Source organism: Schistocerca nitens, chromosome 1 (assembly GCF_023898315.1).
Source record: "Schistocerca nitens isolate TAMUIC-IGC-003100 chromosome 1, iqSchNite1.1, whole genome shotgun sequence".
Lineage (NCBI taxonomy): Eukaryota > Metazoa > Arthropoda > Insecta > Orthoptera > Acrididae > Schistocerca > Schistocerca nitens.
Genome location: NC_064614.1, coordinates 1294634383 through 1294706471, shown reverse-complemented (window position 1 = coordinate 1294706471; position 72089 = coordinate 1294634383). Strand labels below are relative to the sequence as shown.

General features: G+C 41.4%; 1 long non-coding RNA gene across 1 annotated transcript; it reads right to left on the bottom strand.

The window, feature by feature from the left end:
• Positions 1–14266: 14266 nt before the first annotated feature.
• LOC126239974 (uncharacterized) lies at positions 14267–50422 on the bottom strand. Its single transcript, XR_007545361.1, has 3 exons — positions 50377–50422; positions 38137–38216; positions 14267–14290 (listed from the first exon to the last, which is right to left on the bottom strand). It is a non-coding gene; the product is annotated as an uncharacterized LOC126239974 (long non-coding RNA).
• Positions 50423–72089: the final 21667 nt, after the last annotated feature.

Genomic DNA, 72089 nt, shown 5'->3' with positions numbered 1-72089 from the left:
CAGCTGGACAGGGGATGGAGATACTACCTTGAAACAGGGCGATTTCATAACCTGATAGCTGAATTTAATGTCTCATGTCCGCATGCACATGTCCTTCAAGGATCGAGGGGTAAAAAGAACAAACTATAGGTGCCAGATGGGAGACTGCACAGTTTGCGATTAGCAGAGAACTTGTAAGCAACTGCGTAAGACACTTTTTCCTTTACCTGGATATCCCAGACAGCCCACTCATCAAGATACATGGGACAATCTAGAAAGGAGGTGGCATGGCCACCATTGCAGTTTATACAGTGGGGAGAAGGGGCGGCCAATCGCCCTCGTGCACATCCCTACCAAAGGTTACACATTTGGCTGGGTGATTTACAGCTATGATATCTTGATCAGAGAGGTACGACTGGATTTCAGCCTCCGTCAGATGACTGAGCAGCCTAGTGTAAATAGCACTAAGGGAATAATTCAGAGTTCTATGGGCCTGTACATTAGCAGGATAGATGTGGAGAAGTAAGGCGGAACCAATTGTTGTGCTTAAAATCAGAATTAGTCTCTAAAAGCAAAGTGCCATTCCATAGATGAGAGCAACATTCACAGGGTCAACAACTGCATAAACACCCTTGTGAATAATGAACAGATCTACCATCTTCACTATGTGAGACCACTAGGTACCGTGGTGCAGCTGGAAAGGTCTTTGAATCATTAGCCTCATTCTGTCTAGGATTTTGTATACACTGATTGTGAAGATGACTGGCTCATTGTGACAAAATCCTGAATGACTGTTAGCGTCTCCAATGGCATGCTCCTTCGAACTGGGGGCCTCCTTCACAAGGGAGCTCACCCGCCTTAGGTGATTGGTGGCAACTCAGATCACACCTCCCGAACACCTTACAGATGGACCAATCAGCAATTTGGGAAGGTTGTAGCTCAGGCAATCACCCCTCCTTGGGTCTGGCCTCTACCAGGGTTTATGTGCGAACCCTGCCTGTCGACCTGGGAATTATGGCAATACACAGTAACCTGTTACATGTCAGATGCATGTCATGGCCATCAGGAGCACACAAGGAGGAAGAAGAAATAGATTAACGTCAAAAGCCAAAGCCAAGTAACGAGAGGAGGAGGGAAACGAAGAAAGGGAAATGAAATGAAAAACAGTGGTGAGATGGTTCTCATGTCAGCGACATGCAGTGTGAAATATTCCGAGTAACACCAAATAATGTTTCCCAAGGGAGGGTGCAAAGAACAGCAAGATGATTGACATGCAGAGAAGAAGGGAAAAAGACACTGCTAAGGCTGGGGTCCTGTGGTAATCAAGTACAAACCCACCAAAGGGTGTCGAGCCCCCTGGTGCGGAAGACATGGTTATGGTAAGGGAAGTACTATTAGACGATCGTATGAAGTTGCTCTGACATTTTCTTCAGTGAAATCCTCTTGTGAAATTTTCTCCATGTGGTTTTCTTAACCTTATGTTGCTGAGTGTTGCCATTACCATATACTTCATTTGGAGAGATTTGACATTTAAAACCAGTTCAGTAGCTGTTCACAATATTAGGGAATTCTGAAACACTATATGCCACATCTGATACCCACTGGAATACTAAGTTTGACACTGCAATACCAATTGATGCTCCCTTGGGTACACTTGCCATTGCTGTTTAAACTCTCAGTAAGTTAAATTTGTCAGCTGAAACATGTTGTGGTATGGGGTGTTCCATGTGAGATCATGCCATCTGTTTAGGTAAAGTTGTCAGCGTCAACTGAGTGCAGAAGCTAATTACTAGAAGCTCGAAACATTACCATTGATGTTGAGGTAACAAACTCAGACCTTATTAAGTGAATTTCAGTATCTTTGTGGAAACCTGGGCACCATTCCCTCTGATCTAAAGTTGTTGCGAGTGCAATTCCTATCAATCCTGAATTACATTAGGTGTGCATTAAGGAAAGGAAATTATTTCTTGGTGAAACCAGAAACTGATTTATTCAAGTTCAATATATTTGATGTCATTATTGACAATCTTATCTGAACCCAATTTGAGACAGTGAAAACTTTAGACGAAACATTTCCTGGAAACACTACTTTTCACACCCATTTATTATTATTATTATTCTTTCCAACTCCTGCTACATGAAGGCATCATGGTGCTAGTATTCTCTGTCAACATATTTAAACTTCACACACACTACAATTTATCCTCTCTCTCTCTCTCTCTCTCTCTCTCTCTCTCCCTCTCTCTCTCTCCCTCTGTGTGTGTGTGTGTGTGTGTGTGTGTGTGTGTGTGTGTGTGTGTGTGTGTGTGTGTGTGTGTGTGTGTGTGTGTGTGTGTGTGCGCGCGCGCGCGCTCTTTGCAAACCACTGTGGGAAACTGGATATATGGTTTAAAACTTTTTTGTTTTACTACATTCCAAGTAATTCTGATTCTAGAAACAAATTACACAAGACATGTCATAATAGCTCTTACTAGTTTTCTCAAATGATGGAGGTCATGAAATTAGACATTTTGTTTAACAACACAATGTTAAATAGTGGCATCTATTTATTTACAACTGATACAAAAGAGCTGCGGGTTTGCACCTGACCTTCCAAGTAGTCAACAGCGTCGTGTAGCACCTGTTGCCAGCTATGTGGAAGGCATAGTACCCTGTTGGCAGAGCCTGTTCTGTTGATGGTGCAAATGCACCAGTCTACTGCCTGCGTAATCTCTGTAACAGCTCTGAAGTGAATGCCACAAAGTGGTTCCTTCATCTTCAGAATCAAATCACAGTTACAAGGACTTGAGACTGGGGAGTATGGTGGATGGTACAGTACGTCCGAGTTCCATCGACTGAGCAGAACAGCCACAACTTGCACTCTATGTGCATGTGCATTGTTGTGAAAAATGATGGCTGGGTTGTACAGAAAGTGTCGCTGCTTCTTTAGCAAAGATGGTCGCAGGTTTGGTTCCAAGAACGAGCAGTAATACAGTGCATTTATGGTCTGCGGTGGAGGGATGTAATGCATTAGTGTCTCCACAGCAGTTTTGCCACTGCAAGAACCAATCCTCACACTTACACTGGGATGTGATGAAAGGGCTTGGAGCACTTCACTGCAAATCAAGTGTGAAATTGAGAGTGTGACCTTAGCAAGAGCTCATCACAGATATGCTAGCTTTCTGTCAGTAAAATTATCATAATTAAATGCAATGAAAATTGCAAATATATTTATAAGTGTTATTTAAATTTGTACATAGCACAATGTACTCAAATTCTGACTGAAAATGTGTGTGGAGTACAGCAAATATGATTTCAGAAAATCTGCTTAAAGAATATAATATTATGAGGCAGCAAATTTAACTTGCTGTGTCAGTTCTGTAATTGGGAATCCTGTATTTCCTAACTTTCATAGAAGAACATAGTTCTGTATTTTAATGCCTGAAATGAAGTAAACAAATTTCATGGAAGAGAGAAATATCAGTAATCCTTTTTTCTGTGGGACGAAATGCAGTTGAAGCAAAAGCATCTAGAATCAGGGTGGTGAGCACTGGATTTTGCACAGGAAAAAAAAGCATTAGCAGAAACTGTACTATTCGTAAGTAATGTTTATTTTCCTGTCCACTGTCCAATTGGAAGAGGACAAACTTCAATGTTCACATGTTCTGCAATACAGGATAACATTGCACCTAACACACAACACAAGTCAGTACTGTTAATAGTGGGTTGATGATACATGTCCGTATACTACTACATTCTCTGAATCAACCTACTGCACCACAAGCTGTTAATTTGCTCTAATTTTGCCAGCACTATCTCATGTAACAAATAGTATCATAGGATAAACCAGCAGAAAAATGCTCCTGTTGGAGCAAATAAATTATGAATATGTTCCTTTTTGAAATACTGACAGGAGACTGGAGAACCAGTGGCCTCAGTCTACATTCTGCCTTCATCTCCAAACATTTTTGTCTATGAACATATTTCCACTATTTTAACACAGAATATTATAGATTTTTACCTGATCTCTCTCTGTAGTGAAGTCTTCATACTCAGTATCTCCCTCTCACTGTCACTGTTTTTGTCACTGTCTATGTGTCTGTCTATCTACCACTTTCTCATTTTCTCCCACTGATTTTCAGTATATCCCACTGCCACTGTCTCTGCCACCTCTCTCAATTACACTATCTCCTTTTGTCTTTCTTTGATACTCCCACTCTCTCCACAACACATTAACAGTTCAAAAATTCTGGGGCATCCAAGTTATTTTTCCTCTTAAGAACTGGTGTGTAAAATTTGGTCTAAAATTTGCTCTCTGATAACTGTGTGTTCAAGCCCACTGATCTTAGAGGTTCCAGACTCCACCCATCCATCATCCACAGAGCCTGTGTAATGTCCACACACATCTTTTGTTTTGACTACACTGCCTCCACTCTCTCTTTCTCCTACTGACTCTCTTCATTTATCTCTCCTCCTCCTTCACTGCCACTGTCCCACTGACCACTAATATCTATTTTTCCACTTCTCTAAAGAAATTTCCATCACTTGACAGTTAATTGTTCATTTGTTTTACACAGTCATGATCTCAGCTTCATAGCCTTTCTCAAGATCATGTTGAAATGTTAAAATACCTTTACCCTGTCTGTACTTATCGAAAAAATATTTTTCATCTTAAAAGATGAGTTTTATTGCAGGATATGAGTACTTGTCTAAGATACGAAATCTGGATCACATTGTGCACAGTTGAAAACCAGAACTGGCCTATGGAACTAGAAATATGTTTTTTCAGTGATGACATGGTACAGCAGGACAGACATTTTTTAACATTTCAACATACACACAAGAATCGCTATCAACCCAAAGTCATTATTGTGCTAAATGAAAGCACACTAAGAAGTCAAATGAAGGACATTTGTTACAAAACATTTTATCATTTGTTTTACTTTTTCTTATATTTTGCTCATCAATTGCCATTCATTGAAAATATCTGGCTTGTGATTTGTACCATAAAAGAGTAAAACTGTTAGAAATATTCTACGGAATTTCCAGTCTTTCCAGTATTACAAGATTTTTGCCATCATTTTCTTTCCAGATATATTTAGATCCTTGTTACCCTATTATTTGTTACTGCAATACCACTTTGGCCATATGTGTATAGGTATCAAGTGTCCATTGTTTAGAGCAAGTGATCATAAAGCTTCATGGTGAAGAAAGTCTGACTACAAACATAATATTGTGACATGAGAAATCATTAATTGGCCCTAGAACCCTTGCCACATGTCCATGGCATCAGAAAAACTACATTTATGCATCAGACCAGTAATTACATGCATATTTTGCAGCAAAAGTATGACAACTTGGAACCACTGGTTTTTAGTAACAGGTAATGTTATAAATAAATGTTTTGATGTTCCCTGAGAATGTCATCATTAGAACATACAGTAAAGTTTTCCATTATTTCCCATCAAAACGAGCTGAAAGTGACAAAAAATGACTCTGGGCACTCGGGGACTAATTTCTGAGGTCGTCAGTCCACTAGAACTTAAAACTACTTAAACCTAACGAACCTAAGGACATCACACACATACATGCCCGAGGCAGGATTTGAACCTGTGACCGTAGCGGTCATGCGGTTTGAGACTGAAGCGCCTAGAACTGCTTGGCCTACCAGGCCGGCTAACTTTTACATTTTACCCTGTACTGTAGGATAGTTGCAGTACCACAGTTCTTCCTACAGGTATACAAAATGTCACTAGAGTGATGTCTATCCAAACACAGGACCAGTAGTTCATTGATCTACATAACCTGAGACATGACCCACAAAAGTTGAATTTTTACACACAGCTTTTTCGAACATAGGGGTGCTTCACACCGTCATGCATAAACCAATTGCAATTGTAGAGATGTGGTTAGTGTTCAGTAAGAAATTATATTTACACTGTATTTAATCCCAATGAGCACATTTTGTTTATCTCCAATATTCCTCAGACTGTCATGTTTCATGTCAAACCTTCTTTAAAATAACCATAAAATTGGGTTAGTATAACAATACAATGAAAATCAATTTTTAGCTTATGAAAGCTTCCAGAGCCAGACCAAGTACGTTATATTATCAATAAAATTGGGTTGCTATATTTCTAGTTAGACTCCAGCCAAGTATCACACTCCATGACCAGTCCTCACTCTCAGCAGCCCTGATTACAATGGCTGAGCAGCTTCAGAATACTGCACATTCCTGTTCCTGATATTAAGCAATGCTGAAGTTCATTTAATGAACAATGTCTGCTGGATAGAGGACAACTGGAAGCTAGGGTTTTGGAGTGAAGTGACAAATTATTCTCTCCTCCATGGCAATCTGATGGCTGGATTCAGTTTGCGAAACCCTATGTTTGCTTTACCTCCATCATCTTCGTGCCAACAATGACATGCACTGGAGGCATGTCATACAATATGCTAGTTCTCTCCATATTGCACTTTAGAAAATGCTAAATGCAGAAGCAGAAGCGTATATTTGACAATACTCTGTACTGTCTACAGCAGAGGATGATTGCAGAGACAATGACTGCTTGAATCAGTTCAACAATGCCAGCTGTCATGAAGTGGAATTGTGAGGAAATGACATATGGACAGTGACATTCCTGAAGTGTGCCTGTATGCCCATGTTCCAGCCTGAAGCCAATGGTTTATCTTAAGGATTAGATATAAAGGTGGCTTTACTCCAAACCCGATGTCCACTATCTCCATCTTCTCCAGTATCGACTATCAAGGAAGGATGGACGAAAGTGTCCCCAGAGGAGTTCAAGCCATCAAAAATGAGAAGGGTGGGCACACCCCATCTTAAAGTACACTAATATGTGCCCTTATGCATTGGAGTCTGTAGTGTGTAGAGTAGGAACACCAACCTCTGACGGTGGGCACTTACTGTTACTCACCTAGTGAGGCTGCATCTGGAGACCTAGTACTGGGGCCGGCCTCTGGTTCCCAGTCACGCTGACTGGCCTTGCGCTTAGTACCTCCAGCTGTAAATACACAGAGAGGAAAACTTCTTTTAAAAATCTTTATCTACTGTTTTAATGATGTGTTCCTATTATACCTGCAATGACTGGCATATAAGGGTATTTTAACTTACAGAGCTGTACTGAGCCTACAACCGATTTCAGCAGCCGTTATTAAGAAACAGAAACCCATGTTCATTGCATGTCTGTAGAACAGAAAGCACAAAAGAATGAAAGAAAGAAGGAAAGAAAGCTATCAGCATTGTCCTCAGGGATAGAAATTTTATGAACTGTGCTTACACATGACACTCCAGAAGAGTGATGCACAGCCTTATGCCCTATTAACAATAAATTACTTTCTTTTAATATCATGATTACAGTATGAAAATAGTGATACTAAACAATTCGTCATACATAAATGTACAGATATTGGTCATTAGATTTATTTCTATTTTGTAAGTGGTGACGTATGCCTTTTTATAAAAATGTGATGTAGCAAAGACATTAATTATGAATTTTAAAGTAATTATAAAAGAGTTTCAGAAAAGTATAGAAGGTAAGGTATAGAAGATAATTTGTCATTTGACTAAATTGCTACACTGCAACACATCTGGCTGTAGTGGTAGGAGAAAAAAGACATGAGAAACAGAAGCTGTGGTTGACAGAGGAGTAAGACAGGTGTTGACGTCTTGCACAACTAAACAATGAAGCACAAAATGTGAGATTAAGTGACCACAGGCTAAATTTATAGTCTGCCCACACCACTTGTCATAGCCAAACACCAAAAATGTATCGAACCTAGGTAATTTATAGATATAGTTCCTGTTCTTTTGGTCACACTTCCATAACAACAGACACCATACCTTTATAAACACAGGTGCCTAACGGCATATTTGTCTTTCAGTCCAGATGCACTATGTTCATCTGCTATGTTATCTGCTATTCTACAGAAATGCAGTTCACCTGCAAGCAAAGAAGAATAACATACTGGGTACAACATGCTGTAGTGTCCATCATGTGGATATTTGGGTTAGACAGGAAACATGCTCTGACAGCAAGAGTGATTAAGGTGACCACTCATGTAAAGTGAAAAATCTCTGTCCAAATCCCAGTACAGAAGAAATTATCATCTGCCACTATTCTGTTGTTGCAATGCCATATTTAAGTAAAAGTCAAATTTCTTTCATTAGCCATGGATAAAGGTTCATTCCAAACATGTTGGATGTATCTACAGTGCTTAACTACAGTCATCCCCATCTTCTCATTTGTGCATTTGTGTGCAAATAATCCTGCAGCATGAGAAAAAAAATGCTGTGAAAAGACTGGTACAATACATACACACTGATAAATTAAATTGTGAGGATCTGAACAGTGAAGTTGGGAACACATTTTGATTGGTTGTGGATGAAAACAGCAAGTCAACTATGTACATATACTGCTTTGCATCATTGTGTTTCCAGTAGGAACTTCTCATTTAAAGCAATGCATTTGTATGAAAACCCACACTGACAGCTATTTCACTGATACTGAAGATATTAAACAACAGTATAACAACAACGTATGTAGCCATGTGCGCTGAAGGTACAAGTCCTTCTAATGCCATTTCCGGTGAAGGTTTCAAAGAACTAGGCCAATGATTAATGGATCTAGCTGCAGATTCAGCACTTCATATGTACTGAATACATCAGCACAGCACCACAAATATCAGTGTTGTCTGCCATGTCTTGTGCTTGGAAACAATTCTGTTCCATCCATTAACAGTAGTTACTGATAGCAACATAATGCCTATCTTACTCATCATCTTTGAGTTTGCATTCAGTACTGCCCAGTTCTGTCTCAGGATTGTTCTTCCACCCCTATTAGTTCTACATGAACAGTGACCCACAGAACTATGGATAACGTAGCTCACTTAGAATTGGCCGATATGCAACTTTCGTACGGGTTCACTGAATGCAGTGGAATGATTACACTGTGCTGACCTATTCCAACTGTAAAGGACACCACATCACAACTTCACCTATGTGCAGTGGCATTAACCTGCATTTTGTTTTTTGATGTTTGCATATTTAAACTCTTCCAGTTTTTAAAAGTTTTTCATGGAAACAATTGTGATATGGGTAACAAACTAAATCAATTATAATTACATTGGTACTGTGTGACAAGCTGCTGTAGACTGTGTGTCCCTTATAACAAAATATTTAGGTAATGCTAAACAACATCTAGACATGTTTCTGGTTCACTATTTATACATTCTTCAACCCTGAATATTTTGTGACATTGTTTTCCAGTTCTGTTAATTAGTTCATGTAAGTTACAATTTCAGTATATTGTACATTCAGTAATAAGCAGAAATACATGTGTCATGATTTAACTTTAAGGAACAACAACCTAGTCAGCTTTGTAGACCAGTTGTTCCTGACACTGAATAAGTCATTATTTATACATTATTTACGTAGTTCAAAAGCCATTAATTACCTAAGATACTATTTCATTACACCACTTATTCCTGTACACTGTCACACATTTCTAAAATTCTGATAACTGGTAGTCTGAAATTTTCTGTATGTGGTGGCTTTCTTAAGTTCCCAAAATAATTTAGCTCAAAGGAACTATTAAAAATTAAAATTTTTTAGTTACTTGAAAACAGCGACTGTTGGAAATCTGGGATATTTTGTTGAATATTGACAAAGAGGCGCCTTGTGGTGTAAATAAAAGATACAAATCACTTGGTACATGAAAGACTTAGTCCTAAAACTCATCCGTTTACCTTTATAATCATCAGTATCATCATCAACAACATTATCAACATCAACAACAAAGACAGCAGGAAGGATGAGTCAGAGCATCAATCGTAGTCTTCCAAACTCAAGTTCAAAAGGAAATTCTTCAGAGGCACCTTGAATGTGAACTCATTACTAAAATTTGGTAAACAGGAAGAACTTTAAATTCTCTTAGACAAGCGTGACATACAATTTTTAGCAGTACAAGAAACAATATCCAACAAAAATGATACAGAATCTAAAAAACCACAAACTTTTTTGAGGAGAAACCAGCAATAAAAATTATAAAAGGTATGCCAATACTTGGTACTGCCCTCTATATTCATAAAAAGTTTGAATATAATGTGAGAATCTCATTCAGAAAGACACACTTCTCACAGTGAAATGCAAAAATAAACAGTATACCTTTTAATTGCCACATTCCAATTTATGATGACGATAAGAAAAATACAAGTGAAGTAGCAGCATTTGATAACTTTTGGAAGACAACTTTTGTGATGCTACTAGGGTATTTTAAGAGAATATCCATCCCATAAAGATGGAACTAAAATGGATCAAGACTTATCAATCTTCATATAACATTTCAGTTCATGTTTATGTCAACTTCTTTCATAAAATTGCTAAGAAAAGTAAAAACGTGGATATCACCAAATATAATACGAGAGGCACTGCAATGACATCAAGTGGCTATTTCTCAAAACAATACTAAATATATTACGCATGTGAAAGTAACAAGAAACAAAGAATTTGTCTCTGATCATTACATGACAAATTAAACTGTAATTTCTCCCTATTAAAAACCACAAGAGACAGCAAAAATTGATAAAATATAACAGAGAGAGGCTCAACATCACAAGAGAGAAAATACAACATTTTCAAGAAGAAATTAAAATAGAAAAATCAGGAAAATGGGAAAAATTATCCAAAGCAATCAATACGGCAGTGAAGAATGTATTAGAACATCAAAAATGAAGATAGCCTGGTGGAATGAAACCAGTGAAAAAGCTGTTGCAGAAAGAACAATAGAAAGGAAAAAAAGGAAATGTTCTTGGAAGAATAAGCACTTTGATGAAGGTGCAAAGGAAAGAAACCGAAATAATAATAAAGGGTACTAAATGGTCTTTTGGGAAGTGTAAACTTCTTGACATATGAAACAGCTCTGTTAAAGAACACACCCAGAATTTCTATAGGATTTTTAACAATCACCTGAAGGGCTACCAAGCTTCAAGTATTTACACCACTGGCCATTAAAATTGCTACACCACGAAGATGACATGCTACAGACTTGAAATTTAACCGGCAGCAAGAAGATGCTGTGATATGCAAATGATTAGCTTTTCAGACCATTCACACAAGGGTGGCACCAGTGGTGATACCTACAACATGCTGACATGAGGAAAGTTTCCAACCAATTTCTCATACACAAACAGCAGTCGACCAGCGTTGCCTGGTGAAACGCTGTTCTGATGCTTCATGTAAGGAGGAGAAATGCATACCATCACGTTTCTGACTTTGATAAAGTTTGGTTTGTAGCCTATCACGATTGCAGTTTATCATATCGCAACATTGCTGCTTGTGTTGGTCGAGATCCAATGACTGTTAGCAGAATACGGAATCGGTTTGTTCAGGAGCGTAGTACGGAATGCCGTGCTGGATCCAAACAGCCTCGGATCACTAGCTGTCGAGATGACAGGCATCATATCCGCATGGATGTAACAGATGGTGCAGCCACGTCTCAATCCCTGAGTCATGTTACATTTCAGATGTGTTACAACCCGTGGATCTACCCTTTATTCGATCCCTGCAAAACCCTACATTACAGCAGGATAATACACGACCACATGTTTCTGGTCTTGTATGGACCTTTCCAGATACAGGAAATGTTCTAGTGCTGCCTTTGCAGCACAATCTCCAGATCTCTCACCAATTGTAGATGTCTGGTCAATGGTGGCCGAGCAACTGGCTCTTCACAATACACCAGTCACTACTCTTGATGAACTGTGACATCATGTTGAAGCTGCATGGGCAGCGGTACCTGTACACGCCATTCAAGCTCTGTTTGACCCAATGCCCAAGCATATCGAGGTCATTTTTACAGCCAGAGGTGGTCGTTCTGGGTACTGCTTTATAAGGATCTATGCACCCAAATTGCATGAAAATGTTATCACACGTCAGTTCTAGTATAATACATTTGTCCAATGAATACCCATTTATCATCTGCATTTTTTTTTGGTGAAGCAATTTTAATGGCCTGTAGTGTACTTTAGAGATGAAAATAGTAAAATAAGCAAATAACCAGACCTGTAAATTAATAAGAAAGTCTGGTACTGTCAACAGCTCTTGAACTGTGGACAAATGAACTATTAGCTTGAATTTCCCGATCTTCATGGAAACACAGAAGCAAATCCACCACCCACAGCTAAGGAAATAAAAATAAAAATAAATAATAATAAATACCGTGAAAAACAACAAAGCCAGTGGAGAAACTTATAAAATGTCCCAAAGAAAAATGGTCTCAACTAAACATTACAAACAACTTCAGACCATATATTAATAAATATGGGGAAACTGGAAAAATGACAAATGACTGGAAAGTGACTCTTACCCATTCTGTGCACAAAAATTGTGATGAGCATGATGTCAATAGTTGCAGAGATATATCTCTACTGTCAGTGAGCAGGTAGAAGTAACACTTAATAGCTACTTGTGAGAATATCACATTGGATTTAGGAAGGGCAGATCTTGCTCAGAACAGAATTTCAACAAGTCCATAATCTGCCACACCCTTACAAACACCGAAGACATGGTTTTAACATTTACAGATTTTAAAAAGGCAATTGATTTGATTGACAGGGAAACACTAGACAAAGTGACTCAAGAATTTGGCATTAAAGCTAAACTACCTTATTCATGAAACACTCACAGACAATGAAGCAAAAGTACAGTTTTGGTGTGAAGTATTGAAGGCACTCAAAATAAAAACAGGTGTAATGCAAGGTGACAGCTTGTCTACACTCCTCGAACTTCATCCTAGAGAAAATAGTAAGATAATGCAAACAAAAACTGACAGAACACAAGGTAGCACCAGTAAGACTAGATGCTAAGAAAATAAATACTGAAATTCACTGTTGACAATTTGGAATTGATTATGCCATTCTAGATGAAAATCCAACAAATGTAGAAACACAAATCAGTCTCTCAAGAGAAATAGCCAACAAAGCAGCATTAAGAGTTTGTATAGAAAAAAAGCAAAATTTCTGACAAACATTAGAATGCCCCTGAAACCCTAGAAACAGATAGAGAGATAAGGAGGGTTAATGAGTTTAAATATTTGGGAGAAATGATAAATGGAGAGAGCATGTGGTATAACCAGGAATGTTTACAACACAAGGTCTCTGTCTAACATTTTGAAAATATAGCACTACAACCCAGTAGCAAAGCCATGTGAATGGTTAGTGTTGAATTACAAATTACACAAATTTTAAGTCCTAGAAAGAAGAATCATTTGAAACAGTCACTGTGCTAAGAAATATAGAGGTATATATATTAGGAAGTAATGAATAACTAAATCACAACATAGAAAACATAGTTCAAATGCTACAGAAGAGTCTGAATAAAGGAGAAACTCCCCATACAAAGATGGGTGTGCATCCGCAAAAGATAATCTTATGCATCTGGTGGAACAGAGATCGTGTGGTGCTCTACAAATTGCTTTCCTGGGGTGTAATCTGCTCTGCTGACATTTATTGTCAACAATAGACCTCCTGCAGATGCAATGAAGAACAAGAACCAGGATGACTATGTGCTAGTCCACAATAACACCCACCAGCAATTGTGGCACCCAAATGGACCAGGCTATTTCATACGTCAGCCAGGTGGAAAAATACTGGTTTGAGGGAGAGGGGAAGGATTACAGGGACACTATTCTTCATTTCAAGACACAACAATGAGGTTTCAAATCACTGGCTGTGAATGTGGTTGACTTGTTCCAGTCCCCGATCATATTGGATATTTCGTCTTCAAGAATCTCAGCTATGTTGAGTGACAGTTGTACACTTAAATATATTTATCTCAAGATGATGAGCTAAATATGTGCTATGACTACAGAATAAAGTGTGTGGGGTCTAAACATTGCTGCTTATAGTGGTGTGCTTATTGGCAATGATTGCTTACTTTCATCAAGAGCTATTTTTAAATGTCAGTTTGGTACTTAAAAATTTGTCTTCTTTTATCTTGGATCACATTTCCCTCACAGTCTACCACAGTATACATTTTTAACACAACTGCAACATCTGTAACAAATCTGTTGCAGTTATGATGATACTACCAATTATACACTAAATATTATGCAATACACAATTAACATCCAGTGTCAACTTAAAGTATAAAATTTTGAACAACTGATTCACCGAAATAATTAAAGTCAAAGAAGAAGACTAAAAAGAAAGTACCACATAAGAAAACATTTACATGCTATTTTAATTGTATAATTAAGCTACTGAAGAAAGTGAAAATCTCACCTGCCAATAGATCTTCAAGGCGCAACTTTTGTGGGAGCTGCAAAAAGTAAATAAATAAATAAATAAATAAAATTAAACAGTGTGATAACTTTACATCAATAGGTTTGTTTAGAAATAAATAAATCTTCTGCTACCAGTCACGATATATGTGAAAGTTTATTGAAGTGACATTTATGGAAACTGCATAATGATTCAAGTAAATAATCACAAAATATTTGACTTTTAATGTAGCTCAATAACATGAATTCACTAGGGCTGCCAGCCACCACGTACAGCCATTGTCACAGAGCAGACAAAGGTGCCAAGGAAATTTAAGTCAGCAGGGTGGGAATGCAGATCATAGCTGCCAGATGTTTAAAGGTTGGTGTAAGAATACTGGCAGTTACAAATACAGTATAGTTTGCAGAAATGAACACCCCTCAGCTATGAACTGGTGAAATAGTCCAAGAGATCATGGAAGGGGAAAGGAGTAATAAACTGTTATAAAATTATAGGTTGTCAGTCAGGTGGTAGGAGATGATATGTCACATATAATTCTGACAGTGTCTCCACTGTATTTCCGGTTACTGATCACCAGCATATCCCTAACTTTTGAGGCTAGGTGGTTGTAGTCCCATTTAGCAGAGATCACAAGTCATACGCCACAGAGTGTAGCGTAGTTGTGGTAGCTTAGGACTGTAAATTCATATGTGAATAACTTTCTTTTGTATTGGCAGCGTGATGCTGAGAGGAAGCACTAAAGGTCACATGATCACTGTGAATCCTGATGAAAGCACTGTTAACTTTTTGCAACTAATGTAATGACTGCATACCTATGCAACTGGAGGACACTGGCCTCAACAGTACATTATTATTTCGTAAGATTTGTCTATTTATGGGCGGACTGACCTGTCCCAGAGTATTGCATCTTAGAATAATTCATCATCAGAGTTCATATGTTTGATTCCAGCATGCTATTACCTGTCCTGGAGCGTGTTGATGATGTTCACTCGGATACTTAAGATAGAGGGCCATGCAACCCTGTAAGGTTGCTTCTTACTGATGCATGTAGACTTTTCAAGGTACAGTGTTGGTTCGAATCAAGAAAGTTATCTTCCCTGTATGTGAAAATATTTATTTAGTGTCTGTTAGCACACAGTCTGTTAGCCAACATACTAAAGTCATGAACTACTACAGTCCAAGTGGCTGTAGCAGACAGCAAATGTGTCAAATCTAGCGCTGTGCTATGCAGAAATGTATGTCTAATTTACAAAGAAGATAGTGCACATGTCTTGAAGTGGACTATGTGAAAGTGGGATCGATGATATGGGCATCACAATGCAAAAGTACTGTGACAGCTTAACATGTATTCATATTGACACTACAGAGAGGAACAGTGGGAGTGAGGAAACAGCATACCGGTATTGGAGTTCCAACATCTCCAAAATTTTATATTGTGTGATGAAATGAACCACATGTCAATGTGGAGACACAGCTTATCCAGCAAATTATCATGAACAAGTGTGGTACTCAGTAGTCATGACTTAACATTAGGCAGTCCTTATATGTAGTTAAAACTATTACAAGTAGCTAATTAAACATTTATACAAAATCCAACTGCAATGTAATTTTGGATTCTGTGATGTGAAAAAGGGACATCTTACATCACTTGGAGGGGAAACAAAGTGTCAAAACTGAAGGCTTTAAAATAATCTGTAAGAGCACAGTTCGATAGAGCTACAGACAATGCATCCATAGTCCATTTTTGTCACACTGTAGCATTTCATCAGGAAGATGCTAGAGCAGTTGATGTGTGCAATTTTAAAGCTTCTTTGTATTTTGGCCTGGTGTATCCTCTGCGATCATGACTAATTGGTGGTGGTAATTGGGATGTTTAAGGGGGACTAAACAGCTAAGGTCATCAGTCCCCCATTCCAAAAACAGGCGAGACATAAATTCGCGGAGCAGGTAAAACCCCAAGGGGAAGGAGACTTCCCCCCAGGCACTAAAAGAACACAAATTAGGCAACGAACACGACAGACAAGAAGAGTACAGATAAACACCAGACAGAAAGAAACAGAAGAAAAGAAGATGGCCGGAGACTGGTTGACTGACCACCAGAACAAAAAAAGGGAAAGAGTCAACCATCTTACGACACACTAAAATCTGCAACCGAATATGAGAGACTCGTGGACAAGAGACACAGAAAGGGAAAGGTGCAGGACCTCCCTAAATGGAACCATAAAAAGGACTACCACGGATAAAATTTAAAACATCATCAGCCATGGAGGCATTGTCGCATAAAACCAAAGGCAAAGTGCCCGGGAGATTAAAAGATTGCCGGAGGATGTGCAGTCGGGGACACTCCAACAAAATGTGGGCGACCGTCAGCCGGGACCCACACCGACACAGGGGGGGATCCTCCTGACGCAAAAGGTGGACGTGCGTGAGGTAGGTATGGCCGATGCGCAGCGAACACAAGAGTACAGAGTCCCTGCGAGAAGGCCGCAGGGAGGACCACGACACATCGGTTGTCTCCTTAACAGCCCGCAGTTTATTTAGGGATGTCAGGCCATGCCACTCAGCAGCCCACATCCCAAGCACCTTACGGCACAACACCAACTGCTGATCTCGAGCTGGGAGGCCGATCTCCAAAGCTAGGGCGTCGATCGCTCTTTGGCCAGCCTGTCGACACGTTCGTTCCCCGGGATGCCAACGTGACCTGGCATCCAAACAAAGACCACCGAACGCCCAGAGCGGTTAATGGCGGAAACAGACGCCCGAATAGATGATACCACAGGAGAAGAGGGATAGCAGCGGTCAATGGCCTGGAGGCTGCTCAGGGAGTCACTGCAGATGACGATGGATGTACCTGAGCAGGAACGCATTTGCTCAAGAGCGCGCAATATGGCCACCAGCTCTGCAGTAAAGATACAGCAGCCATCCGGCAAGGAACGCTGTTCAACATGGGCAGCGTGAGCAAAAGCGTAGGCAGTGCGACCATCAACCAGGGAACCATCAGTGAAGACAGTCTCACAGCCCGAAAATGAGGCAAGGAGCGCAAGAAAACGGCGACGGAGGGCCACAGGCGGAACCGAGTCCTTGGGTCCCTGTGCCAAGTCCAGACGGACGGACGGCTGGGGCAAACACCAGGGAGGCATAGGTGCACGGACCCGGAAGGGAGGCAGAAGAGGGAATGACCCCAGTTCAGACAGCAGGGACTGGACGCGGACAGCTATGGAAAGCCCAGACCGAGGTCGCCGTTCAGGCAGATGGAGGACCATGGCAGGGAAAAGCAGGCGACGATTGGGATGGCCTGGCGATCAATGCACGTGGACAGCATAGACGGCGAGCAGTGGATGGCGGCGAATCCGCAGCGGGGGAACCCCTGCCTCCACCAGTAGACTATCCACGGGGCTCGTACGAAAGCGCCAGTTGCAAGCCGAACCCCACAGTGGCGTATGGGGTCTAACAACTTCAACACTGAGGGTGATGCAGACCCATAGGCCAGGCTCCCATAATCAAGCCTGGACTGCACAAGGTCTCTGTATAATCGCAACAGCGTGCAGCGATTCGCACCCCAAGATGCGTGGCTAAGGCAGCGGAGGGCGTTGAGGTGCCGCCAGCATTTTTGCTTCAGCTGAGTAATATGAGGAACACATGTGAGCCGGGTATCAAACACGAGTCCCAAGAAGCGGCAAGTGTCCACCACTTCAAGCAGGTGGCCGTCGAGGTAAATTTCAGGATGAGGGTGGACCGTCTGACGCCTGCAGATGTGCATAACTCTAGTCTTGGCTGCAGAGAACTGAAAACCATGGGTCAGAGCCCATGATGCCACCTTGCGAACGGCTACTTGCAGCCTGCGTTCGGCGACTCCTGTAGTCGTGGAGCTAAATGAGTTGGCATAAAGTCGTCGGCATACAAAGAAGGAGACACCGACGACCCCACGGCTGCAGCCAGACCATTAATGGCCACTAGAAATAAGGAGACGCTCAACACCGAGCCCTGCGGGACCCCATTTTCCTGTATATAAGATGAACTAGAGGCGGCACCGACTTGCACCCGGAAAGAGCGGCGCAATAAAAAGGTTTGAAGAAAAGCCGGGAGCTGACCACGAAGACCCCACTCATGCAACGTAGCACGGATGTGATGCCTCCATGTGGTGTCATACGCCTTCCGCAGATCAAAAAAGACAGCAACGAGATGCTGACGTCAGGCAAAGGCCGTACGGATTGCAGATTCCAGCCGCACCAAATTGTCCGCTGCAGACCGGCCCCGACGGAAGCCACCCTGGGATGGAGCGAGGAGACCGCGCGACTCATGGACCCAACACAAACGCCGCCCCACCATACGTTCGAGCGATTTGCACAAAACGTTGGTGAGGGTAATGAGACGATAGCTGTCCACCGCCAATGGGTCCGCACTGGGTTTCAAGATGGGGACAATAACACCCTCTCGCCATTACGACGGGAACATGCCCGCGCTCCTAATGCGGTTAAAGATGGTGAGGATGTGTCTCTGGCAGTCCATGGAGAGATGCTTCAGCATCTGCACGTGGATGCAGTCTGGTCCTGGTGCTGTATCAGGGCAATCGGCGAGGTCAGCGAGGAATTCCCTCTCGCTGAAAGGAGCATTGTATTTTTCAGAACGACGCGTGTGGAATGATAATGGCGTCTGCTCGGCCCGCTCCTTGAGAGAGTGAAAGGTGGGGGGATATGTTGCAGTCGCAGAGCTCTTAGCAAAGTGCGCAGCAAGGTGTTCAGCAATGACGGCAGCGTCCGTGCAGACAGCGCCGTCCAGGGAGATCCCAGGGACACCCATAGGGGTCTGGTATCCATAAATCCGCCGGATCCGGGACCACACGAGCGAGGAGGAGACACGGGAGCCCAGGGATAAGACGTACCTCTCCCAGCACTCCTGCTTACGCCGTGCAATAAGACGACGGGCCAAGGCACGGAGCCTCTTAAAGGCGATGAGGGTCTCTAGAGACGGGTGCTGCCTATGACGCTGGAGAGCTGGCCTAAGGTCGCGAATAGCCTCAGCAATCTCCGGCGACCACCAGGGTACAGCCTTCCTCCGAGGGAGTCCAGAAGAGCGGGGGATGGCAGCCTCGCCCGCCGAAATAATTGACGTGGTTAAGACACGGACCACCTCATCAATGTCACCCTGTGGGGGAGACTCAATGGTTGCAGCGGAAGTAAAAGCCGCCCAGTCAGCCTTGTGGAGAGCCCAGCGGGGCAGGTGCCCAGAAGAATGACGCTGGGGCAGTGACAAATAGATGGGAAAATGGTCACTACCACACACGTCAGGGTGCACTCTCCAGTGGAGGGATGGGACAAGTCCGGGGCTGCAGAGAGAGAGATCGATGGCCGAGAACGAGCCATGGGCCACACTGAAATGCGTGGGAGCACCGGTGTTCAAGAGGCTAAGGTCGAGCTGAGCCAACAAATGCTCCACGGCCCGACCGCGGTCGTCAGAGACAGTCCCATCCCATAGAGGGTTGTGGGCATTGAAATCGCCCAGAAGCAGCAATGGGGGCGGGAGTTGCGCCAGCAGCGCAGCCAAGACATGTCGGGGGAGCTCCCCATCCGGAGGAATGTAAACACAGCAAACAGTAATAGCCGGCGAGAGCACAACCCTGGCAGCAACTGCCTTGAAAGGCGTCTGAAGGGGTACTGGCGAGCTACAGACAGAGTGGTGAACAAAGAGGCAAACCCCACCTGACGCTCGTTGACAGGCAGCACGGTTCTTATAGTATCCCCGATAACCGTGAAGGGCGGGGGTCCGCATTGCAGGAAACCAAGTTTCCTGCAGAGCAATGCAGAGAACAGGGGAAACACTCAGAAGCATCCGGAGCTCAGGCAGGTGGCGGAAATAACCGCCACAGTTCCACTGGAGAGTGGAAGCAGGAAGGGACTGGGAGGGCGTGAGTGCGACTAAGAGGCAGACGGCGCCTCAGAGCCAACTGCCGCCACCGGAGGAGAGTCAGCTGAGTCCATAGGAAAGGCCCCCAAGGGTTCCGTGAGGGCGAGATCTGTGGCAGAGGCGAGGATCTCCACCTCATCCCCGGAGCCAGAACTATGTACAGCAGGTGGTACTGAAACCGCCGGAACGTTCTTCTTCTTGGAAACATTCCATTCCTTCTTCTCACGTCGGCCCTTAGGGTGAGAGGGCTGGGAGAGCTTCTCTGAAGGAGCGTTGGAGGGTGACGACGACGCAGAAGCCCTACGACCAGCAGGTGGCGGAACCTTCAGCCACTGGCTGACATCCGGCTGGGTAGGAGTAGAAACGGAGGAAGGGAGAGCCCCGAGGGACCCCTTCCGCGAGAGAGGAACCGGCAGAGGCAACGCCGGCGGAGAAGGAGGGGGAGGGATCGAGCCCCCCAGTTTTGGAGGAGATGTCACTCCGGAAGTAAGCGTGGGGGGAGCGACAGAAGAGTGTTTGCACCCAACGGCTAAGGGGGCAACAGAGGAAGGCTTGCCCCCAGACACGAGGGGGGCAGACAGAGATGCACAGCCCTGAGGGCCCACTAAAGGCGGCACAGATGAGGCGACAACCGTCGCTCACGTGGGCGACGATATCGTGGCTGCAGCATAAGATGTTCGAGTGGAAGCAGGATACAACCTTTCATATTTCAGTTTAGCCTCTCGATAAGTAAGCCGGTCCAGGGTCTTAAATTCCATTATCTTCCGCTCCTTAAGAAGAACTGGGCAATCCGTCGAGCATGGAGAGTGGTGCTCCCCACAGTTGACACATACAGGCGGAGGCGCACATGGAGAATCGGGATGAGAGGGGCGTCTGCAAACTCGACATGTAACGCTGGATGGGCAACAGGAGGACATATACCCAAACTTCCAGCACTGGAAGCACCGCATCGGGGGAGGGACGTATGGCTTGACGTCGCAACGGTAAACCATCACCTTGACCTCCTCGGGCAAGACATCACCCTCGAAGGCCAAGATAAAGGCACCGGTGGCCACCCGGTTTGTCTTGGGTCCTCTATGTACACGACGGTCAAAATGCACACCACGTCGTTCCAAGTCGGCTATCAGCTCATCATCGGATTGTAACAAGAGGTCACGATGGTAAATAATCCCCTGGACCATATTTAAGCTACTGTGGGGAGTGACAGTAACAGGGACGTCACCCAGCTTATCACACAAGAGCAACGCTCGTGACTGGACTGGGGAGGATGTCTTGAGGAGGATGGACCCATTCCTCATTTTAGACAACCCTGCCACTTCCCCAAACTTATCCTCCAGGTGTTCCACAAAAAACAGAGGCTTTGTCGTAAGAAAGGAGTCACCACCAGTCCTGCTGCAGACAAGGTATTGCGGTACGTAAGGCTCCCGCTTGGCACTAGATCGGCGTCCCTCCCATGGCGCAGCCAACGAGGGGAACGACTGAGGGTCATATTGCGCAGCATCAAACTCAACTCTGCCTCGCTTAGAGACGCTGGTGGCAGTGCGACTACCAGCTTGGTGTGATTTATTGCGCTTCATTGCGCCACATCTGCCCAGATGCCACCTACTCCGAACGAGGGCTCTTCCAAAGGGCGCCACTCAGCCAAAGCAACAGGTACCTGGCCGATATCCCAATGCCCGGAGTCCCCGTGCCCCAGACAAGATGGGCACATACTCCTGGGCATGCATGGGGAGGAAACAGCTCTGGCATCTGTAGTGCGATCCCTGCATGGTCAGGGGGCTACCACCAAGAGGGTACATGACGACCCCACCACAACGGACCGGCTACCGTGCTGGATTTTAGGTGTTGAAAGAGTCCACAGTTGTCGTGGGTGCTAAGAAGACGATTGCGCACAAGATGAGAAGGAGACAACCCAGAAGATGTTGGGTGTAATCCCCCCCCCACACGACAATAGGTAACATGCAAGATGGTGGTGCATGATGGACCAATAGAAAAACACCACGTAAGGCGTCCTCCCCCCAAATGGCACGCACTAACAACGGAAATTTGGAAAAAAGGAGTTCAAACCCAAGAGGGGACCATCACAGAAGGCCGAAACGTTTGAGACTCCTTTTAGTCGCCTCTTACAACAGGCAGGAATACCGCGGGCCTATTCTTACCCCCGAACCCGCAGAGGGGACATGACTAATAGAGATAGAATGTGATGTGACAGCAGCAGCACAATGTGACCAATGTGAACACGTCCAATAAACACAAAACGGCAGATAAGAAAAGCTTGTGGAGTAGTGACATGAGCAGGGGCATAATTCAACTGGGGCAATGACATTCACAACAAATAAAATAAGAAAAATTAAAATGGGAACAAAAAGTGGAGTAATAGATGGAAGCAACATATCTTAATCAGGTCCACAAATGTCCGTAGTTTGCCGAGGGGTTACAGTAGTGGTAAGTAATTAATCCTATGGATGGGAAGTATATCGATTTTGGTCCTATCAGCTTGTGTCAATAGCTAATAGGATGGCGGCTTAACTTACACCACTGCACTACCTCAAGAGAAACAAGTACATTGTTCACTCTGTGAAGGCAGTACAGAACTGTCAGACTAGTCATCTGCACAGAAGATGCTGGAGATGACTGCACTGATATCATTCCATGTGTGCGCTGTGATATGATAATACTATGCCTCCTACCAGATTTACGTATATGATAAAGAATTTAACAATGATGAGGGTATGAAGTGTCAGAGACAAGTGGCACTATGGTTACTTCCCACTCCTCAAATCTTTTGCTCCTATTGAAAGGTGCAGAATTGTAAGGCAGATTGCCACTTAGTAAGGAAATTTAGTGCATGCTCTTGCTACTGTTATTGACTAGGCATAATGACCATTATTGAGATCAGATGGCCTGTTAACAATGCTGTGCTTCGTCAGGCTATGGAACAAGCAAGTTGGAAATTACATGATGCAGTGTCCACAGTTTCATTTTTTCTCCATTTCAGGAAGAGGAATTTTAATGCTGTAGTCCAGCCTACGGAAAAAAATTTGTCCAATGCAAACAAATATGTCATTCTTTACTATCCTATGCCCATCATAATAAGAAGAGCACACTCCATCAATTCACTACAACACACTGACCAGTTTCAATATTTAAACACTATTTCGAAACTACAAGCCATTCTCATAGCCTGGTTCCTGATACTGCTATCACGGACTCTGCAATTTGTAAAAGAAATCTCTGTGTGTGTGTGTGTGTGTGTGTGTGTGTGTGTGTGTGTGTGTGTGTGTGTGTCAGAGAGAGAGAGAGAGAGAGAGAGAGAGAGAGAGAGAAGAAATGTTTTGATCATTTGTGGGCAAGTGCAGTGGATGGCGATAGAGGGGAAGACAGATGAATTTGAAATAACAACAAATAACTTTATAAAAGGGCAGCCTCAATTTCTTACTTTTCAGGTATATAGGCACAGAGGAAGTAAAGAGAGTGTAATATTCGAAACATTTAACTGGAAGTAGTTTATTTCAGTTAAAATAACAGCTATGTGGAAGGGGTTACCGAACCATAAGCCAGGCTTCCTTAATCTAGGCAGGACTGAATTAACACTTGGTACAGCCGTAGAAGGGTAGACCAATCGGCACCCCAGTTGTTGTGACTCAAGCAATGAAGAGCATCATGATGCCACCAGCACGTTTGTTTAAGCTGCCAAATATGAGGCAGCCAAGTCAACCAGGTATCTAAAACCTATCCCAGAAACTGATGTGTCTCCACAACAGCAAGAGGATTGCTATCAAGATAAAGCCATGGCTCAGGTTGAACAGTGTGTCGCTGGCAGAAATGCTTAACGCAGGTCTTGGCAGCCAAAAACTGGAAGACATGCACTACAGCCCAAGACTGCTGCATTTTGGATAGCACCCTGCAACTGCTGTCAGCAGCTGCAATGCCAGTGGAGCTATAGTATAGGCAGAAGTCAGCATACAAGGAAGATGAGACAGGCGTTCCCACTGCCAAAGCAAGCCCATTAACTCCTATCAAAAAGAGGCAGACTCTTAATACAGATCCTTGCGGTACCCCATACTCGGGAACTCAGGAGGAACTATAGGAGGCCACAGCTTGCACACAGAAGGAACGAAGTGACAGAATATTTTGTATAAAAATCAGGAGGGGACCCCAAAAATCGTAACCATGAATCGTAGAGAGGATGTGATGTTACCATGTCATATCGTATGCCTTCCACATGTCGAAAAAGATGGTGACCCTATGCTGATGATGAGCAAAGGCCATACGGATGGCAGACAACAGGCATACCAGATTATCAGTGGCAGAGCTGCCCTTACGAACCCACCCTGAGACAGAACCAGAATGACCTGAGAATAAAATAGCCAACTCAACCTCTGGCTTATCATGGGTTCAAGCAACTTGCAAAGAACATTGGAGAGGTTAATGGGGCAGTAGCTGTCCACCTCCAGTCGGTACTTGCCAGGTTTCAACACGGGGATTACAACGCTTTCTCACCATTGTGATAGGAACTCACCCTCAACCCAGATATGATTGAAAAGGTCTAGGAGGCATCACTGGCAGTCCACCGAGAGGTGTTTGAGCATCTGACAGTGGATGCCATTTGGCCTGGGAGCCGTATCAGGGCAAGTGGCTAAGGCACTTTGGAATTCCCATTCACTGAATGGAGCATTGAACGATTCAGGGTGGCGCGTGTGAAATGAAAGGCTCCGACGTTCCAACCAATCATTCAGAGAGTGGAAGGCCAGTGGGTAATTCACAGAAACGGAAATCTTGGCAAAATGCTCCGCTAAGTGGTTTGCAATTGTGCCCGAGTTAGTGCAGACTGCTCCAATCAGTGGAAATACAGGTACGCTGACGGGGGTCTGACAGTCATAGAGTCACCTAATCTTGGCCCAGACCTGCAATGGAGAGGTATGGAGGCCAATGGTGGAGTCATGCATTTCCCACCACTCCTGCTTGCATTGGTGAATCAGGCAGCAGGCTTGTGCACAAAGCCATTTAAAGGCGATGAGGTGTTCCAATGAGGGATGCCACTTGTGACACTGGAGTGCCTGCACGAGATCTTTTTTTCACCTCAGCTATCTCAGGCGACCACCAAGGCACAGTGCTCCACTGAGGGGACCCAGAAGAAAACAGAATGCCACCTTCTGCAGCAGTAATGATGCCGGTGGTGACCGAGAGAACCACCGCATCAGTGGCGTCATTGGAATGAGTCTCAACAGTGGCAATGGAGGTGAACAAGTCCCAGTCAGCCTTATTCATAGTCCATCTCCAGGGGAGCCACACAGAGTGATGCTGTGGCTGTGACAGAAATATTGGAAAGTGATCACTACCACACAAGTCGTCATGCACACTCCACTGGACAGATGGTAATAGGCTAGGGCTGCAGCTGGTAAGGTCGTTGGTTGAGTACGTGCCTTGTGCCACACTGAAATTCGTGAAGGCACCATAACTTAAAAGAGAAAGGTTGAGCTGTAGTAATACTTGCTCATAGATGCTGCCTCAGCCTGTTGCCACTGATCCACCCCATAGAGGTTTATGGGCATTGAAGTTGCCCAGTAACAGAAAGGAGGCGGCAACTGGACTATCAGTGCAGCCAGGACATGCTGCAGGACATCACCATCTGGTGGAAGAGAGAGACTGCAGAGGTTTTTCACACCCGAACGGTGACAGCCTCTAAAGGCATTTGTAGAGGGACAGAGTCGCTGTAAAGGGACTGATGGAAATAAATGCAGACGCCACCAGGTACTCTCTCATAAGCTGCCCGGTTCCTGTAATAAACCACATAGCTATGGAGGGCAGGGGTTCTCGTCACCAGAAACCAAGATTACTGAAGAGCAATGCAGAGGAAAGGGTAAGGCTGAGAAGTTGTCTGAGCTCAGCAATATGGTGGAAAAAACCATTGCAGTTCCACTGGAGGCTGACATTGTCCCTGGCTGAGAAAGGCGTGAAGGGACCGAAGAGGGAGATTACGCCACTGGGTCACCTGGTCACCTGCTGCCACCGACTGAGCACCTGTGTGAGTGACATCCATTGTATCAGCGTCAGGTGAGATCTAGGTTTAGCGGACGCCAGAGTCTCTACCTTGTCCTAAGACACAGAGCTTGTAGGTTGCGATGGGCTAGATGCAACCACAAGTTCCTTCATCTTCAAGGTCTTCATTTTGGATCTTTTTCTTTGTTCCTTGGGTTTCACCAACTGGGAGGGCTTCACCAATTCAGTCTCCGGGATGGAGGGTGATCACGTAGACCTACAACCAGCTGCTTGTGGGCACTTATGCCATCACTGGGCGTCATCCATCCCACTTGTGGAAACCTGGGAAGGGAGGGACCCAAGGGAGCCCTTGCAAGAGAGAGCAGCTGAACAAGTTGGACAGACATTTCTCTGGCTTAGAAGCAGCGACGGGCATCTCCAATTAGTAGTGGGGGGGGGGGGGGGGAATTGTGGTGGGCAGGGGGGGGGGATAGGATTGCTCCCAAGGTAGGTGGAGCAGGAGTAACAGGGCAGGGTGGGTAGTGCCCCCTCATGGGTAAGGGGGCATTTGGACTTGTTCGGCTTGGTGAGCCGACTGAAATTCACTGAGCTGATGGGGCTATCATTGTTGACATTGCGGCGGCATATGAGGATGTCATTCGAACAGGATGGAGTCTTTCGTATTTCCTCTTAGCCTCAGTATAAGTCAGTCAGTCCTGTGTCTTATATCAATGATTTTCTGCTCCTTCTGTAATATTCTGCAGTCTGGCGAGCAAGGTGATTGAGGGTCTCTCCAGTTGACACAGATGGGAGGCGCCGCACATGGAGTATTGGGATGTGATGGGTGTCTGTAATCTCGACATGTGAGGCAGAAAGTACAGCAGGAAGACATATGGCCAAACTTGCAGCAATGAATGCGCCACATGAAATGAGCACCTTGATGTTCTTAATTGGCGTGCAGCAAGTCATCAGACAGAAAAGGTGGTCCCTATGGAAAATAATACCCTGGACCATATTTAAACTCTCATTGTGTGTCATGGTAACTGAAACATCCCCAACTCGTCACACATAAGTAATCTTCGGGACAGGGCAGAGAGTGCCGTTTTTATCAATAACGACCCAGAGCGCATTTTGGACAAGCCATCCACCTCCCCAAACTTGTCCTCTAAATGCTCTATGAAGAATTTAGACTTTAGACTCCCCTTCAGCTGTCATACAAACTAGCAACCTGAGTGAATAAGTGTCACTGCCATCCTGAGACACTCCTCCCACAGTGTGACCAGGGAGGGGAATGATTTGGGATCATATTTCTGAGCATTGAATTGTGCCCAAGAATGCTTAGAGACTGCTGGTAGATGGCCACCAGCAAGAGATGATGTACCACGCTTCATTGCGGGTCATCTGCCCTTATGCCACCCACTCCGACCACGGGCCCTCCCCACGGGCGCCACTCAGCCGCAGCAAGGGCCACCTGGCAGGATGGCCATTGCTTGGAGACCCGAAACCCCAGGGAGATAGGCCTCTACTCCTTGGCATATATGCAGAGTTGGCGCAGTCGTCAGCAGAGTGATCCCTGTGTTGTAAGGAGGCGACAACCAACAGTGTACATGACAGCGCCTCCACAGTTGACTGGCTACTATGCTGGAATTTGGTTCAAGGAAGTCCATAGTCATCAGCTCCAGAAAAAGCAACACTGCACAGTGCATGGTGGAAATTGCACCTAGGAATGTATCCTCACCCAAAAGATGGGGAACTAGCGGAACGGCAATGCGACGATGAGAAAGCTGGATAAAGGTCTCTATGCACAATGGGCACAATGCACCATGTAAGGTGCCCTTCCCTAATTGGTTCGCTCTTTGGAAAAATGGAGGTCAAACACGAGAGGGGACCATCACATATAGGCCGAAGCAGTTGAGACTCTTCTTAGTCGCCTCTTATTACAGGCAGGAATACTGCAGGCCCATTCTAACCACAGGGGACCTTGAGATGAATTTGTATAGCTTTAACAATACCTGTTCCTACCAATTAATAGTAGTTGTCTCAATGGAGGATACCTAGAAATACATGAATGTGCCAGATGCACAACATGCATTGATGGAAAGTAAATTCATCTGCATTCTTGATATGTTTGCTGAATCCTGCACAGCTTACACTGGAGGACAGGCCATTTGGGCAAGAAAATTCCTATAAATGTTTTCAACATTATTGGCATTATGCGGGAGCAATCAGAACTGGGTCAATATGCTATTTCTTATGTATGAGTCAAACAGCTTTGACAATGCCATAGTTACCGTCATCCATTCACCATCAAAACCAGAATGATATCACAGTGAAGCAGACATCAGCAGTTTTGTTTGTACCGAGGGCATGAGTGATGACAGCCAGTGGTGTATTTGTTCATCTATGTTTATTTGGTATGTTTGTCACTAGTAATTAGGGCCTTGCTGGTGTTCAAAGTCCTCCCATGACATATTCACTCCTCTGTGCCCCAAACTATTGTTGCTATGATGGTCCATCGCAAGACTACTCGCCTCACCATCATCTTCCTGATCTTCCCTTTCTCATTGTTCCTTTTTGGAGCAATTAGTCTGTTGTTAATTTGCTTTTAGATAATTCCACATGCATCCACATGATATACAGTATGCTAGAACTCTAGTTCAAGACAAACCAGGTGTGAACTGAATAATATTGTAAATCCTGTGAAGAAATTGGACATTTTTTCCAATAAAATTGTTTATGGACCTGCACTTCACAATGTCTACATTGTACTGGGTCATATACAAACATGGTATTGGAAAGGAAAGTAATAGTTTGGCACTTGTGACAGATGAGACCTGTTGGAATATAATATTTTGTTGCAACATGAATGATACTGTGAATCATTGGTTTCACTGTTTCTATTCTTTACCATGATGTTTGGGTTGTGTTCAACAAGCTATATAAAAGTGAAAATCCATCTAATGTCTACATCAGTAATTGCACTTCAACTTTGGTCTTGGACTGTTGACTGGAAACTTGTTGGCTTGTTGGATGAGTGATCTCAAGCTGTATCAAGGGGATGAAAGTGTATAGTTATGGAGACAACCTCACGAATCCATAGACCCTACATGACAGGAGGTGGAACCTCTGTAATGGTGTGGGGCATGTGCAATTTGAGTGATATTGGACTCCTGATATGGAAATGCCACATAGCTAGGACCTACCATCATGTAGACAGTTAGCCAGGTGCAAGTCTTGCGAGTTGACACCACTTTGGAGACTTGTGTTTTGATGGGGACGAAATTATGAACATAAGGACAACACAACATCCAGTCCCTGAGCAGAGAAAATTCTCGATGCAGCCAGGATTTGAAACCGGGCCGTTCGGTATGATACTCCGTTGAACTGACCACTCAGCAATCATGGACGGACACCCCCAATATGTCTAGATATGATCGACAGGTGGCATGTACTTAAGAATCCTGGCTGATCACTTGCATCCAATTATGTCCATTGTGCATTGTGCATTCCAACGGACTACAGCGATTCCAGCAGGTAAGTGCGACACTCCATACATCCGGAATTGCTGCCAAGTGATTCTGGAAACACTCTTTTGAGTTTAAACACTTACTCTGTCCACCTCATGTGTGTGTGAATCTCATGGGTGCCCAACAGCAAGGTCATCATGATAAAAAGTGTTACAGGTGCCTTTTTTGCGAGGACACAGTTTTCCAAAAATACAGAATATATAATGACTAAAATTAAATTGGGTTTGATTGGTTAAGTCACACAGTAGAACAACACAGCAACAAGAAAAACGAATGGCTGTAGTTTCCCCATGATTTCAGCTGTTCATGGTACCAGCACATCAAGGCCATATACACAAATGTTGCAAGAACAAACTAGTGTTACAGGCAGTTGCCACTACAACTACTACCCCACCGCCACCACCACCACCACCACCACCACCACCACCACCACCACCACCACCACCACCACCACCACCACCACCACCACGCAATATCTCTGGCTGCTCAGGCCAGACCAACATATTAAACAGAACTAACAATCGGTAGAGGAGCAGAGCAGGTGAAGTGACAGCCCAGAACAGGTTGAAGAGGAGGAAACAGTGCAACTTAGCGGAGTGTGCAGGGACTAGATGTGGCAGATGAGGCTATCTGGTGTAGATTTGGGAGGGAGAGAGGGAGGGAGGGAAGGAAGGAAAGAAAACGGAGCAGAAAGGAAAGGAGCACATAAAAGGAGAAGGGAGTGGTTGGTTCACTTGCAGAGAGCCATGCACAGTGGGGATGTGGCTTGGGAGGAGATGATAGGACACTGGGGAAAAGGTGGGATGGGGCTGTTTGGAAGGAGGAGGACAATAGGTTACTGTAGGTTGAGGCAGGGATGGTTTCAGGAGTAGGCAATGTGTTTTAAGGACAACTCCAGTCTTCAGAGTTCAGAAAAGCTGGTGGTGTATGTGACAACACAGATTGCCTGTGTTGTGAATCAGCCATTGAAATTGGGCACGTTATGTGTAGCTCCATGTTGTACAGGGTGTTCCACGTTCCTGTAGTAGGCCATGTGTCACATTTACAATGAACAGCAATCTCTCTCTTCTGTAACTGTCGACATTATAAAGTAAGGAACTTAGAGGCCAGTACATTCTGAATCTTTAACTTAAAAATTCATAGCAATCCTCCTATGGTACTAGCCAGTCAATTTCTCTCTCTCTTTGATGGGCAGAAAACGTGAATTTATGAACTTCATAGCTTGTCCAGTGTAAGTAACAGAATTATTCATCATGTGGCCCTTACTTAATGGATACTAAATTCAGTTAGAATTTACAGAGGAAAATAATGATGCAAGCAAAAAATAAATAAATAAATCAATAAAAATAAAGGTTCCATGTCATATTGATAATACAATGTTCAGCTTCATTTTACAGGTCATCCTCATTATCAGGACAAATGAAGTTGCTGTATCTTCAGAAAATAAAGCAATAAATCTTTAAATTTCCTACTCCTCTCACTTGGGTACCATTAGGTTCTGGTTGGTTTTCCAAGCACGTTCTCTCATAAAGTCTAGGTGTTTTGATTCTGTGCTTGACACATATTTTCGATTTTGCTGCAAACCATATGAGTTTGCTGATGTTCCTTTTTATACCAAAAAAAGACTTCAAAATAACTTTTGTCCTCTTTTTTGTGCCGTGCGCTGTAGTGGTTTACTTTTTCATTTTTTGCTATGGTTGTGGAGTAGATAAATTACCATGCAATGCTCTAGTATGAGTACTAGACACTGTGAACATTTATCTGTCATTCTTTGGTAGGTCTGGGAGATTACCTGGGAGTATCACTGCTACAACCTTGTGACTCTGGCTAAAAATGGGGGTGAGATGCAAATACAAGAACTCCACAAGAGAGTTCTCTTCGACTCTCTCATCTCAATTCTCCACAATCCTACCTACACATCATGGCCCTGTTAAGCTGAGCAACCCAGTGGAAGGTTGGGTAACAAACCCCAGCAGTGAACTGGGTCAGCAAGCTGACAAGATGTGGAGCACGGTGGGAGGCAAAGGGAAACCTCTACTGGAATTACTTCCCTAGATATTCTTGGGATGGACCTCTTTGTACAATATTCCAGAGGTAAAGCTTCCCCTCAAATGCTTCTCCAGGAGGCGAATACAGCAAGGAGTCCAGAGATTAGTGCAAATGGAAAAAGGAAGGAAGGAAAAGAAGGAAGACTTATTTGGGATTTGTAGTTGGGATGTTTTAACCCTTCTCCAAGAAGGGAAATTATAAAATGCCAAACACGAAATGACAAGAAACAAATTGGATGTACTCTGAATGTGTGAGGTGAAATGGGGTGGTTGTGGAAAACTAGAAAGTGATGACTTCTGATTGTACTATTCAGGTGAAGACAAAAATGGAATGAATGAGGTTGAAATTTTGACAGGTGGAGGACTGGAGGACAAGGTTATCGTGGTTGAGTATGTTAGTGGAAGAATATTGATGGTGAGACTGAAAGAGAAAAAGAAAGACTTAGTAATCATCCAGGTCTACATGTCAACAAGTAATCATTCAGATGAGGAGGTAGAAGAATGTTGTGAAATGATAGAGAACTTAGCAGAGAGGGAAAAGAAATGCATATCTTGTTAAATGGGTGATTGGAATGTGGTAGTTGGTGAAGGACCAGAAGAAGAAGCTTTGGGAAAATTTGGACTGGGTGAAAGAAATGAGAGAGGGCAAAGATTTTTGGAATACTGCAATGAAAATTTCATGGTAGTTGGAAATACTCTATTTGGTAACCACAAAAGATGACAACAAAAGATGACAACAAAAGATGACAACAAAAGTAGACAACAAAAGTAGACAACAAAAGTAGACAACAAAAGTAGACAACAAAAGTAGACAACAAAAGTAGACAACAAAAGTAGACAACAAAAGTAGACAACAAAAGTAGACAACAAAAGTAGACAACAAAAGTAGACAACAAAAGTAGACAACAAAAGTAGACAACAAAAGTAGACAACAAAAGTAGACAACAAAAGTAGACAACAAAAGTAGACAACAAAAGTAGACAACAAAAGTAGACAACAAAAGTAGACAACAAAAGTAGACAACAAAAGTAGACAACAAAAGTAGACAACAAAAGTAGACAACAAAAGTAGACAACAAAAGTAGACAACAAAAGCAGACAACAAAAGTAGACAACAAAAGTAGACAACAAAAGCAGACAACAAAAGCAGACAACAAAAGCAGACAACAAAAGCAGACAACAAAAGCAGACAACAAAAGCAGACAACAAAAGCAGACAACAAAAGCAGACAACAAAAGCAGACAACAAAAGCAGACAACAAAAGCAGACAACAAAAGCAGACAACAAAAGCAGACAACAAAAGCAGACAACAAAAGCAGACAACAAAAGCAGACAACAAAAGCAGACAACAAAAGCAGACAACAAAAGCAGACAACAAAAGCAGACAACAAAAGCAGACAACAAAAGCAGACAACAAAAGCAGACAACAAAAGCAGACAACAAAAGCAGACAACAAAAGCAGACAACAAAAGCAGACAACAAAAGCAGACAACAAAAGCAGACAACAAAAGCAGACAACAAAAGCAGACAACAAAAGCAGACAACAAAAGCAGACAACAAAAGCAGACAACAAAAGATGACAACAAAAGATGACAACAAAAGATGACAACAAAAGATGACAACAAAAGATGACAAAAGATGACAACAAAAGATATCAAATTGATTACATAATGATACAACAAAGATACTCAAATTGCCTAAGGAGTGTCATAAGCTATCCAGGGGCAGATATTTATTCAGATCATATATTAGTAATAGCTGAGGTTCTAGTTTAATTGAAAAGAACCTGGGAAGGACAGAAGAGAGAGCACATTAACTTTGAGAAATGAAGACAAAGGCAATTGTGAAAAATTAGAGTATGCATATTGTGAAATCATAATGAAGGGTCAGGAAATTGAATGCACAGAAGGAAGGCAGGACCAATTTAAAAATGGAATCAAAAATGCAGCTAAGGAAACGCTGTGAGTCAAGGAGAGGAAAATAATAAAGAAAGAAAGAAAGAAATAAAGAATGGGTGCCACCAGGTATGATAACCAAGATCGATGATCGCAGGAAATGGAATACCGTAAACACAGAAGACGGGAAGTGCAACTACAGGAGATTAAATAATTAAGTAAGAAGGGGGGTAGAAAAAGCAAAGGACAAACGGCAGACATGAGAGTGTGACAAGGTAGGGGAATTAGAGAAAGAAGGAACATATAATTTCATGTACAAAGAAACAATGGATTTGACATTCAGGGATAAAGAGAAACAACAATGGACTAAAGGAAGTAGAGGCAGCAGATGGTAAAATGGTGAGTGAACCCCAAGAAATATGATAAGATGGGAAGAATATATAAAATGGCTATACGCTGTAAACAGCTGACCAAGTGAAGATCTTGGGATAGAAGAAGAAGCTAAAGTTGCAGATGATGGCAAAGGAAATGTAATACTAACAAGCAACATTGAGGAATCCATAGAGTAATTGGAGAAAGAGCGGAAAAGGGAGTTGATTGAATTGTGTAATCAAATATTCATAACAGGAAAATAGCCAATGGACTTTACAGAAAGAAATCTTAATACCTGTAGAAAAGAAAAAGTACAGCAAAAAGTGTGAGAAACATAGAACAATGTGCCTGATATCACATGCAGCTGAAGGCTTGCTGAGGACTCAATACAAGGCTATGTGGGCAGCTGAATTGTGTACTAGGAGATGAACAATTTGGTTTCAGGTGAGGAGTGGGGACTACCGATTCCATTGGGCTACTAAGGGTGATAGTGGAAAGGTACATGGAGAAGAAAAGGAAGGTGTATGTTGTGTTCATTGATCTTGAGAAGCCTTTTGACACTGTCAGATGGGACAAACTGATGGAAATCTTAAGGAAACATGGAGCTGACTAGATGGATAGATGGCTAATTAAAATCTATATTTGAACCAGAGAGCAAGAGTAAAAGTAGGAGGTGTGATGAATGAAGAAATTCAACTGGGAAGAGGTGTAAGACTAGGTGGTTGTTTATCACAAATACTGTTCAGTATATATCTGAAGGAAATTATTAGTGAAAGTTTTGATGGAAGGGGAGGTGTTTATATAAGGGGTCGGAGAGTGGAGTGTATAAGATTTGCAGATGACATGGTTGTGATCGCAAAGAGTGCGAGAGAGATGGAACAAATGATATATGATATAAACACAAAATTAGAGGAATATCAATTGAAGATTAACAAGAAGAAAACAAGAAGCATGGTAAATGGAGAAAAGGGGACAAAACGCTTTACAAAAATAGGGGGAGAGGAAACAAAGCAAGTGAATAATTTCTATTACTTGGAAACTGTAATAATGGATTATATGTATTGCTCAACAGAAATTAGGAAAAGAATTGCAATGGCAAAAGAAGGATTGAAGAGGAAACAAATTGCTTTGTGGACCACTAAACAAAGATCTGAGGAAAAGACTTGCCAAATGTCACATCTGGAGTGTTGCACTATATGGTGCAGAGACCTCGACATAGAGGAAGGAAGATGAAAGAAGACTGGAGGCAATAGACATGTGGATATGGAGAAGAAATGAAAAAGTGAACTGGGAAGACTGAGTAAGGAATGAAGAAGTATTAAGGAGAGTTGGAGAAGAAATCAACATACTCAAAGTCAGCTGAAAGAGAAAACGGAACTGGATAGGACATTGTTTGAGGAGGGACTGTTTGTTGAAGGAAGGAATAGAAGGATTGGTGGAGGGAACAAGGGGAAGAGGAAAAAGAAGTTATCAAATGCTGGACAATATCAAAGGAGGCAAATATTCAGAAATGAAAAGACTGGCTATGGACAGACAAAAGTGGAAGAGGCTTAATCCATGACAAGAGCTGCCATAAGGCAGAATACTACTACTACTACTACTACTACTACTACTACTACTACTACTTTGGTAGTGTTCCAAGCGTGATTCTACTCAGTACCGCCTTCATTTGATCAATAGCTTAGGGAGAACTGTCAATTGCTGAATCATCCCTTGATAAGTTTGATGCCTCATGGCTGAAATCTGTTTCAACACGACACTCAGTAAAAACTGAAGGTGCAAATATAGACTAGCGAATCACTTAAAGATTGGAAGGAAAGATTCCTGTTTCTTTGAAACAGCAGTCAGCCTCATTTGTGTCATTTCTCTCAGCCAGGCACTTACAAATATCACATCTGTAAATCTCAGCTTTTCCAGATGTCCAGTAATTAGGTCAGCAACATCCCAGAATATTCAGATGTTTTGGGAACACATTTATCAATTGGCATACATTCACATTTAATTCCCTTATAGGCAATAGAATATTTTGTTTTCTTAAGCAGTAGCAACAATACCAAGCATCCAGATGTGAGTTAGCTCCATCAAGAATGAGGAAGGTTTTGCAAGGATACTGGCTGTCATTGAGCTCTCATCACGGAACTTTTAATGCTTTTCATCTTTACACAGCTTTCCTCTGAACAGAATTATGGGTGGGATGCTTGCAATTACAGCATCTCAACATTTGACTATTGTTACATTCTCCCCATGATCACCAGCAATAGTCTGAACTCTCTTTGACTCTGAAAAAGGGTCAAGTGGCAATCCACCTTATGCACACTAAATATATTTTAGTGTTTACCAAGAAATCCTTTATTTAATTCACAACTTGTGCCAACTTTTTGGCAATATCAGTGAAAGAAACATTAGCAAACATGTCCTGCAGGCTAGTTAATTTATCGTTTTGAATGTTATTTAAAAATTATTCATTTAGCAAAAGCTAAACAATTTGCTAAAAGATATGACCTCGTTCCAAGGTTTATATTGTGGGTCTACCCATATTAACCTCCTAATGAGCTGTTCACAGGTGTCAGCTAGTGTCAATAACAATGTTTAATTATGGCAGAGCACAATACGAAGAAATCCTCAGTAAAAGAAACATAATTCTTCATTTTAGAAAGGTACTTGGATGTGTAATTGCTATACATGAAAATAATTTTGTAAACTGTAAGTGATAATTGGCATTTTAATGAATACTAACTGTCGTGGTGCGCACAGCCACAAAAACGCAACAATCAGCTGCCGCAGCAGAATTAAGTGCAGCTGCAACTTAGTACCGGCATCTTCCGCCAACTGGCGCTAGAGACGCTCCCACCAAACATTCAATCAGCCGCCAACTATGCATGCACACGAGTCTTTTTCCAGCACGGATGGTCACACTATGATATGACCATCCACCAGTCAGGTATCGCCAACGGCTGCCGTTCATCACTCTGGAATCAGCGGAGGAAGACTGGAGTTGCTGGTTTAAATAGCCGAAAGAAAGGGAAACCGGCATCTTTCGACCCGCCGCAGACTGCAGCCTGGAAGATACTTCAACACAGCTGGAACATCCAGGTGCCACATCTTCACTATGCCAGCCATTGACCCTAGACTCTGCGCCCCTGTACTTCCTCGCCATCTGCCAGGAAACATTGTGAGAAAACCCCAACAAAAAAATGTAAATTCAGTTCAGTTGCTAATATTTCGATTCAATAAGGTGGCGTAATCTTTGGCTTGTCATTAATTTTGGTAGCAGAAAAGCGTTTTGTTTTTGAAAAAAGTTATCTTTCTGTAAAATTAAGCGGTGGCCTAGCTCCTTCTAATAAATTTTTTTGTTCACACATGGGTGTTAATCTGTGTATATAACACAAACTGTGATATAACCTATTACTTTGGTAATGTTATGTATTTCACAATGTCTATAGTATGTATGAATGATGGTGGCTACCATGAAGTTACTTTTTAGTTCAAATAAAGGATTTACACTTTTATATGGTTTAGGATTTCTCTCTCTCTTGTGCGTGAGATCTGGTGCAGGTGAATGCTGCATTTCTGTAGGGTTTGACAACAATAGCTGCTTTATCATGCTTCACTGTACCTGCTGATTTGAGTTGTTTATTCCATGCTGTCTCATTCTGGTTCAGTGATATGCCGTGCCCTTAGATCTGTGAGCACTGTGAGAACTGCCATTACATCAATAGAATGAAGATGAAGTTGAGTGTCATTCAGATACTGTATACAATGTACAATCTTTAGTTATTAAGGGGAGTTTCTCTTCTAAATGAAGAGTCTGTATTCTTTGTTAAACATTTTTGATGGTTCAACAGAGAATTTAGACTTGAGGTAACATTTCAGTTACCAGTGCAGAAGAAGTTGCAAAGGTTGTTGGGTGAGGATACCAACTGGAGTGCAGGACATAATGATACCAAAGTCATAGTAAATAGGGTGTGTAGAAACGAGTTTACTTCATTAAGTAAGTTGGAAGTGTGCAGGGCAGTACACAAAATGAGGAAGTATTGTAGTGACTGAAACCCCTGGGCTGATGAAAATTGTGAGCACCCTGGAAAGAGGCCAGGAAGGAGTGTGGTGTTAATTATATGCTACAAAATCTAACTTTCTTGCTACTGGTGAAACTCACATTTGCTCTGCCAGTTTCAGAGGTGCTTGATGACGTTCCTCTCCCTTCTGCTCTTTGCAGAACTGGTTCCTGACGAGGTCCTGATGGACAGAAAAAGAAATTTTGAGTTAATATAACGAACATTTCTTCTGCAAAAGTAAAACAACGAAATAAAATAATATTGTTTCAACATGAAATGAAAGAACGCAATCATTTATTTAAGACTTTTCAAATTCCTACTGATAAGTGAACAATGAGCATCTAATCTACTCAATTATGCACAAGAATCAACATTACTAACAAAGTTCCAGAACGCAGGAACTTTACTCCAGTTGGAGGATGGCTATCTGAAGACCATCAAGGGCAAACAAATATTTACCGTCAGCATTACAAATAATTACTGAACAAATTTTAAAATTTGAAATCCTGTAGTAATCTGCCTAATAAAACATACAACCTTATGTTACAGAGTGGCAAGTTCTACAGTTACAAACTGTGAGTAAGACTGTATATGCAGCCACACTCACTGCAGACATATACTCACAATATATTAATCCAGTCTTTTGCAAACAGAGAACTTCATGACTAGCAAAAAGCTTCATGCACAATTTCAAACAATCATGAATTTTTCTCAGGAATACCCAAGACAAAGTTATAGGAAACATGTTTATCGCTTACAGCATTTTTGCTGTTCATGCAGTAAAACTGCCACACCAAACACCTACAATGTAACTCTCCTTTCTTTAATTATAGATTAGTACATGCAGCTAGGAGAATGAGTGTGCAAATGGGTGGGGTATTTATCAGCTGGAGTCTTTGTAGAGGTGGGGCAGCAAGAACAGCTGATGGTTATGGCAACATGACGGAGTAGGAGACACTATAGGATTAAGGTGCAAGTGGGTGATGTAGCATCTGGCTGCTGCCTTAAAATCCATCCTTATACCACACAACAGAGGGCTGTCTGTTGCTGCCATGTTAAGGAGCCTGAAACCCAAACTCAGTGCATATCATCTTGCCTGTGACAGCCACTGAATAGTGTCCATCCATGAGCCATGTGACATTGGACAACTTTCCAGTATTCCTCCAATACTCGGCCTTTATAGGTCACTGCACAGTGGAGCACCACCCAATCTAAGTTCCAGACATGACATCTATTATCTACTTTGGAGTGTCGTGACTCTATTCCTAGGAGTGCAGGAATGTAAGCTTCAACAACAGTTCTCATATTAGTGCCAATCTTTTAGTGGATCAGGACAATGTCTACCTTGCCTTCACTAGAAAGCTGTTTCATTTGCTGCATGTTACCATGTACAATGTGTGTTGCAATGAAGCTCTATTCTTCTCGGCTACTCAGGAACATCTCTCTTCTTGTGCATTTTTCTTTACTTTACTGTATCTGAAAATTTATTACCAGGTAGGCTACTTACCTGTGTTCACGTGCTTCCACACCATGCTTGCATGGTTTTGCTCCAAGTTTAAAAAAACATTGCTTTGTTTCCTTTTTGTTGCAGATGACTATACACTTTTGTTCTCTCATGTTCTACGATTCTCTGCCTCATTCTTACCTGTTTTATCTTGTGCCTGTCTTGTGCCACTTCATCCCTTCATTCTGCTATCTTCCTGCCTGTGTCATTCCACCACAATCCCTCCTTCAAGATGTCCTGGCCTGATCCCTGTATTTTTCTTCCAGGTCTGCATAGCCTGGATGGCACTGCCATCTCCTCCATGGGATAACAGCTTTCAAAGTTTTTGCTGCTGTTATAGTGACAACCTTTCCTCTGAGTACAGCACACAACATTTGACACTAGGATATCACCAGTGCACCTTGCATTGCTCAACTTGCACCTTCAGGAATGATTCTCATTAGTGACAACCATACAGCCTGTTGGGACTATTTATATGTTGATTTCATTATGAAGCTGTTTCACTTGCTGAGTATTATCATGTATGTTCTGTGTTACAATGAAGTTCTAATGTTCATGGCTACCTGAGCATATTTCTCTTCTTGTGCATGGATCATCCACAACTGGTGGTACACAGGACCCTGAGTATGGGTGACAGGTTGGGCAAGGGAGTTCCCTGTATCACAAGGTAGATCATACATATCTTATTTCTGCTGATTGGGTTCTTCATAACCCTCTACCCATTACTCAAGTGACTGCTCCATAAAGGACTGTCAAGACTGATGCAATTCCAAGAAACTATCAAGACATCCAAGACAAAATAATGGAAAAATACAGTTGTCTCCACTACACCATCTCATAAGTAGAAAGAAAAATAGTACATTGGAGTACAGTACCGGTACATTTGCGAGGGCTAATCTAAAACTACAGTCAGAATTTTCTCATGGTTTTCATTAATAGATACATGGGTTGGTTTTTATAGCCTCTTACTGCAATGCCAGATATGTCCAGCCACAGATATTTAGTGTTAGCTGTGAGAAATGTAGAAACAATTTTGGATGTAAAGAAATTTTAATGAGAATATTAATTTTTCTGAACAGTCTAGTTACAAGACACAGACATAAGTTCCCTTCCAGAGTAAGTCGGTAGTGAACATATACATCCAACACACTAAGTGTAGCAAATAATGTAGTCTAATATCTTCACTGACTTTGCCACCCACAAAGAAGTGAAAGATTAGAAGCTCCTTCCACAAAACATACTGTGCTCAGTTCTGTAGAATTAAAGCAGAAATACACATTTCTAACACCAACTGTTAGCCTCTGTGGGCAAATAGTATTAAAACTCAACACCACAACACATCACAGTACCACACAGAAATTGGACATTCCTTCAGATGTGGGGACTCTGGCAGGTTCCTTAACTCCAAAGGTTCAGAGAAGGGTTAAGGGAGCCTCTGAAAATCTTAGTAGCAAATACTTCATAGTGTAGTGCTGAATTTATTAGCTACAGCTTGTGATAAATTACATTCACACCCCAATATTTCATTTCAGTTTCTACCCTAATAGGTCGTACAAAAATATTTAGTTTAGAAATTCAAATCATCCTCAATGAATGAAAAACTAGTACATAGAATTTATTTTTCATTCAAGAGCAAACATCAAACGGAATACTTGCATTTGTAAATATTTTTTATGGAAGAATCATGAAAGTGAAGGTATGAAATGACATGAAAGAGTGCTTGGTAGTGGAGAGTTAATGCTTTCTTTTCATCTGTAGAATAGCCAAGTTGCATTGGAGCTCTCATGTTACTTGATGCGATATTATTTCTTGGTCAAAGAGGCTTGGCATGCAAAGGTTCAGCTTAAGAAATTGCAGATACAAACAAGGAAAATCTCCTGTGAATATTAGTACTCTTATTTCTACAATAATCCAAAACTTAAGCAAGGTCAGATACCAACAAGTGTACGGAAAGTGTTTACATGTGCATTATCTGATATGTGATTCTCACAATGAACTTATTTCTAGTTGTCATGTCACTGGTGCCATATTGGAACACAGAGAAAGTAAAATATATTTCTCAATTACTGTTGCTGCCACTCCTGATTCAAATTACACTGAAAAGCAACATTCACCCTGCATTACATTTACTGTGATAAGGAGAGTGATAAATGTCAAACACTTGACTGATTTTTGGAATTTGTAGATTGTAATCAGAAAACAAGAATTGCTATTCCACACATATTTCAATCAACACTTGTGAAACATTTAATTCCTACTAATGAATGCCACAGAAATGATTGTTTTGTTTTGTTTTAGGACGCTTAAACACTCAAGGTCATAAGCACCCATGTCAAAACTATGGAACACAAAAACAGAGGAGTTGAGCTACTGAACATCAATCCCAAATGACATAGAACAAGACAGCTAAAAGCATGGGCATGGAGAAAGGGCTACAGAAGACACCATACAGGCACGGAGGACCTTCTGCTTTGACGGATAAAAAGTAAAACTCTGTCGATAGCCAGCACCTCATTTGCTAAAATGACTTTGATGTCAAACCCAAACAGGAACATAAATCATTAAAAAATTGAAATTCCATCACGACGTGGGAGACAACTAAAACATGGGACAATACGTACATAGCAGTGGGGGAGAAGCACTTGTCAGATGATGATGGCAAAAAAGGCAGCGGCCAATGTGAGAAGTAGGAAAGCTAGAGATTGCAAATCAGGAGATGAAAGGAACAGATTAGATGCCCTTTGATTGTGTGATATGAGATGGGGAGAGAATGATCTTTTACTCAGGGGAAATCAAGAGTGATGAAAATGGAATAGGAATATTGATAGGACAAAAGGTGAAAAATAGCGTAATGAATGTACAATATATTGATGGAGGGCTGATGATGATAAGATTAAAGGGTAGTTCAAATGATTTGGTGTTAATACAGGTATATCGTCCAACCAGCCAGCATTAGATGAAGTTGAAGAAAATTATGAGGAATTATAGGAACTCATCGATAAAGAAAATAGGAATGCCTGCCTCATCATAATGGAGGACTGGAATGCGGTTGTTGGTAAAGGAAGAAACAAAGATACAGTAGGAAAATTTGAATTAGCAATAAGAAATGAGAGGTGAGTGACTACTCTCTGTAAAGAAAATTCATTAGTAGTGGTCTAACACATTATTTGAATACCACAAAAGGAGATGTTACACATGGCTATGAAATTTGAATGGGGAAAGTTATCAGTTGGACTACATCCTCACACAAAAAGGTTTAGGAACTGTTTGAAGAATGCCATAGCTTATCCAGGAGCAGATATAAATTCAGACCACAACCTAGTAGTGGGAGAAATTAAAGTGTAGTTGATAAAAGTCTAGAGAGGTAAAGCAAAATGAACATAGAAAGATTCAAAGAGGTAGGAAAAGCATCAGATTTAGAAAACAGATTGACGGAAAAATATGAAAGACGTTGTTATGATGAAAGTGTTAGTGACAAATGAACAAGAATGAGGGAACGACTCATGGACTGTGCCAAAGAAGTAATAGGAATTAGAGTATCCCAAAGCAGCAGGAAAGAATGGATAACAGAAGACATGTTGAAAAAGATGCAAGAACGGAGAAAGTGGAAAAACGTAAGAACTGAAGTAGGTACAAGAAACTGAATAATGAATTAAAAAGAGAAACTGAAGAAGCAAGGGAAAAATGGATGACACAGAAAAGTAACAAAATAGAGAAAATGGAGAAAGAGAGAATTATGAAATGTATAGGCTGGCTAGTGAGAGAGGTTTTTAACATAAGAGAAAGTGGAATAAGATGGAAAGAGCAGATGGCACTCTAGCAGAAGAAACACAGGAGGCTTTGAACATATGGCAAGAATATACTGATTGTCTGTATAAGTGGGATGAAATACAAAATGAAATACTGGTTATGTAGAAGGTGAGAGTTTGATGGCTTGATGCACAGCTGAACAGGGGATGGGGATGCTACCTTGAAACAGGGCGATTTCACAACCTGATAGCTGAATTTAATGTCTCATGTCTGCATGGCCATGTCCTTCACGGATCGAGGGGTAAAAAGAACAAACTATAGGTGCCAAATGGGAGACTGCACAGTTTGCGATTAGCTGAGAACTTGTAAGCAACTGCGTAAGACACTTTTTCCTTTACCTGGATCTCCCAGACAGCCCACTCATCAAGATACATGGGACAATCTAGAAAGGAGGTGGCATGGTCACCATTGCAGTTTATACAGTGGGGAGAAGGGGCGGCCAATCGCCCTCGTGCACATCCCTACCAAAGGTTACACATTTGGCTGGGTGATTTACAGCTATGATATCTTGATCAGAGAGGTACGACTGGATTTCAGCCTCCGTCAGATGACTGAGCAGCCTGGTGTAAATAGCACTAAGGGTAGAATTCAGAGTTCTATGGGCCTGTACATTAACAGGATAGATGTGGAGAAGTGAGGCGGCAGCAATTGTTGTGCTTAAAATCAGAATTAGTCTCTAAAAGCAAAGTGCCATTCCATAGATGAGAGCAGGGTTCACAGGGTCAACAACTGCATAAACACCCTTGTGAATAATGAACAGATCTACCATCTTCACTATGTGAGACCACGAGGTACCGTGGTGCAGCTGGAAAGGTCTTTGAATCATTAGCCTCATTCTGTCTGGTTTTTTGTGTACACTGAGTGTGAAGATGACTGGCTCATTGTGACAAAATCCTGAATGACTGTTAGCGTCTCCAATGGCATGCTCCTTCGAACTGGGGGCCACCTTCACAAGGGAGCACACCCACCTTAGGTGATTGGTCGCACCTCAGGTCACACCTCCCGAACACCTTACAGATGGACCAATCAGCAATTTGGGAAGGTTGTAGCTCAGGCAATCACCCCTCCTTGGGTCTGGCCTCTACCAGGGTTTATGTGCGAACCCTGCCTGTCGACCTGGGAATTATGGCAATACACAGTAACCTGTTACATGTCAGATGCATGTCATGGCCATCAGGAGCACACAAGGAGGAAGAAGAAATAGATTAACGTCAAAAGCCAAAGCCAAGTAACGAGAGGAGGAGGGAAACGAAGAAAGGGAAATGAAATGAAAAACAGTGGTGAGATGGTTCTCATGTCAGCGACATGCAGTGTGAAATATTCCGAGTAACACCAAATAATGTTTCCCAAGGGAGGGTGCAAAGAACAGCAAGATGATTGACATGCAGAGAAGAAGGGAAAAAGACACTGCTAAGGCTGGGGTCCTGTGGTAATCAAGTACAAACCCACCAAAGGGTGTCGAGCCCCCTGGTGCGGAAGACATGGTTATGGTAAGGGAAGTACTATTAGACGATCGTATGAAGTTGCTCTGACATTTTCTTCAGTGAAATCCTCTTGTGAAATTTTCTCCATGTGGTTTTCTTAACCTTATGTTGCTGAGTGTTGCCATTACCATATACTTCATTTGGAGAGATTTGACATTTAAAACCAGTTCAGTAGCTGTTCACAATATTAGGGAATTCTGAAACACTATATGCCACATCTGATACCCACTGGAATACTAAGTTTGACACTGCAATACCAATTGATGCTCCCTTGGGTACACTAGCCATTGCTGTTTAAACTCTCAGTAAGTTAAATTTGTCAGCTGAAACATCTTGTGGTATGGGGTGTTCCATGTGAGATCATGCCATCTGTTTAGGTAAAGTTGTCAGCGTCAACTGAGTGCAGAAGCTAATTACTCGAAGCTCAAAACATTACCATTGATGTTGAGGTAACAAACTCAGACCTTATTAAGTGAATTTCAGTAGCTTTGTGGAAACCTGGGCACCATTCCCCCTGATCTATAGTTGTTGCGAGTGCAATTCCTATAAATCCTGAATTACATTAGGTGTGCATTAAGGAAAGGAAATTATTTCTTGGTGAAACCAGAAACTGATTTATTCAAGTTCAATATATTTGATGTCATTATTGACAATCTTATCTGAACCCAATTTGAGACAGTGAAAACTTTAGACGAAACATTTCCTGGAAACACTACTTTTCACACACATTTATTATTATTATTATTATTATTATTATTATTATTCTTTCTAACTCCTGCTACATGAATGGTTTAAGACTTCTTTGTTTTACTACATTCCAAATAATTCTGATTCTAGAAACAAATTACACAAGACATATCATAATAGCTCTTACTAGTTTTCTCAAATGATGGAGGTCATGAAATTAAACATTTTGTTTAACAACACAATGTTAAATAGTGGCAACTATTTATTTACAACTGATACAAAAGAGCTGCGGGTTTGCACCTGACCTTCCAAGTAGTCAACAGCGTCATGTAGCACCTGTTGCCAGCTATGTGGAAGGCATAGTACCCTGTTGGCAGAGCCTGTTCTGTTGATGGTGCAAATGCACCAGTCTACTGCCTGCATAATCTCTAACAGCTCTGAAGTGAATGCCACAAAGAGGTTCCTTCACCTTCAGAATCAAATCACAGTTACAAGGACTTGTGACTGGGGAGTGTGGTGGATGGTACAGTACGTCCGAGTTCCATCGACTGAACAGAACAGCCACAACTTGCACTCTATGTGCATGTGCATTGTTGTGAAAAATGATGGCTGGGTTGTATAGAAAGTGTCACATCTTCTTTAGCAAAGATGGTCGCAGGTTTGGCTCCAAGCACGAGCAGTAATACAGTGCATTTATGGTCTGCGGTGGAGGGATGTAATGCATTAGTGTCTCCTCAGCAGTGTTGCCACTGTAAGAACCAACCCTCACACTTACACTGGGATGTGATGAAAGGGCTTGGAGCACTTCACTGCAAATCAAGTGTGAAATTTAGGGTGTGACCTTAGCAAGAGCTCATCACAGATATGCTAGTTTTCTGTCAGTAAAATTATTATAATTAAATGCAATGAAAATTGCAAATATATTTATAAGTGTTATTTAAATTTTTAGATAGCACAATGTACTCAAATTCTGACTAAAAATGTGTGTGGAGTACCGCAAATATGATTTCAGAAAATCTGCTTAAAGAATATAATATTATGAGGTAGCAAATTTAACTTGCTGTGTCAGTTCTGTAATTGGGTGATGGTGGTGGTGGTGGTGGTGGTGGTGGCGGTGGTGGTGGTGGTTAGTGTTTAACGTCCCGTCGACAACGAGGTCATTAGAGACGGAGCGCAAGCTCTGGTTAGGGAAGGATTGGGATGGAAAACGGCCGTGCCCTTTCAAAGGAACCATTCCGGCATTTGCCTGAAACGATTTAGGGAAATCACGGAAAACCTAAATCAGGATGGCTGGAGACGGGATTGAACCGTCGTTCTCCCGAATGCTCTGTAATTGGGAATCCTGTATTTCCTTACATTCATAGAAGAACATAGTTCTGTATTTTAATGCCTGAAATGAAGTAAACAAATTACATGGGAGAGAGAAATATCAATAATCCTTTTTTCTGTGGGACGAAATGCAGTTGAATCAAAAGCATCTAGAATCAGGGTGGTGAGCACTGAATTTTGCACAGGAAACAAAGCATTAGCAGAAACTTTACTATTGGTAAGTAATGTTTATATTCCTGTCTTCTGTCTAATGGGAAGGCAACAAACTTCAATGTTCACATTTTCTGCAATACAGGATAACATTGCACCTAACACACGACACAAGTCAGTACTGTTAATAGTGGGTTGATGATACACGTATGTATACTACCACATTCTCTGAACCAACCTACTGCCCCACAAGCTGTTAATTTGCTCTAATTTTGCCAGCACTATCTCATGCAACAAATAGTACCATAGGATAAACCAGCAGAAAAATGCTCCTGTTGGAGCAAATGAAATATGGATATGTTCCTTTTTGAAATACTGACAGGAGACTGGAGAACCAGTGGCCTCAGTCTACATTCTGCCTTCATCTCCAAACATTTTTGTCTATGAACATATTTCCACTATTTTAACACAGAATATTATAGATTTTTACCTGATCTCTCTCTGTAGTGAAGCCTTCATACTCAGTATCTCCCTCTCACTGTCACTGTCTATGTGTGTGTCTATCTACCACTTTCTCATTTTCTCCCACTGATTTACAGTATATCCCACTGCCACTGTCTCTGCCACCTCTCTCAATTACACTATCTCCTTTTGTCTTTCTTTGATACTCCCACTCTCTCCACAACACATTAACAGTTCAAAAATTCTGGGGCATCCAAGTTATTTTTCCTCTTAAGCACTGGTGTGTAAAATTTTGGTCTAAAATTTGCACTCTGACAACTGTGTGTTCAAGCCCACTGATCTTAGAGGGTCCAGACTCCACCCATCCATAATCCATAGAGCCTGTGTATTGTGCACACACATCTTTTGTTTTGACTACACTGCCTCCTCTCTCTCTTTCTCCTACTGACTGTCTTTATTTATCTCTCCTCCTCCTTCACTGCCACTGTCCCACTGACCACTAGTATCTCTTTTTCTACTTCTCTAAAGAAATTTCCATCACTTGACAGTTAATTGTTCATTTGTTTTACACAGTCATGATCTCAGCTTCATAGCCTTTCTCAAGATCATGTTGAAATGTTAAAATACCTTTACCCTGTCTGTACTTATCGAAAAAATATTTTTCATCTTAAAAGATGAGTTTTATTGCAGGATATGAGTACTTGTCTAAGATACGAAATCTGGATCACATTGTGCACAGTTGAAAACCAGAACTGGCCTATGGAAATAGAAATATGTTTTTTCTGTGGTGACATGTCACAGCAGGACAGACATTTTTTAACATTTCAACATACACACAAGAATTGCTATCAACCCAATGTCATTATTGTGCAAAATGAAAGCACACTAAGAAGTCAAATGAAGGACATTTGTTACAAAACATTTTATCATTTGTTTTATTTTTCTGATATTTTGCTCATCAATTGCCATTCATTGAAAATATCTGGCTTGTGATTTGTACCATAAAAATATTCTATGGAATTTCCAGTCTTTCCAGTATTACAAGATATTTGCCATCATTTTCTTTCCAGATATATTTAGATCCTTGTTACCCTATTATTTGTTACTGCAATACCACTTTGGCCGTATCTGTATAGGTATCAAGTGTCCATTGTTTAGAGCAAGTGATCGTAAAGCTTCATGGTGAAGAAAGTCTGACTACAAACATAATTTTGTGACATGAGAAATCATTAATTGGCCCTAGAACCCTTGCCACATGTCCATGGCATCAGACAAAACTACATTTATGCATCAGACCAGTAATTACATGCATATTTTGCAGCAAAAGTATGACAACTTGGAACCACTGGTTTTTAGTAACAGGTAATGTTATAAATAAATGTTTTGATGTTCCCTGAGAATGTCATCATTAGAACATACAGTAAAGTTTTCCATTATTTCCCATCAAAACGAGCTGAAAGTGACAAAAAATGGCTCTGAGCACTCGGGGACTAATTTCTGAGGTCGTCAGTCCACTAGAACTTAAAAATACTTAAACCTAACGAACCTAAGGACATCACACACACACACATGCCCGAGGCAGGATTTGAACCTATGACTGTAGCGGTCACGCGGTTTCAGAATGAAGCGCCTAGAACCACTCGGCCAACCCGGCCGGCTAACTTTTACATTTTACCCTGTACTGTACGATAGTTGCAGTACCACAATTCTTCCTACAGGTATACAAAATGTCACTAGAGTGATGTCTATCCAAAACACAGGACCATTAGTTCATTGATCAACATAACCTGAGACATGACCCACAAAAATTGAATTTTTACACACAGCTTTTTCGAACATAGGGGTGCTTCACACCGTCATGCATAAACCAATTGCAATTGTAGAGATGTGGTTAGTGTTTAGTAAGAAATTACATTTACTCTGTATTTTATCCCAATGAGCACATTTTGTTTAACTCCACTATTCCTCAGACTGTCATGTTTCATGTCAAACATTCTTTAAAATAACAATAAAATTGGGTTAGTATAACAATACAATGAAAATCAATTTTTAGCTTATGCAAGCTTCCAGAGCCAGACCAAGTACGTTATATTTTCAATAAAATTGGGTTGCTACATTTCTAGTTAGACTCCAGCCAAGTATCACACTCCATGACCAGTCCTCACTCTCAGCAGCCCTGATTACAATGGCTGAGCAGCTTCAGAATACTGCACATTCATGTTCCTGATATTAAGCAATGCTGAAGTTCATTTAATGAACAATATCCGCTGGATAGAGGACAACTGGAAGCTAGGGTTTTGGAGTGAAGTGACAAATTATTCTCTCCTCCATGGCAATCTGATGGCTGGATTCAGTTTGCGAAACCCTATGTTTGCTTTACCTGTCATCATCTTCGTGCCAACAATGACATGCACTGGAGGCATGTCATACAATATGCTAGTTCTCTCCATATTGCACTTTAGAAAATGCTAAATGCAGAAGCAGAAGCGTATATTTGACAATACTCTGCACCGTCTACAGCAGAGGATGATTGCAGAGACAATGACTGCTTGAATCAGTTCAACAATGCCAGCTGTCATGAAGTGGAATTGTGAGGAAATGACATATGGACAGTGACATTCCTGAAGTGTGCCTGTATGCCCATGTTCCAGCCTGAAGCCAATGGTTTATCGTAAGGATTAGATATAAAGGTGGCTTTACTCCAAATTCGATGTCCACTATCTCCATCTTCTCCAGTATCGACTATCAAGGAAGGATGGACGAAAGTGTCCCCAGAGGAGTTCAAGCCATCAAAAATGAGAAGGGTGGGCACACCCCATCTTAAAGTCCACTAATATGTGCCCTTATGCATTGGAGTCCGTAGTGTGTAGAGTAGGAACACCAACCTCTGACGGTGGGCACTTACTGTTACTCACCTAGTGAGGCTGCATCTGGAGACCTAGTACTGGGGCCGGCCTCTGGTTCCCCGTCACGTTGACTGGCCTTGCGCTTAGTACCTCCAGCTGTAAATACACAGAGAGGAAAACTTCTTTTAAAAATCTTTATCTACTGCTTTAATGATGTGTTCCTATTATACCTGCAATGACTGGCATATAAGGGTATTTTAACTTACTGAGCTGTACTGAGCCTACAACCGATTTCAGCAGCCGTTATTAAGAAACAGAAACCCATGTTCATTGCATGTCTGTAGAACGGAAAGCACAAAAGAAAGAAAGAAAGAAAGCTTTCAGCATTGTCTTCAGGGATAGAAATTTTATGAACTGTGCTTATACATGACACTCCAGAAGAATGATGCACAGACCTATGCCCTATGCACTATGTTGTCTGCTATTCTACAGAAATACAGTACACCTGCAAGCAAAGAAGAATAACATAGTGGGTACAACATGCTGTAGTGTCCATCATGTGGATATTTGGGTTAGACAGGAAACATGCTCTGACAGCAAGATTGATTAAGGTGACCACTCATGTAAAGTGAAGAATCTCTGTCCAAATCCCAGCACAGAAGAAATTATCATCTGCAACTATTCTGTTGTTTCAATGCCATATTTAAGTAAAAGTAAAATTTCTTTTGTTAGCCATGGATAAAGGTTCATTCCAAAAATGTTGGATGTATCTACAGTGCTGAACTACAGCCATCCCCGTCTTCTCATTTGTGCATTTGTGTGCAAATAATCCTGCAGCATGAGAAAAAAAAATGCTGTGAAAAGACTGGTACAATACATACACACTGATGAATTAAATTGTGAGGATCTGAACAGTGAAGTTTGGAATACATTTTGATTGGTTGTGGATGAAAACAGCAAGTCAACTATGTACATATACTGCTTTGCATTACTGTGTTTCCAGTAGGAAATTCTCATTTAAAGCAATGCATTTGTAAGAAAACCCACACTGACACAGCTATTTCAGTGATACTGAACATATTAAACATCAGTATAACAATGATGTGTGTAGCCATGTGTGCTGAAGGTACAAGTCCTTCTAATGCCGTTTCTGGTGAAGGTTTCAAAGAACTAGGCCAATGATTAATGGATCTAGGTGCAGATTCAGCACTTCATATGTACTGAATACATCAGTACAGCACCACAAATATCAGTGTTGTCTGCCATGTCTTGTGCTTGGAAACAATTCTGTTCCATCCATTAACAGTAGTTACTGATAGCAACATAATGCCTATCTTACTCATCATCTTTGAGTTTGCATTCAGTACTGCCCAGTTCTGTCTCAGGATTGTTCTTCCACCCCTATTAGTTCTACATGAACAGTGACCCACAGAACTATGGATAACGTAGCTCACTTAGAATTGGCCGATATGCAACTTTCGTACGGGTTCACTGAATGCAGTGGAATGATTACACTGTGCTGACCTTATCCAACTGTAAAGGACACCACATCACAATTTCACCTATGTGCAGTGGCATTAACCTGCATTTTGTTTTTTGATGTTTGCATATTTAAACTCTTCCAGTTTTTAAAAGTTTTTCATGGAAACAATTGTGATATGGGTAACAAACTAAATCAATTATAATTACATTGTTACTGTGTGACAAGCTGCTGTAGACAGTGTGTCCCTTATACCAAAATATTTAGGCAATGCTAAACAACATCTAGTCATGTGTATTTGGAGTTCTGGTTCACTATTTATACTTTCTTCAACCCTGAATATTTTGTGACATTGTTTCCCAGTTTTGTTAGTTTGTTCATGTAAGTTACAATTTCAGTATACTGTACATTCAGTAATAAGCATAAATACATGTGTCACGATTTAACTTTAAGGAACAACAACCTAGTCAGCTTTGTAGACCAGTTGTTCCTGACACTGAATAAGTCATTATTTATGCATTATTTACGTAGTTCAAAAGCCATTAATTACTTAAGACACTATTTCATGACACCACTTATTCCTGTACACTGTCACACATTTCTAAAATTCTGATAACTGGTAGTCTGAAATTTTCTGTATGTGGTGGCTTTCTTAAGTTCCCAAAATAATTTAGCTCAAAGGAAGTATTGAAATGTAAATTTTTTTAGTTTCTTGAAAACGGCGACTGTTGGAAATCAGGGATATTTTGTTGAATATCGACAAAGAGGCACCATGTGGTACAAATCAAAGATACAATCACTTGGTACATGAAAGAGTTAGTAATAAAACTCATCTGTTTACCTTTATAATCATCAATATCATCATCAACAGCATTATCAACATCAACAACAAAGACAGCAGGAAGGATGAGTCAGAGCATACATTGTAGTCTTCCAAACTCAAGTTCAAAAGGAAATTCTTCAGAGGCATCTTGAATGTGAACTCATTACTAAAATTTGGTATACAGGAAGAACTTTAAATTTTCTTAGACAAGCATGACATACAATTTTTAGCAGAACAAGAAACAATTTCCAACAAAAATGATACAGAATCTAAAAAACCGAACTTTTTTGAGGAGAAACCAGCAATAAAAATTATAAAAGGTATGCCAATACTTGGTACTGCCCTCTATATTCATAAAAAGTTTGAATATGATGTGAGAATCTCATTCAGAAAGACACACTTCTCACAGTGAAATGCAAAAATAAACAGTATACCTTTTAATTGCCACATTCCAATTAATGATGACGATAAGAAAAATACAAGTGAAGTAGCAGCATTTGATAACTTTTGGAAGACAACTTTTGTGATGCTACTAGGGTATTTTAAGAGAATATCCATCCCATAAAGATGGAACTAAAATGGATCAAGACTTATCAATCTTCATATAACATTTCAGTTCATGTTTATGTCAACTTCTTTCATAAAATTGCTAAGAAAAGTAAAAACGTGGATATCACCAAATATAATACGAGAGGCACTGCAATGAGATCAAGTGGCTATTTCTCAAAACAATACTAAATATATTACGCAAGTGAAAGTAACAAGAAACAGAGAATTTGTCTCTGATCATTACATGACAAATTAAACTGTAATTTCTCCCTATTAAAAACCACAAGGGACAGCAAAAATTGATAAAATATAACAGAGAGAGGCTCAACATCACAAGAGAGAAAATACAACATTTTCAAGAAGAAATTAAATAGAAAAATCAAGAGAATGGGAAGAATTATCCAAAGCAATCAATAGGGCAGTGAAGAATGTATTAGAACTTCAAAAATGAAGATAGGCTGGTGGAATGAAACCGGTGAAAAAGCTGTTGCAGAAAGAACAATAGAAAGGAAAAACGGAATTGTTCTTGGAAGACTAAGCACTTTGATGAATTTGAAGTGCAAAGGAAAGAAACTGAAAGAATAATAAAGGGTGCTAAATGGTCTTTTGGGAAGTGTAAACTTCTTGACATATGAAACAGCTTTGTTAAAGAACACACCCAGGATTTTTAACAATCACCTAAAGGGCTACCAAGCTTCAAGTATTTACACTACTGGCCATTAAAATTTCTACACCACAAAGATGGCATGCTACAGACTAGAAATTTAACTGGCAGGAAGAAGATGCTGTGATATGCAAATGATTAGCTTTTCAGACCGTTCACACAAGGTTGGCACCAGTGGTGATACCTACAACATGCTGACATGAGGAAAGTTTCCAACCGATTTCTCATACACAAACAGCAGTCGACCAGCGTTGCCTGGTGAAACGCTGTTCTGATGCTTCATGTAAGGAGGAGAAATGCATACCATCACGTTTCTGACTTTGATAAAGTTTGGTTTGTAGCCTATCACGATTGCAGTTTATCATATCGCAACATTGCTGCTTGTGTTGGTTGAGATCCAATGACTGTTAGCAGAATATGGAATCGGTTTGTTCAGGAGGGTAGTATGGAATGCCGTGCTGCATCCAAACAGCCTCAGATCACTAGCTGTTGAGATGACAGGCATCTTATCTGCATGGATGTAACAGATGGTGCAGCCACGTCTCAATCCCTGAGTCACAAGACAACAACGATCTGCATGAACAGTTCAACGATGTTTGCAGCAGCATGTACTATCTGCTTGGAGACCATTGCTGCAGTTACCCTTGACACTGCATCACAGACAGGAGCACCAGCGATGGTGTACTCAATGATGAACCTGGATGCACGAATGGTAAAACGGCATTTCTTCAGATGAATGCAGGTTCTGTTTATAGCATCATGATTGTCACATCCATGTTTGGTGACATCACAGTGAATGGAAATTGGAAGCGTGTATTCGTCATCGCCATACTGGCTTATCACCCGGCGTGATGGTATGGGGTGCCATTGGTTACACATGTCGATCACCTCTTGTTCGCATTGACAGCACTTTGAACAGTGGACGTTACACTTCAGATGTGTTACGACCCGTGGCTCTACCCTTCATTCGATCCCTGCAAAGCCCTACATTTCAGCAGGATAATACATGACCACATGTTTCTGGTCTTGTATGGACCTTTCCAGATACAGGAAATGTTCAACTGCTGCCTTTGCCAGTACATTCTCCAGATCTCTCACTAATTGTAAATGTCTGGTCAATGGTGGCCGAGCAACTGGCTCATCACAATACACGAGTCACTACTCTTGATGAACTGTGGCATCGTGTTGAAGCTGCATGGGCAGCTGTACCTGTACATGCCATCCAAGCTCTGTTTGTCTCAATGCCCAAGCGTATCGAGGTCATTTTTACAGCCAGAGGTGGTTGTTCTGGGTACTGCTTTATAAGGATCTATGCACCCAAGTTGAATGAAAATGTTATCACATGTCAGTTCTAGTATAATATATTCGTTCAATGAATATCCATTCATCATCTGCATTCCTTTTTGGTGAAGCATTTTCAATGGCCTGTAGTGTACTTCAGAGATGAAAAAGGTAAAATAAGCAAATAACCAGACCTGTAAATTAATAAGAAAGTCTGGTACTATCAACAGCTCTTGAACTGTGGACAAATGAACTATTAGCTTGAATTTCCCGATCTTCATGGAAACACAGAAGCAAATCCACCACCCACAGCTAAGGAAATAAAAATAAAAATAAATAATAATAAATACTGTGAAAACAACAAAGCCAGTGGAGAAACTTATAAAATGTCCCAACCAAAAATGGTCTCAACTAAACATGACAAAAAACTTCAGACCATATATTAATAAGTATGGGGAAACTGGGAAAATGCCAGAAGACTGGAAAGTGACTCTTACTCATCCTGTGCACAAAAATTGTGATGAGCATGATGTCAATAGTTGCAGAGATATATCTCTACTGTCAGTGAGCAGGAAGAAGTAACACTTAATAGCTACTTGTGAGAATATCACATTGGATTTAGGAAGGGCAGATCTTGCTCAGAACAGAATTTCAACATCAAGTCCATAATCTGCCACACCCTTACAAACTCTGAAGACATGGTTTTAACATTTACAGATTTTGAAAAGGCAATTGATTTGATTGACAGGGAAACACTAGACAAAGTGACTCAAGAATTTGGCATTAAAGCTAAACTACCTTATTCATGAAACACTCACAGACAATGAAGCAGAAGTACAGTTTTGGTGTGAAGTATTGAAGGCACTCAGAATAAAAACAGGTGTAATGAAAAGTGACAGCCTGTCTACACTCCTCGAACTTCATCCTAGAGAAAATAGTAAGATAATGCAAACAAAAACTGACAGAACACAAGGTAGCACCAGTAAGACTAGATGCTAAGAAAATAAATACTGAAATTCACTGTTGACCATTTGGAAATGATTATGCCATTCTAGATGAAAATCCAACAAATGTAGAAACACAAATCAGTCTCTCAAGAGAAATAGCCAACAAAGCAGCATTAAGAGTTTGTATAGAAAAAAAGCAAAATTTCTGACAAACATTAGAATGCCCCTGAAACCCTAGAAACAGATAGAGAGATAAGGAGGGTTAATGAATTTAAATATTTGGGAGAAATGATAAATGGAGAGAGCATGTGGTATAACCAGGAATGTTTACAACACAAGGTCTCTGTCTAACATTTTGAAAATATAGCACTACAACCCAGTAGCAAAGCCATGTGAATGGTTAGTGTTGAATTACAAATTACACAAATTTTAAGTCCTAGAAAGAAGAATCATTTGAAACAGTCACTGTGCTAAGAAATATAGAGGTATATATATTAGGAAGTAATGAATAACTAAATCACAACATAGAAAACATAGTTCAAATGCTACAGAAGAGTCTGAATAAAGGAGAAACTCCCCATACAAAGATGGGTGTGCATCCGCAAAAGATAATCTTATGCATCTGGTGGAACAGAGATCGTGTGGTGCTCTACAAATTGCTTTCCTGGGGTGTAATCTGCTCTGCTGACATTTATTGTCAACAATAGACCTCCTGCAGATGCAATGAAGAACAAGAACCAGGATGACTATGTGCTAGTCCACAATAACACCCACCAGCAATTGTGGCACCCAAATGGACCAGGCTATTTCATACGTCAGCCAGGTGGAAAAATACTGGTTTGAGGGAGAGGGGAAGGATTACAGGGACACTATTCTTCATTTCAAGACACAACAATGAGGTTTCAAATCACTGGCTGTGAATGTGGTTGACTTGTTCCAGTCCCCGATCATATTGGATATTTCGTCTTCAAGAATCTCAGCTATGTTGAGTGACAGTTGTACACTTAAATATATTTATCTCAAGATGATGAGCTAAATATGTGCTATGACTACAGAATAAAGTGTGTGGGGTCTAAACATTGCTGCTTATAGTGGTGTGCTTATTGGCAATGATTGCTTACTTTCATCAAGAGCTATTTTTAAATGTCAGTTTGGTACTTAAAAATTTGTCTTCTTTTATCTTTGATCACATTTCCCTCACAGTCTACCACAGTATACATTTTTAACAACTGCAACATCTGTAACCAATCTGTTGCAGTTATGATGATACTACCAATTATACACTAAATATTATGCAATACACAATTAACATCCAGTGTCAACTTAAAGTATAAAATTTTGAACAACTGATTCACCGAAATAATTAAAGTCAAAGAAGAAGACTAAAAAGAAAGTACCACATAAGAAAACATTTACATGCTATTTTAATTGTATAATTAAGCTACTGAAGAAAGTGAAAATCTCACCTGCCAATAGATCTTCAAGGCGCAACTTTTGTGGGAGCTGCAAAAAGTAAATAAATAAATAAATAAAATTAAACAGTGTGATAACTTTACATCAATAGGTTTGTTTAGAAATAAATAAATCTTCTGCTACCAGTCACGATATATGTGAAAGTTTATTGAAGTGACATTTATGGAAACTGCATAATGATTCAAGTAAATAATCACAAAATATTTGACTTTTAATTTAGCTCAATAATATGAATTCACTAGGGCTGCCAGCCGCCACGTACAGCCATTGTCACAGAGCAGACAAAGGTGCCAAGGAAATTTAAGTCAGCAGGGTGGGAATGCAGATCATAGCTGCCAGATGTTTAAAGGTTGGTGTAAGAATACTGGCAGTGACAAATACAGTATAGTTTGCAGAAATGAACACCCCTCAGCTATGAACTGGTGAAATAGTCCAAGAGATCATGGAAGGGGAAAGGAGTAATTGACTGTTATAAAATTATAGGTTGTCAGTCAGGTGGTAGGAGATGATATGTCACATATAATTCTGACAGTGTCTCCACTGTATTTCCGGTTACTGATCACCAGCAGATCCCTAACTTTTGAGGCTAGGTGGTTGTAGTCCCATTTAGCAGAGATCACAAGTCATACGCCACAGAGTGTAGCGTAGTTGTGGTAGCTTCGGACTTTAAATTCATATGTTAATCACTTTCTTTTGTATTGGCAGTGTGATGCTGAGAGGAAGCACTAAAGGTCACATGATCACTGTGAATCCTGATGAAAGCACTGTTAACTGTTTGCAACTAATGTAATGACTGCATACCTATGCAACTGGAGGACACTGGCCTCAACAGTACATTATTATTTCGTAAGATTTGTCTATTTATGGCCGGACTGACCTGTCCCAGAATATTGCATCTTAGAATAATTCATCATCAGAGTTCATATGTTTGATTTCAGCATGCTATTACCTGTCCTGGAGCGTGTTGAAGATGTTCACCCGGATATTTAAGATAGAGGGCCATGCAACCCTGTAAGGTTGCTTCATACTGATGCATGTAGACTTTTCAAGGTTACAGTGTTGGTTCAAATCAAGAAAGTTATCTTCCCTGTATGTGAAAATATTTATTTTGTGTCTGTTAGCACACAGTCTGTTAGCCACCATATTACAGTCATGAACTACTGCAGTCCAAGTGGCTGCAGCAGACTGCAAATGTGACAAATCTAGCACTGTGGGCATCCAAATATATGTTGATGGCTTTCATCTGTGGCCAGTGGCATTACTGAACCAGCCTCACTGCATTGTAGTTGTACACACAGACAAGTGAGACTGGTGTGCTTCGTAGCGAATGAATAGGCGGAAGCCACTTAATACTGTGGATGGTGTTAAGGTGCTATGCAGAAATGTATGTCTAATTTACAAAGAAGATAGTGCACATGCCCTGAAGTGGACTATGTGAAAGTGGGATCGATGATATGGGCATCACAATGCAAAAGTACTGTGACAGCTTAACATGTATTCATATTGACACTGCAGAGAGGAACAGTGGGAGTGAGGAAACAGCGTACTGGTATTGGAGTTCCAACATCTCCAAAATTTTATATTGTGTGATGAAATGAACCACATGTCAATGTGGATACACAGCTTATCCAGCAAATTATCATGAACAAGTGTGGTACTCAGTATTCATGACTTAACATTAGGCAGTCCTTATATGTAGTTACAACTATTACAAGTAGCTAATTAAACATTTATACAAAATCAAACTGCAATGTAATTTTGGATTCTCTGGTGTGCAAAAGGGAAATCTTACATCACTTGGAGGGGAAACAAAGTGTCAAAACTGAAGGCTTTAAAATAATCTGTAAAAGCACAGTTCGATAGAGCTACAGACAATGCATCCATACTCCATTTTTGTCACACTGTAGCATTTCATCAGGAAGATGCTAGAGCAGTTGATGTGGGCAATTTTAAAGCTTCTTTGTATTTTGGCCTGGTGTATCCTCTGTGATCATGACTAATAGAGATGGAAGGTGATGTGACAGCAGCAGCACAATGTGACCAATGCGAACACGTTCAATAAACACAAAACGGCAGATAAGAAAAGCTTGTGGAGTAGTGACATGAGCAGGGGCATAATTCAACTGGGGCAATGACATTCACAACAAATAAAATAAGAAAAATTAAAATGGGAACAAAAAGTGGAGTAATAGATGGAAGCAACATATCTTAATCAGGTCCACAAATGTCCGTAGTTTGCCGAGGGGTTACAGTAGTGGTAAGTAATTAATCCTATGGATGGGAAGTATATCGATTTTGGTCCTATCAGCTTGTGTCAATAGCTAATAGGATGGCGGCTTAACTTACACCACTGCACTACCTCAAGAGAAACAAGTACATTGTTCACTCTGTGAAGGCAGTACAGAATTGTCAGACTAGTCATCTGCACAGAAGATGCTGGAGGTGACTGCACTGATATCATTCCATGTGTGCGCTGTGATATGATAATACTATGCCTCCTACCAGATTTACATATATGATAATGAATTTAACAATAATGAGGATATGAAGTGTCAGAGACAAGTGGCATTATAGTTACTTCCCACTCCTAAAATCTTTTGCTCCTATTGAAAGGTGCAGAAATGTACGGCAGATTGCCACTTAGTAAGGAAATTTAGTGCATGCTCTTGCTACTGTTACTGACTAGGTGTAATGACCAATTGTTGAAATCAGATGGCCTGTTAACAATGCTGTGCTTCGTCAGGCTACGGAGCAAGCAAGAAGGAAATTACATGATGCAGTGTACACAGTTTCATTTTTTCCCCATTACAGGGAGAGGAATTTTAATGCTGTAGTCCAGCCTTCAGGATGAGCTGGATAGTAGCCCAATAGTATGGGATTTTATTTTACTTTTCAATGTATTCAATAGGTAACTTTATTTTTCTCGTTATGGCCAAGTCTCTGCTGGCAGTGTCAGCTGCCTGTAATTTTTCCGTCACACGGACTGGCAATAGTAAGTCATCAAGCATCTCAATCATGCACCTCCCTCATGCCAAAAAATGGAGATAAAGCATATTGTCTATGTGTCGATATACCGGCAGTTAATCGAGTAACCACATCAGACACGCATCCGTTACTGCGCATTGGCGAAAAATTAGACCGCCTAGGCAACTGCAAGAATTTCACCACCCTTGACTTATGCTCCAGATTACATCAAATCCCCCACCCCCACCCCCCCCTGAACCATGGACCTTGCCGTTGGTGGGGAGGCTTGCTTTCCTCAGCGATACAGATAGCCGTACCGTAGGTACAACCACAATGGAGGGGTGTCTGTTGAGAGGCCAGACAAACATGTGGTTCCTGAAGAGGGGCAGCAGCCTTTTCAGTAGTTGCAAGGGCAACAGTCTGGATGATTGACTGATCTGGCCTTGTAACAATCACCAAAACGGCCTTGCTGTGCTGGTACTGCGAACAGCTGAAAGCAAGGGGAAACTACAGCCGTAATTTTTCCCGAGGGCATGCAGCTTTACTGTATGATTAAATGATGATGGCGTCCTCTTGGGTAAAATATTCCAGAGGTAAAATAGTCCCCCATTCGGATCTCTGGGTGGGGACTACGCAAGAGGACGTCGTTATCAGGAGAAAGAAAACTGGCGTTCTACGGATCGGAGCTTGGACTGTCAGGTCCCTTAATCGGGCAGGTAGGTTAGAAAATTTGAAAAGGGAAATGGATAGGTTAAAGTTAGATATAGTGGGAATTAGTGAAGTTCGGTGGCAGGAGGAACAAGACTTCTGGTCAGGTGACTACAGGGTTATAAACACAAAGTCAAATAGGGGTAATGCAGGAGTAGGTTTAATAATGAATAGGAAAATAGGAACGCGGGTAAGCTACTACAAACAGCTTAGTGAATGCATTATTGTGGCCAAGATAGATACGAAGCCCACACCTACTACAGTAGTACAAATTTATATGCCAACTATCTCTGCAGATGATGAAGAAATTGAAGAAATGTATGATGAAATAAAAGAAATTATTCAGATAGTGAAGGGAGACGAAAATTTAATAGTCATGGGTGACTGGAATTCGAGTGTAGGAAAAGGGAGAGAAGGAAACGTAGTAGGCGAATATGGATTGGGGCTAAGAAATGAAAGAGGAAGCTGCCTGGTAGAATTTTGCACAGAGCATAACTTAATCATAGCTAACACTTGGTTTAAGAATCATGAAAGAAGGTTGTATACATGGAAGAACCCTGGAGATACTAAAAGGTAGCAGATAGATTATATAATGGTAAGACAGAGATTTAGGAACGAGGTTTTAAATTGTAAGACATTTCCAGGGGCAGATGTGGACTCTGACCACAATTTATTGGTTATGACCTGTAGATTAAAACTGAAGAAACTGCAAAAAGATGGGAATGTAAGGAGATGGGACCTGGATAAACTGAAAGAACCAGATGTTGTACAGAGTTTCAGGGAGAGCATAAGGGAACAATTGACAGGAATGGGGGAAAGAAATACAGTAGAAGAATGGGCAGCTTTGAGGGATCAAGTAGTGAAGGCAGCAGAGCATCAAGTAGGTAAAAAGATGAGGGCTAGTAGAAATCCTTGGGTAACAGAAGAAATATTGAATTTAATTGATGAAAGGAGAAAATATAAAAATGCAGTAAATGAAGCAGGCAAAAAGGAGTACAAACGCCTCAAAAATGAGATCAACAGGAAGTGCAAAATGGCTAAGCAGGGATGGCTAGAGGACAAATGTAAGGATGTAGAGGCTTATCTCTCTAGAGGTAAGATAGATACCGCCTACAGGAAAATTAAAGAAACCTTTGGAGATAAGAGAACCACTTGTATGAACATCTAGAGCTCAGATGGAAACCCAGTTCTAAGCAAAGAAGAAAAAGCAGAAAGGTGGAAGTAGTATACAGAGGGTCTATACAAGGGCGATGTACTTGAGGACAATATTATGGAAATGGAAGAGGATGTAGACAAAGACGAAATGGGAGATAAGATACTGCGTGAAGAGTCTGACAGAGCACTGAAAGACCTGAGTCGAAACAAGGCCCCGGGAGTAGACAACATTCCATTAGAACTACTGATGGCCTTGGGAGAGCCAGTCATGACAAAACTCTACCATCTGGTGAGCAAGACGTATGAGACAGGCGAAATACCCACAGACTTCAAGAAGAATATAATAATTCCAATCCCAAAGAAAGCAGGTGTTGACAGATGTGAGAATTACCGAACAATCAGTTTAATAAGCCACAGCTGCAAAATACTAACACGAATTCTTTACAGACGAATGGAAAAACTAGTAGAAGCCGACCTCGGGGAAGATCAGTTTGGATTCCGTTGAAATACTGGCACACGTGAGGGAATACTAACCTTACGACTTATCTTAGAAGAAAGATTAAGGAAAGGCAAACCTATGCTTCTAGCATTTGTAGACTTAGAGAAAGCTTTTGACAATGTTGACTGGAATACTCTCTTTCAAATTCTGAAGTTGGCAGGGGTAAAATACAGGGAGCGAAAGGCTATTTACAATTTGTATAGATACCAGATGGCAGTTATAAGAGTCGAGGGACATGAAAGGGAAGCAGTGGTTGGGAAGGGAGTAAGACAGGGTTGTAGCCTCTCCCCGATGTTATTCAATCTGTATATTGAGCAAGCAATAAAGGAAACAAAAGAAAAATTCGGAGTACGTATTAAAATCCATGGAGAAGAAATAAAAACTTTGAGGTTTGCCGATGACATTGTAATTCTGTCAGAGACAGCAAAGGACTTGGAAGAGCAGTTGAACGGATTGGATGGTGTCTTGAAGGGAGGATATAAGATGAACATCAACAAAAGCAAAACGAGGATAATTCACTGTAGTCGAACTAAGTCCGGTGACGCTGAGGGAATTAGATTAGGAAATGAGACACATAAAGTAGTAAAGGAATTTTGTTATTTGGGGAGCAAAATAACTGATGATGGTCGAAGTAGAGAGGATATAAAATGTAGACTGGCAATGGCAAGAAAAGCGTTTCTGAAGAAGAGAAATTTGTTAACATCGAGTACAGATTTAAGTGTCAGGAAGTCATTTCTGAAAGTATTTGTATGGAGTGTAGCCATGTATGGAAGTGAAACATGGATGGTAAATAGTTTGGACAAGAAGAGAATAGAAGCTTTCGAAATGTGGTGCTACAGAAGAATGCTGAAGATTAGATGGGTAGATCACATAACTAATGAGGAGGTACTGAATAGAATTGTGGAGAAGAAGAGTTTGTGGCACAACTTGACCAGAAGAAGGGATCGGTTGGTAGGACATGTTCTGAGGCATCAAGGGATCACCAATTTAGTATTTGAGGGCAGCGTGGAGAGTAAAAATCGTAGGGGGAGACCGAGAGATGAATACACTAAGCAGATTCAGAAGGATGTAGGTTGCAGTAGGTACTGGGAGATGATGAAGCTTGCACAGGATAGAGTAGCATGGAGAGCTGCATCAAACCAGTCTCAGGACTGAAGACCACAACAAGAACATCAAATCCCTGTTACACCCCAGGACCACCATAAAACTGCTGTTATCATGCCTACAGGATTATATGAATTTGTAAAAATGCCTTTTGGTTTGAGGAATGCACCCACCACTTTACAAAGATTTGCAGATTTGTTGTTGCGCAGATTGAAACCCACTACATGCTTGGTACGTTTAGATGACATTATTATTTGTTCTAAAACTATCTAAGAACATGCAGGAAGGCTGAGGGGTGTATTGGAAAGGTTGAAAGTAACTCACTTGGTTGTGAAACTGGAAAAGTGTGCTTTTGCCGAAACACAGGTACAATATTTGGGACAGATAAAAAGTGAAGGAGGTGTCAAACTGGATCCCTGTTTGACAACAGCCGTAAAAGAATTTCCAACACCAACAAATAACAAAGAATTACAGTCATTTTTAGGCCTTGCCAATTATTGCAGACTTCTGTGAATAATTATCCTATGCTAAGCCCCTTAAGCCCCTGTCTAAATTATTGGGGGAAAAAAAAAATAGTTAGTTTTACCCGGACCAAGGAATGTGATGAAGCAATGCAACAAATCCAACAGGTTTTAATTAGAGCCCCTGTACAAGCATATCCAGATTATGAAAAATCATTCATTCTGTCAGTAGATGCTTCCAACTATGCTGTAGGAGCCATTCTGTCACAAGAAATAGGTGGCGAAGAATGACCAATTGGTTATTCGTCTTGACAGCTTAACAAAGTAGAATCGATTGCAGTACCACTGAGAAGGTGCTTTCAGTGCTCATGTTTTGTGTAACATATTTGTAACCTATTTCCCATGATATTTCTATGGGAGTAATTTTACTGTCATCGTGGATCATGCCATGTTACACTGGCTACTAAGCTTCAAAAATCCTAGCAGCAGGTTAACTCTTTGGGCTTTAAAATTGAGAGAATTTGAGTATGAGAATTTGAGTACGAGGTAAAACACAAACCAAGCAAGTTGCATCAAAACGCTGATGCATTATGCCAGAAAGAGTGATTGTAACTAATGATGTTTCTATTGAAGAATTGAGGGAAGCACAGCAAAGTGAATTTTGCATCGAAAGACCCCCTCAGGTAAACGAGCAGTAATTCTGAAAGAACTACATCCCAAAATAATAGCATAATGTCATGATAGCCTGCAAGCATGTCAATGGTTTTTGTGCCACAAATTGCCGAACAGCCACCCACTATTTCTGGAAAGGGAGACAGAGGGACATACGAAAGTATATACAAAATTGCTTGTTCGGGGTGGCAATGACCCCTTAACACAGTGCAAAGGTACTCTCACAGCAAGTACCAGAAGCCACTTGTCTTTGGGCTTTAGTAACAGCAGATATTGTTGGTCCTTTCCCTTTGACCCCACAAAATAACAGGTATACTTTGTCCATCATAGTTCATTTCTCTAGGTTCTTAATTCTTGTTCCCACACCAGATATGTCTACCAAAACAGGAGCTCGTGCATTTTTCACCCGCTTGGTGTTAACGTATGGAAGTCCAAAGTTGTACTTACAGATCAAGGCACAAACTTTATGTCCGCATGGTTTACAGAAGTTTGTCAATTGTTGTGAATCAAGAAGTGGAGAATGACGCCGTTTACCCAAAAGCGAACAGACGCCCGAATTGAGTCCACTGCACCGTCATGAGCATGCTCTTTTGCTATGTCAATAGAAATCACTGTGACTGGGACAGGTTTGTCAAATACATCACATCAGCCTACAATAGCCATGCCCATGAAGCTACAGGATACTCCCCGTATCAAGCGATATGTGGCCGCCCTTTGAATTCGCCTTTTGAAGTTGACAAACTGCTCCCTTGAATTAAATTCAAAGACGTTTGGTCTGATGTCTTCAAGCCATTTGGAAGAAAGTAAGAGGGAATAATGTAAAAGTCAATGCTCAACAGTTAAAGAGGGATAACCAGAATGCAAAAATGCCCGAGTACAAGGTAGGGGATCTGGAAATGTTACAAAATCCAGTAGTAATAAAAGGGATGAACTAAGTAGTTTACACCAACATATGAAGTACCATACCGTATTACATGGTTTACATTACCAAATGGTTCAAATGGCTCTGAGCACTATGGGACTCAACATCTTAGGTCATAAGTCCCCTAGAACTTAGAACTACTTAAACCTAACTAACCTAAGGACATTACACACACCCATGCCCGAGGCAGGATTCGAACCTGCGACCGTAGCAGTCCCGCGGTTCCGGACTGCAGCGCCAGAACCGCACGGCCACCGCGGCCGGCCGTTTACATTACCAGTAAATGTGGAAATTCATTTAGCAGAACACACAGTCATTGATCATTTCAACAGGTTAAAGTTCTACAAGGGTTCTGAGCCACCCACCCTCGATAGTGAAACAGAGCCTGCTACGCCAGTAGTTCCACCCAAGAAAGTAAGAAAGAAGGTAATACAACTGCCTAGACCACCACATAAATATGCTCTAAGGTCGGAACACCCCTATGAGTTATATTCCAGGTATTAGGTCTGCGATGACACGTAAACAGTTGGAAAAGACGTGTGAAGCAAGAGAATTAATTGACGGGAACTACTGTCATTACTATATATTCATTTAAGTTGTGCATGTTAGTTATAAGTAGACATAAGAATTGGCAACCACTGGTAACAGAATTTAGGATGTCACATGTTAACGGAAGTGACTGAAGTTTCCACAATCATTTTGTCTTGTGCCATTTAACTTCTCTAATAATGTTGTCATAACAGTCGAGAACTGGAAACACAAATACTTATTGGTAATGGAATTAAGGGGAAATTTGTTCTTGCCAACAGAACATGCCGAGTTAAGAATCAATCTTGCATATGTCAAACGATTTCACATTTCACCTGTTGATTTAGTGAATAGAGCACAAACACAGCTGTTAAAGCTTTACCATAAAAACATGGAAGTAACACGCCTTCGCAGCTGCCAGTAGATCAGTGGCAACATACTGACATCTACCTGCCATCTGAAAAATGCCACATTATATATATGTTTATGCTGAATATTTACACGCTGATAATAACAAGAATATGTACGTTCAAGTTAAACAACAAGTAAGTTGTTTTAAAAGTAAAATAAATCTTCCTTAAGTGCTACTTTATTGCTTTCATAATGCGATGTTGAAGAGACAACAAGGTAAGTTTTTATGATGCTACATGTTTCTGTATATTAAATGCCAAAGAAAGTCATGTGGTTTTTGCCAGGCAGAGCCTGTCGCCCACAGCTGTTTGCAGATAGCTAGTCCCTCTCTCCTCCCCACCCACATCCCTGCCAAATGAGCGGCCATTACAGGTCCCCTTTCCCAGCCCCCACCCCTGTGGTTAGTGCAGGCCGCATCTACACCTCTCCCCTCATCCCTCCTCACCACCCCCCACATGCCTCAGCCACGCTGTACCTTCTTACATTCCTATGTTGTAGCATAACCAGTAAATCCGAGAAGATAGTTATAAAAATAAATCTACCATCCTACTACTGCTCCACAGATTTTACTAGTCTTAGCCAATAACAGAAATCTAGTTGTGTCATTTATTTGAATTTTCAGTAAAGAACAAAACAGAGAGAAAAGAAGTTTTTCCTTGTAAACACTGCCTATAGTGCCAAAAATAGGAGACGTGGAATTTCAGACCTCTGTGTTGTATTACCACTCTATTGGTTAATAAACAGATCTATATTGCACCAAGGAAGCCGCCTCTTGCCGTGATATTTACTCTGCAAGCAACTGCAGTGTGTGAAACATGTCAGCACAAGGAACAAGTTTGAGATGCCATCGTACCATACAGAAAAGACCTGTAAAATCCAAGTTAATGTTAATTCAGAGTAACAACACTAACATTAGTGTCCAGTTCAGGCATTATTAGCTACTAGTGCCAAGTAAATGATATCTGAGAGAGCCAAGCCGTCAGTACAATCCCTGCAGAAGTACAAAAATCCATAAAATTACGCACATTTCAGAACAGAGTATCTAAGTGAGTGAAACAATCACGATAGTTCCACGAACTTTAACAATCGAGTTATCTGAGTCTGTTGAAGAGAAGATCTTTCATGACTGTCGTGGATAACATAAGCTAAGGCCTTAGTGGCCACCCAGGGGAACTTGACACCACCCAGCCTCCACACATACAAAGGCTCTATTCTGTTCTCCACTCTCACCAGCCCCCATTGGGACCAGACCCCCAGATTGGAAAGGGGCACAGGTCATCCCCGTTTTCAAGAAGGGACATCGAACAGATGTGCAGAAATATAACCTCTATCTCTAACGTCTATCAGTTGTAGAATTTTGGAACACATATTATGTTCGAGTATAATGACTTTTCTGGAGACTATAAATCTACTCTGTAGGAATCAGCATGGGTTTCGAAAAAGACGGTCGTATGAAACCCAGCTCACGCTATTCGTCCACGAGACTCAGAGGGCCATTGACACGGGTTCACAGGTAGATGCTGTGTTTCTTGACTTCCGCAAGGCGTTCGATACAGTTCCCCACAGTCGTTTAATGAACAAAGTAAGAGCATATGGACTATCAGACCAATTGTGTGATTGGATTGAAGAGTTCCTAGATAACAGAATGCAGCATGTCATTCTCAATGGAGAGAAGTCTTCTGAAGTAAGAATGATTTCAGGTGTGCCGCAGGGGAGTGTCATAGGACCGTTGCTATTCACAATATACATAAATGACCTTGTGGATGACATCAGAAGTTCACTGAGGCGTTTTGCGGATGATGCTGTGGTATATCGAGAGGTTGTAACAATGGAAAATTGTAATGAAATGCAGGAGGATCTGCAGCGAATTGATGCATGGTGCAGGAAATAGCAATTGAATCTCAATGTAGACAACTGTAATGTGCTGTGAATACACAGAAAGAAATATCCCTTATCATTTAGCTACAATATAGCAGGTCAGCAACTGGAAGCAGTTAATGCCATAAATTATCTGGGAGTACACATTAGGAGTGATTTAAAATGGAATTATCATATAAAGTTGATCACCGGTAAAGCAGATGCCAGACTGAGATTCATTGGAAGAATCCTAAGGAAATGCAATCCGAAAACAAAGGCAGTAGGTTACAGTACACTTGTTTCCCCACTGCTTGAATACTGCTCAGCAGTATGGGATCTGTACCAGATACGGTTGATAGAAGAGAGAGAGAAGATCCAAGAGAGAGCAGCGCGCTTTGTTACTGGATCATTTAGTAATTGCAAAAGCGTTACGGAGTTGATAGATAAACTCCAGTGGAAGACTTTGCAGGAGAGACGCTCAGTAGCTCGGTACGGGCTTTTGTTGAATTTTCAAGAACATACCTTCACTGAAGAGTCAAGCAGTGTATTGCTCCCTCTACGTATATCTCACAAAGAGACCATGAGGAAAAAATCAGAGAGATTAGAGACCACACAGAGGCATACCGACAATCCTCCTTTCCACGAACAATACGAGACTGGAATAGAAGGGAGAACCGACAGAGGTACTCAAGGTACCCTCCGCCACATACCGTCAGGTGGTTTGCAGAATATGGATGTAGATGTCCCATGATCTGGGAACAGCAAGTCAGCAAACATCTTGATCACGCGCCTCCCTCACGTGCTGACAAAGTAACGCCGTCTATGCGACCCTTAGCAGGCCGTGCTCTAGAAATTTCTATGCCGCCCCCTGCGGGTTCCTTGGCTTGTGACCATCAGGGCTGAGGAAGCCATGTGGCCATGTTGGATGTCTCTCTCTCTCTCTCCCTCCATCTCTAACATGTTTTTTGCGAATAAATGGCCTTTGTCTAGATATTATTCTGATTATTTAACTATGCTCTCTGCCTCCCACTCCTGACTGAGCCATCCTGCACACTATGCAGCTTAGTGGAGTAGTGGCAGCTTAGAACTGTAAATTCATATGTGAACCACTTTCTTTTGTATTGGCAGCACGAAGCTGAGAGGAAGCAGTGGAGTTCACATAATCACTGTGAATCCTGATCAGAGCACTTAACTTTTGCAACTAGTGTAATGACTGCATACCTACGAAATTGGAGGACACTGACCTCAAGAGTACATTATTATTTCATGAGATTTGTCTATTTATGGGTGCACTAATCCGTACTGCATCTTAGAATAATTCATCATCAGAGTTCATGTGTGATTCCAACATGCTAGTAGCTGTCTCGGAGAAAAGGTCAACGAATTTTAACGTATTGAAGATGTGCTGACAGATACCTAAGATGCAGCACCATGCAACCCTGTTAGGTTGCCTCTTACTGATGCAGCCAGTTTGTTCAAGGTACATTATTGATTAGGATATATGTATTTTGGGTTTATTAGCACACAGTGGGTTATCCCCATTCTACAGTCAAGAACTACGGCAGTTCAAGTGGCTACAGCAAACTGCAAATGTGATTGAAAGGTAGCACTGTAGGTGCCCAAATAGCTGTTGGTGACATTCGGCTGTAAAAATGCATCAGTGGCCACTGGCGTCAGTGTACCAGTCTCACTGCATAGCAGCTGTACACACAGTACAAGTGTGACTGGTGTCTTTCATAGTGAACGGAGAGTCAGAAGACACTTAATACTTTGGATGGTGTCAAGATGCTATGCAGAAATGTATGTCTGATTCACAAAGAAGATAGTTTATGTGTCTTGGAGTTGACTACATGACTGAATACATGTTAAGCTGTAAAAGTGGCACTCCATAGAGGAGCATTGATTGTGAGGGAAAAGCACACAGGTATGGGAGTTCCAACCCCCTGCTAAATTTTGTCCAGCAACTAAAGGAACTACACGTCAATGTGGATATGCAGCTTATCCAGCAGACTCTCATGAACAAGTGTGGTACTCAATAGTGATGACTGAACATTAGGCAGTCCTTATATGTAGTTACAACTATTACAAGTAACTAATTAAACATTTATAAAAATCCATTTGCAATGTAATTTTTGGTTCTGTGATGTGAAAAAGGGAAGTTTGTTAATGGGTTACAGCAGTGATCATGAATTAATCCTCTGAATGGGACTAAATCCACTTTGATCCAGTCAACCTGTGTCAATTGCTAAGAGGATGGAGGCTCGACTACCACCTCTACACTACCTCAAGAGAAACAAGAACTATGTTCACTCTGTGAAGGCAGAACAGAATTCTCTGTCTAGTCATCTGCACAGAAGTCAGTGGAGGTGACTGCACTGAAGTCATTCCATGTGTATGCTGTGTTATGGTCGTAGTATGCCTCCTACCAGATTTACGTAGATGATAATGAAGTTAGTAACTGTTGGGGAGAGATGAGGGTGCTTGCACAACATAGACTAGCACGGAGAGATGCATAATACATGCCTTCAGACTGAAGATGATAAAAGTAACTTGGATCCATAAACACAGAGTGCAAGACTAATATCAACTCTTGTATAGCTTACATACTGAACTGCTGCTACATCAGTTCCATATTGTCTGGCTTCCTTCCTTCCTTCCTTCCTTCCTTCCTTCCTTCCTTCCTTCACTACCACTGCAGTTCCAAAAGTATGAAGTGTCCGAGAGCAGTGGCATTATGGTTACTTCCCACTCCTCAAATGATTCCCTCTTACTGAAAGTTGCAGGGACGTAATGCAGATTGTCACTTTGTAAGGAAATTTAGTGTTACTGTTATGTAGCACTGACTGGGGCAAATGACCAATTGTTGAAATCAGATGGCCTCGAAAAAAGCTGTGCTTTGTCAGGCTGTGGAGGGTGCAAAATGGAAATTACATGATGCAGTGTCCACAGTTGCACTTTTGCTCCATTATAGGAAGAATTATGTCTGGAGAAAGTTCAGTGCTGCAGTCCAGCCTTCAGACAAGAAAGAAACAAATTTTGTCAAATGCAAACAAAATGTCATTCTTTCTTTTTCTACCCCCATCATAACAAAATGTGTAATATTCGAAACATATACCTAAAAGAAATTTATTTCAGTTAAAAGGATGAAGTAAACTAGAACTAGTTCAAATTCTCTCATCTCGTGTTTGATATTTTTCCATCACCCAGGAATTTTTCCACGCACTCTCACTCACAGAAAACTGATCAGCAGAACAAGGGAAGAAAAACTGCTCGATCCATGCATG